Source organism: Miniopterus natalensis, chromosome X (assembly GCF_054644295.1).
Source record: "Miniopterus natalensis isolate mMinNat1 chromosome X, mMinNat1.hap1, whole genome shotgun sequence".
Lineage (NCBI taxonomy): Eukaryota > Metazoa > Chordata > Mammalia > Chiroptera > Miniopteridae > Miniopterus > Miniopterus natalensis.
In genome coordinates, this window is record NC_142103.1 from 69,374,000 (window position 1) to 69,446,088 (window position 72,089).

Sequence of the window (72,089 nt, forward strand, 5' to 3'; positions counted from 1 at the left end):
ATATAAGCTCCATGAAGGCAGATATTTTAATTTGTTTTATATATTCCAAACACCAAGAATAGTATCTGGTACCTACCAGATATTTAATGGATATTTGTTGAATGAATGCAATGAATCCACAATGCACATTTCACATATGAGAAAACTGAGATACAGAGATTCTGTAACTTGCCCAACTTTATATAGTTATAAATGGCTGAAGTGAGATTTGAACCCAGGTAGTCTTGCTCTACAGTCAGGCTATTAAGCCTATAATAGGTGTATATATATATATATATATATATATATATATATATATATATATATATATATATATAATATTTCAAAGATGAGAGGAGGTGTGAAATAGGGTATGGTATCAGAGTGCTGTATCTTCCAGAGGAAATAAATAATATCTAAAATTTATAAATTAAGACATAGTAGTATAAATATCTTTAGGATTATGGAGTTAAATTACAAAGGAAAAGAGTGGCTACTTTTGGGAAAGGGAAATGGTGACTGATGTTTTGGTTTTAGATCTTTTAGGATAACCTGACTTTTCAAAATTTATATCATAGATAAAATTTAAATTTAGATAAGTCAAATGAATATGGAATAAATATGAGCTTTTAGAAACAAGAACCATATCTTAGAATTAACGCTAAAGTGTATGCAGAATAGAGAATTACATGATTTGGTAGAGAAGATGAAAAAGATGTAGAAGGTAAGGATGATAATCTTAACCGATAGTGTAGAGTACAGGCTACTGTTTGCCTTCTCTGACACTCAGTTTTGTCATCCATAAAATGAGAATTAATAATACTTCACATGGTTGTTATGAAAATTAAATTATATTTAAGATTGTGAAAACACCTAATAGAGCCTAGTAAGAATAAGAGTTTGTTTCCTTTTTATTCTGTTTATTCTTATTTATACATAATATTTCTTATATGGCATTATTTTTCTCATAACTCTAATTCTATGAAGCAGATAGGTAAAGGATTGTTTATCCCCATTTTACAAATAAAGAAAGAGGTTAAGTTATCTAATCAAAGTTATACAGCTAGTGAATAGCCTGGTGGTGCTCAGAATTTAGTACTTATGCCCCTTTGACCCACCATCATGGAGAATACTAGTTTTTTCTCTCTCTCTCTAAAAGTATTAAAATAGTTTAGAATAAAATGTATTTATTCAAGTCACTTTATTTATGGGAAACTGCTACTATTGGATTTAAATTTGGCATTATCTATCATACTTAAGCTGAAATGTTTAGTTTGTAATGATAATGTAATTTCATATAGAAAACATACAGTGGCCTTTTTTGGCTTTGTTTGTGATTCTTTCCTATTGTGTCTTACCTGTTCATAAGCATAAACATTGTCTCAAAGGCAATATCCTGACTAGATGTTTAAATGGTAGATTTGTTGTTCTCCCAGATGGGCTGACTCATAAATCTCACTTTAGATCTGACATAAAGTGTCATCAATCTTCAGAGATGGAAATTACTAGTGGGATGAACTGGCAGTTGAATACCTGCACCTGTACCTCATCCTTCTGGGATCCCATTTCTGTTTCTCCTATTCTCCACATGGTAAAATGTGTGATGTATTATTACCTTACATTTTTGTTTTAAATTTCTTTTATATATGTGGATAACATAGCATAGAAATTTGTATGAAGGAAGTAGGCAGAGCTTTCTTTTTCATCAGTTTTAATGTATTTTGCTAACATTTTTTGTAGACTGTTTCATAAATTAAAATGTGGAAATTCACATTTAGGGCTTCTCTAAGGTCTGTAGTTCTCTCCCTATTGCAGAATCTTCACTTCTTTTTTGTTCCACACTTATTAAGCACCTGTTAGGTATCAGGGACTGTGCTGAGAGAGAAAGATACAGGAGCTGTAGCGCAGAAAGACATTGCATCAAATAGAGGCATTGAATATTGTAAGTGCTAAGCTGGAATACTTTAGAGGGTGGGTTGGTTATATTTATAAAGGAGCTGAACATGAGGCAAAAGGAGATGAGGTGAATTGACAGTCATTGATCGGCGAATGGGGCATTCTAAGCAGAGGGAGCAGTGTGAGCAAAGGCAGGAAACTCCATGGGCTATTCAGAGAACTGTACGAAGTTTAACTTGGCTATAATAAAATGTATGATGGGTGCAACAAGAGAGAAAGCTATAGTGTTTAACAGAAACCAGATCTCATAGAAACTTCTGTAGGAGTTTGGAGTTTGGGCTTTATCTTATAAGCAGTGGGGAGCCAAAGCTATAACACGATCACTTTTATATTTTTGAAAGATTAGTCTAGGAAGAGTGTGAAAGGGAAATAAGATACAGATCAGGCAACTCAGAAATCTTTTCAAGACATTCAAGCAAGAGATCTAGAGTGGCTGGATCTAGAGTGGTGGCAGTAGATGAAAGAAAGAGATTTGAGAGGTAGATATACAGATAGAATCGACAGGAGTTGCTAATAGATTGAAAGTTGAAATATGGGTCTCCAATAAATTACCTGCAATTCTAAAATGCAAAAACCTCTGGGGAATTTTTGTTTGTTTGTTTGCAACAAACTCTTCTGGCTGAAGGCTTTACCTGAACTATAATGAGACTTTAGTCATTATTTCACTAAGTGTAAGTATTCATACATGAATTTTGGATTTGCATTTTGCTGAAGAAATATTAATGTGTTTGATTACAGGGTGCTATTTTAGCTACCTTGGGGTATTACTAATGTGTTCTATGTGTAATTTGTAATTATCTTTCTAAAATGCAAAACATTCTGAATTCCAAAAACACATTTGGCCCCAAGGACTTAAAGGATGTGGACCAGTAGATTGTTGTGAGTATTAAATGAAGTAATACACATAAACTGCTTAGAATGATGCCTAGATCACAGTAAGTGCTCAATAAATATTAACCAGCAGTGTGATGACGGTGATGGTGAAGATGATGATGATGATAGCAATTCTGTGACACAATACTCCCACCCACTGGTTCATGAAACATAGACCATTAAATTAAATCTCAGCACCCAGAGAGGGATGTGAAAATAGGTAGGCAGGCAGAATAAGCATTCCCCCTAACAATAATGAAGATGCTCTAGGGGAAATTGTGAAAATGCTGGGCGTACTTCTTCCTTGGCAGAATTTTCTAGACCCTTGCTACACTTTCTTTTTCTCAAGCTTTAATGTGTATATGACTCACCTGGCAGTCTTGTTAAAATGTAGCAGGTCTGGGATGGGGATTGAGATTCTCCCATTTCTGGCAAGCTCCCAGCTGATGTTGATGCTTCAGGTCCATGGATCAGAGTGAGTAGCAAGTGCCTGGTAATAAAGCACAAGCTGCAAGAATAAAAATTATTTATGAGACAGTTACCAGTTTGGCTCAGATAATATATATCAAAAATGAAGAAAAATTTTACAGCAAAATAGGGAGCCAGGGTATAAGAATACTTTGGGAAAGATCAGAAAGATTGATATTAAAAATGCATTTTTGCCTCTTTGTTCAAGTCCTCTGGCCAGTCAATAGCACTGTGGGGCATGTCTAAGGTCAAAGACCACTTCTGTCTCTCTCATATTATATCTCCTAGCAGTACACAAAGAGACAAAGACAAGGATTAAAGTCATGACTGGTATAGGCCAGGAGGCTAAATCAGGGTTGAAATCCAGGCATAATTTGACATTACACTGATAGCACTAAATACTGTATGTTACTCTGCTTTTCATATGTTGTGATGAAAGTCAAATTATCTTTATTTTTCACATTATCTCATATATCCAAATGATGTTATAACCAAAGACTAGAAGGGAACATTGAAAAATTAAGGAAGTTTTATTTGTTGGAGGTAGTGAGATTGTGGTGTTTACTAATGTTATTATTTTATTTATGCAGTATAAAAAGAAAAGTCATAGCTCTTTCTTTCTTATCTAAAAGTCCACATTTCTCTTGGGTGTGTAATGCTGCTGTCCAAGCAAACTTCCACCACTCCTCAGAGAAGCTGAGCTCCTGTAAAGTCTGCAATGATTTCCAACACAACATACCAGTAATTAGAAGTCCTTAAAACTCCTAAATTTCTTATGCTCACGGAAAGACCATTGTCCTGGCTATAAACTATTCACTATATTTGTTTGCAATATTGAATATGTAGCAGAATGTTTTCTGTATCTTATAATATTTCTTATTGAATATAAATAGAAAATGTGCTATATAGTAACTGACATTTTGCTTCAAGGTACCACTTCCAGTGTCCTATCCAGTGACTTCACAACAAACACCTAGGTATAGAATGGTAAGAAAAAACACTTTAATATATCAAAAGTAGGAGATAGATTTAAAACTCCCCATGGCTGGCACTAACAGAAAACAACATGATATAGATAATTTAAAATGGAGGGTAATTCATCCATATCTTTTCCTTGCACTGGAAAAAGAAATAGCCCTCTTTTTCACAAAGGTTCTGTGAGATGGCTTTATAGAATAGAGAAAGGAACTCTAGAAATGGGCAAGAGAAAGGATGTGTGGAAGTGGGTTAAGGAAAACTGTTCCGGAATTAATAGATAATCCAAAATAGGAATAATCAATATGCACATAGTAGAGATTCAAGCATAACTGAGTTTATATTTTTGTTTTATACCATGAGTTATGAGCTGCTGTTTGCTGCTGGATTTCCTCCTTTTCTGCAAAGGTTTTGTTGTTGTTTGATTTTGTTTTGTTTTATTTCCCATTTTGCTGTTTGGGATCACTTCCACTCTGCATTAAGCAGGTAAAAAAAAAAGTGGACATTAATAAGGCTGATTTTTTTCTTATTGTGTAAGACTTCCAATAGGAGAAATTATTAATATAGGTAGAATATCTGGAGTTTTTCTGATTTAGGGCTTTTTATCCAACTTTTCTCTAACTAATTTTAGTCTGTTATTTCTGTTCTGCCTATTTGGCAATGTTTTCATAATTTAAAATTTTTCTTTACATAGTGAAAAATTGCTTGCAATCACCAGTTCTCCTTTTTATAGCTATGGTGCATTGCATCAATTTCATGTAATGTAATACAGGTAATGGAAACTCTGAAGTCATCCTGTCCACAAATCTCACCACCAATTCACTCAACCCATGTTTTTGTTGTTGATGTCAATTTGGGAAAATGTAAAAAATACAAGAAAGATAACAAACATCTGTGCTTTGACATCCTAAATTACTAAATGTTAACTTTTTATCATAATTTTTCAGATCATTTGAAAATGAAATTTTACAAATGAAATCAAAGCCTTCTTTGCAGACCCCTAGTCCCAGTCACCTTCCACCTCTCCAGAGACAATGACTATGATGAATATTATATACCTTTACTATGGAAAAATATGTAGTTCTATTCCACATGATTTTAAAAAGTCGATTATAATTAGTATCATTCTGTACTTATGTTTTTGAGATCTATCTAAATTGGCATATATTAATTACAATGGCTCAGTGGTATTTTAATATGAATATAGTACCATTTATTGAAAAATTCCTCAAAAAAGTTCTCTATATGCTATGTCACTACATTTTTTTCCTCTCATTCTCTCTTGAGGTTAAGATTCTGCCTAACCTCATGGTTCTTATCGCAACCACAAGTGATCTCTATATTACCGTATCCCCTGGTCTTCCTCAGTCCACATCATGTCTTATCAGTGGTATTTTATACAACTGACAGCTCCTTCCTCCTTGAATTGCTTTTTAATTTAACTTCCAGTATATCATGCTCCCAACTGGTTGTTCCTTCTCAATCTCCTCTTTCCCAGTACTAGATATTAGAGTGCCTCAGGATAAATCTTTGAGCACCTTCTCTATGGACACTCACTCCCTTGGTGATTCCATCCAAGTCATGGCTTTAAATATACATTTATATACTGATAACTCCCAAACTTGTATCACCAGCCTAGAGCTCTTTCTTGTTCCCCAGATTTATATATTTAACTGACTAATGGACATCTTCACTTGGATGTATAATAGGTATCTCAAACTTCACATGTCCAAAACTGAACTCTTGATCTCCCCAAAGCCATTTTACCTACAACCTTCCCAATCACAATTGATGGCAATTCTGTCTTTCCAGTTGCTCAGGCCAAAAACCATGGAGTCCTCCTTAATGCCTCTCTTTTGCTCCAGATCCAGTTCATGAGCAAGTTCTATGGGCATTATTTTCAGAATGCATCCTCAATTTTTCTAAGTCACCATCATCTCTCACCTGGCCTCTCTTACATGGCAATAGCCTCCTACCTAGTCTCTCTGCTTCTGTCCTTGTCACTACAGTCTTTTCCACACTGCAGCCAGAGTGATTGACTTACAGTGTAAGTTAGATAAAGCAACTTCCCCTCATTTTTCTCAGTGTGAAAGCCCAAAATCTCCATGCTACTTCTCTGCCTTCATCTCCTGGCACTCTTGCTTTCTTTAGTTCATTCTAAGCATAGGGCTTACTTGCTATTCTTTTAGCATACCAGATGCTCTCCCTGCTCAAGGCCTTTGCACTTACTGTGCCCTGTGCTTGCAAACATTCTTTTTCTAGATGCCCATTGTGCTCACTAGCATACTTCCTTCAGCAATCGACCAAATGAGTCCTTTCCTGACTAAGCCTATGTAAATAACACCCTGCTATTATCCAGGCACTTCCTACCTCTCTTACTCAGGATTAGTTCTCTCTATAAGACTTATGAACACCTGATATATATTTGTGTTTGTTTGTTTAGTGAATTGTCTATCTCCCCTGACCTAAATGTCAGCTCCTTGAGTGCAGGGACTTTGTCTTATTCATCACTGCATACAGAACACCTAGAACAGTATGTAGGGCATAGAAGCTGCTCAGTAAATATTTCTTGAAGGAAGACAGAAATAATCCATGCCTGGTTTCCCTGGTTCACTTTTCAACCTACTTCATGACAGAATCTAAAAGGATAGTTCTCTGTCCTTTTCTTACTCAGTTTTTCTATTACTCAGCTAGCACATGTTCATCAAGCTTTTACTATGTTCCAGGTACTGTTTTAGGAGCTGGAAATAAAGCAATAATAAAAAACCCCCCAAAATCCATGTCCTTGTGGGACATACATTCTAATGGTGGTGAGAGAGCACAAACAATAAATAAAATAAACAAGGTGCAAAGAAAATTAAAGCAGACAAGAAGTATTATGAGTATTGGGGTAGGTTTCTATTTTAAGTAGGCTGGTCAGTGAACTTTATTGAGAATGTGATTCAGTCCTGAGCAGAAAATTCAGAGAGGAAAGAGGCCATGAGGAAGATTATTCCAGGGAGAGGGAAGGGTCAGTGCAAAAGCTTTGAAGAGCGTGATTAGAGAGTGGATGATACCACTTGGAGTAAATTTAGACTGATACACAGGTCCAAGGAGTGAGCCCTGGGATGATCTGTCATTAATGGGCATGAAGATGAGGAGGAACTTGCAAAAGAGGTAGAAAAGAAATGCCAGTGAGGGAAGAGGAATGCTTCTTGAAACACTTTCCCCTTTTATGGAAACACCATATTCCCTTAGTTTTCCTCCTACCTCGAACCTCCTTTCAATCTTCCTTTTGTCTCTGTATAACTTCTGTGATAATTATATTTTTCAGTTAATCCCAAAAGAAGATTAGAGTATGATATAGTACTAGTTGTGCATGTATGCTAGAAGTAAATGTGGACCCGAGACTGGAGAAAGTAAACTTAATAAGAACATAAGGGAATGGGGTAGAGCTGAGATACTCCACAGGAAAGTATGGGCAGTCATGATGGGGTGAAGTCCCAAAAGGAGTATGGTAGATTCCAGGTCAGTCATCAGTAATCAAAGGGCATATATTGTTAGTATAACAGGGTTTGAGGCAAAATGTGTGGCTTGCAGAGCAAAAACTGAAGGGCCACATAAAAAACAAGGTTATATAATAGATTCTTTCCAAACAAATGAAGAGAATGGAGCCCATTTCTTAGGGAGTGGAGCTGACAAGAACCAGATACAAAATAGGCCCCAGCATTGGCTGGACTGCAGAATGGGAATCCCACTCCAGTTGGATTGAAGGAGGTATATAGACCTAGGTTCCCTAAAAAGAATAGGTGCTCAGTCTAGTCACCACATGGGACAATTCCATGGTTCAATATTTGATAGCATCATGGAAGTGGACCAAGATCTCCATCCTTGGGCAAGAGCTATTTTGACAATTTCTAAGCTGCACTGGTTTGTAAGGAAAAAAATCTTGGTACCTTACTCAGGCCCTTTGTTTAGTCTTGCAGAGGTGGCAGCCCTGTACACTGAAGATAGCTGGGAGCTGCTTCTAAATTTCTGGCATGGGGTTAACACAGGAGGAAGGACAGGAAAACTTAACCTTAAAACTTAAGCTTACTATCAACTAAAACTCTATTAGTTCTTGTTTTTTTTCACTTCTTCCCCATGGAGGTAAAAAACACTTGTATTTTTTAAGATCCAAGAGCAAAACATAATAGCTACTTTTGTTAAACTTCATCTTACTCAGTTGGGACCTTATCTCAGCCTATCAAGAATATTAAGGGTTTTAAATTATATTTAATATAGTCATTATTCGTTCCAATAAATATGTCATTCACATGTGCATTGAGCAGGTCCTCTACATTTTTATTGATAATTTGGATAAAGGTAACCTAGAAGACCAAGGACATAGTCCTGCAACATATCATCAGAAACCTTTTAGCAGGTCAACACATTAATAATTAACTTTTAGGTAAGAGCCATTTTGAACAGTTTCTAATTTACCCAGTTGTCTTAGAGTACATCCCATATTGCCTCAACTTATGAGGGAAAAGCACAATAGATAAAGACAGTGAAGTAGTAGGCTTGGTTAGTCATACCAAGGAGTTTACACACTATCTGCAGCCAATGATGATCTAGTTATGAGTTTTAAACAGGGTAGAAGATGGTCAAAGTCTTATATTAATGGGTCTGTGCAACCTCTTTATATTTGTCCTTCATTAAATGTCCTTCTTTTATCTTTTGAATACATTTTAAAATCTATATATATGTGAATATCAAATCACATTGTACATTAAAAAAATCTATTTTTCAGTTACAGTTTACATTCTATATTATTTTGTATTAGTTGGAGGTGTACAGAATAGTGGTTACACAAATCATATACTTTAGAAAGTGGTCCCCCCCCCCCGATATTTCCACTATCCACCTGACACCATACATAGTTATTACAATATTATTAACTATATTCTCTGTGATGTACTTTTCAGTGTGACTGTTTTGTAACTGACAATTTGCACTTATTAATCCCTTCACCTTTTTCACCTAGTCCCACAAACACCTCCCTTTCTGGTAACCATCAGTCTGTTCTCTGTATCTATGAGTCTGTTTATATTTTGTTTGTTCATTTATTTTGTTCTTTAGATTCCACATATAAGTGAAATCACATGGTGTTTGTCTTTCTCTGATTGACTTATTTCACTATTATACCCTCTAAGTTCATCCATGCTGTCACAAATAGTAAGATTTTATTGTTTTTTATGACTAATAGTCCATTGTATATATGTACCACAGCTTTTTTATCGACTTGTCAATTGATGAGCACTTAGGCTGCTTCTATATCTTGGCTATTGTAAATAACACTACAGTGAACATAGAGGAGCATATATTCTTTCAAATTAGTATTTTGGGTTTCTTCGGATATACTATGCCCAGGATTGGAATCATTGGGTCATAAGGCAGTTCCATGTTTAATTTATTTAGGAGCCTCCATACTGACATTGCACATCTTAAATATATACAATTTTATTTGTCAATTATACCTTAGTCAAGTTTCACTCACCCCCTTGACCTGGTATGCCTGCCCTGCCCTCACTCCTTCCACTAGGAAAATTCCTACACATCCTTTACATTTAACTTTTAAATTGTCATAGGAACTGACGTAACTAAAATATTTCATCAAAGATACATACATACCATTATATATTTAACATGTTCCATGTCAACCTATAGACTTCCTTTCCTTTTTCTACAAGGATTATTGGCCTTGAGATGTAAGAGCTTTATTTCTCATAAAGAGTCCCTGCTTTTCAAGAACTGTTCTTTACGTCTTCTCACTTTACTCGTTATCACTAGCAACTACTTCACAGATCTATTTCTCTCTCTCTCTCTTTGCATTTGACACATGACATTCCTTTCAGTTGACATTCATCAAATGTAATAATTACTCTAGAGGAGCTACTTGTCCTCTCAGTACTATTGTATTAGGAGAGCAATTAAATACTAGTTAAGTTTTCACTTTTTGTTTTCTTTTCCATTTGAATTCATAGGTTCCAGCTTCAGTGGGAGCTCCTTTCCCAATGACACCTCCATCCATGATTTATAACCAACCAGGCTTAGAGACTAGCAATCCTTCCACTCTGTTCACAGGAAATCAGGTATGTTTGAGCTGTTGTTTCTTAGGGCCTTGGTAGAAATGTGCAGTCACTGGAGGCAAGACCAGTGTTAGAACTGAGTTTTACAATATATACATCTTTTGTGCACTGTTGGTCCCTCATAGAAGAAAAACTAATTCTAACATTTTCATCACTGTAGAAAGACACAGATCTGTGCAGACCTGGCGCTCTACAAACTTGTGTTGTTAAACCTCAACTGAGTTCTGATAACTATTAAGCAATCCTTTTATTCATTCATTTAACAAACCCAACTGTGATTAGTACTGGAGAGGCAGTTAACTCAGCCTGGAGTTTTCAAAAACAACTTCCCAAAGAAATGATACTAAGTTTAATGCTAAGATTTAAAAATAGATAGCTAGTCCATGGAGTAAGGAAAATATACTCCAGATAAACATATAAACAGATAGGAAAGCACACAGCACTGTGGGAGGTCAAAGGAGGGAATGATTAATTCAGGGATGGAAGATTTCAGAGCAATGAGTATCAAATGATAACGAGAATCTCAACTATTAGATGTATAGACAGAAGTTTGGCATTACAGGCAGAGAAAATAGCTTGCACATGGAAGTGGAAGCAGGAAGTGGTAACATGAATGAGGATAGCTGAAGCATATAGGAAAGTATCATGATCCAAATGTTCATTGACTCAGAGTATTGTTTTCCAGAAGTCATTATGTGCAAAGTTTCTTTCTTTAGTCTTCAGCCAATGCATTTGGTTCCCTGGTTCTTAAGTGTTTGTTTTAGGTGGCCTGACTTCTTAATGAGAAGATTGAGCAGAGCTTTGTGTGTAATAATATTTGTAATTTTATTTTATAACCACAAAGAAAAATATGGAGAAATGAAAGATTTACATATCTATTTTTCTTTCAAGCAGGTACAATTCATGTAGAAGTACCAAAGCAAAAACGCTAGAATTCAAAGGTGAAAAAATGATGATCTCGCTACAGCTGAAACTAAACCATCTACATCTTCCGAGCAAAATAAACATTCAATACTCTTGAGATTCTTCAGTTCAATAATTTAGACATGATGCATTCTATTTCTCTTTGTTTAATAGTTATCCTTCAAAATTATCAAAAACTAAAGTTAATATCTTAATCTCCCCTCTAAAATAACACTAGGATCTTAGAAAACTTTTAAATTACAAGGGCATTTCTAACCAACTTGTATAGCATGGTGGTCAAATATTTTAGACCTCTGAAATTAAAAGTATTTGTATTTATAGAAACAGTTTTTGTTCAGATTTAGCTATGTGTTTAGAAATTTTTTGTTTACTATCCTTTCTTGCATTGGAATAATTTTCCTCTCCTTTAACATTTTTTAGAAGTTCATTTACTTTAGTTATGATAAACTCAGTTTTTGTTTATGTGAAAATATATTTCTTCATATTCATTATTTTTAAAATAAAATTTAAATTGATGTACACATACAAGCTCTAAAAACATTCTTGTACGAGTCTTTTTGTGGACAAATGTGGATATATCTCTTGGCTAAACACCTAGGAGTAGAATGACTGGGTCAAATAGTAGGTGTTTGTTGAAAATTAAAACTGCACCCTGGTCGGGTAGCTCAGTTAGTTGGAGCATCGTCCCAATGAGCCAGGGTTTCTGGCTCAATCCCCAGTCAGTCAGGACACATACAGGAATCAACCAGTGAATGCGTAAATAAGTAGAACAATAAATTGGTTTCTCTCTCTCTCTCTCTCTCCCTCTCTCTTTCTTTTTTTCTCTCCCTTCCTCTCTCACTCTCTAAAATAAAATAAAAAATTAAATAAAATTAAATTAAAACTGTCAAAAGTTTTTCAAAACCTGTACCACTTTATCCCACCAGCAATGTATGCAAATTCTAGGTGCTCAAAGTTCTGGCCAACAGTTACTGCTATTAATATTGTAAATTTTGGGAGGAGGGTCAAGATGGAGACATAGGTAAACACAGTACTTGAACCCTCCCACAACCACATCAAAATTACAACTAAACTACAGAACATCCATCATTCAGAACCACCTGCAATCTGGTTGAACGGAAGTCCTACAACTAGAGAATTAAAGAGGAATCCACACTGAGACTAGTCGGAGGGGCGGAGGCACAGAAAGGACTGGTCTGCCAACCACGTGTGGTGTTTTTTTAATTGGGAGGGATATCTTGGCTGTGGTGGTCCCCCATGAGAAGCAAAGGGTCTCAGACCCACACCAGACCCCTAAGCCCAGGTTTCCAGTGCTGGAAAAAGAAGTCCCCATAACTTCTGGATGTAACAACCAGTGGGGATTGTGGCCGAGTGACATGGAGGGGGCTGGAGTCCCAGGCAGTTCCCCTTAAAGAGCACATGGACTTAGACTCACTCCCTCTGAGCTCCAATGCTGGGGCAGTAACTCTAAATGAACCAGGAACCAAGGGGGAGGAACTAAATTATCTTGCATCAGGGCAAGAACTGGGCAAAAGCTTTCTCCCAGACAAAAAGGTTGGCAGAGGTCTTTGTTCCTTTGTTGAGATCTCCCAGCCACAGTGCTGAGAGGCAGTTGCAATATCTGAGTCTCCATCAACCTGGCTCACACAGTTCACCCCACCCTGGTGACTTCCTAAGACCCCGCCCCACCCAATTTGCAGCCCCTCCCAAACTATTTGCAGTGGCTTTTCCATATAAAGTCCTGTGCTTGCTCAGACCTCAGACTTTCTTAAAATCTCTCAAACAAGCAACAGCTGGCTTCAGTGTGCCCTATACCTCTCAGTAAGTGGCCCCTGGCTCAGCACTAGTAGCAGCCATCCTTGGTTCACAGCTTGGCCTCTACTAGGCACCTCCAAGCCCAACACAAGTAGCAGCTATCTGCAGATCACTCTGTAGCTCACCTTGGGTGGTCCCGGGCAGGATACAGGCAGTAGCTGACTTTGCATGTCCCGGGAGGTCCCAGAGCCAGTGCACCTGGTGGTCAGCTTCAGACCATGCCAGATTACAACCTTACCACATCCACGAGCAACACACTCAAAGGGAAAACTCGGAGAGCACCAAAGCCCCACTGAAGCAAGTCCTGCTCCATAAGGTCAGCTCCTTCACAGCAGCTCTTCCACTGTAGTCACAGCTGTTCTGCACAGCTGATTGACCTGAGAGGATCAATCTTTCCTAGTGATGCCAACATCAATCAAGGCTCAACTACAACAGGACAGTGCACACAGCCCACACAGGAACACGCCTAGAGTGCCCAGCTCAGGTGACAGGGGAGGCTGAGCCACTGGGCCCTATAGGACACCTACTACACAAGGTCAGTCTACCTCTTCCAGGAGACATAGCAGCTCTACCTAATACTTAAAAACAAACACAGGAAAGCAGCCAAAATGTGGAGACAAAGAAACATGTCACAAATGAAGGAACAGGAGAAATTGCCAGAAAAAGAACTAAATAAAATGGAAGCAAGCAAACAAGCAGATTCAGAGTTCAAAACAATGGTTATAAGGATGCTCAAGGAACTTAATGAGAACTTCAAGAAACTAAGTGAGAACATCAACAACATAAAAAAGGACCAGTCAGAAATGAAGGATACACTAACTGAAAGGAAGAATAATTTACAGGGAATCAACAGTAGTGTAGAGGATGCCAAGAATCAAATCAGCAATATGGAATATGAGGAAGCAAAAAACACCCAATCAGAACAGAAAAAGAAAAAAGAATCCAAAAATATGAAGATAGTGTAAGGAGCCTCTGGGACAATTTCAAGTGTACCAACATTTGCATCATGGAGGTGCTGGAAGGAGAAGAGAGGGAGCAAGAAATTGAAAATCTATTTGAAAAAATGACAGAAAACTTCCCTTATCTGGTGAAAAAAATAGACATACAAGTCCAAGAATCACAGAAAGTCCTGAACAAAATGAATCCAAAGAGGCCCACAGCAAGACACATCATAATTAAAATGCCAAAGGTGAAAAAGAGAGAATCTTAAAGTCAGCAAGAGGAAAACAGCTAGCTACCTACAAGAGAGTGCCCATAAGACTGTCAGTTGATTTCTCAACTGAAACTTTGCAGGCCAGAATGGAGTGGCAAGAAATATTTGAAGTGATGAAAAGCAAGGACCTACAACCAAGATTACTCACCCAGCAAAGCTATCATTTAGAGTTGAAGGGTAGATAAAGAGCTTCAGAGACAAGGGAAAGCTAAAGGAGTTCATCATCTCCAAACCAGTATTACATGAAATGTTGAAGGGTCTTCTTTAAGAAGAAAAGAAAAGATAAAAAATATGAACAATAAAATGGCAATAAATACATATCTATCAACATTTGAATCTAAAAAAACACACAAGGAATCTAATGAAAAATAAACATGAATAAAGTAGAGCCAGAGGCATGGAAACATGGAACAGACTGACGAATCTCAGAGGGAAGGGGGGAGAAGGGCGGGAAGAGATTAACCAAAAACCTTATGTGCATACATGCATTACCCATGGACACAGACACTAAGGTGGTGAAGGCCTGGGGTGGGGCGGGATCTGGGTGAAAGGGGCCAACAATGATGGGATAATTGTAATACTCTCAACAATAAAGATTAAAATTTTTTAAAAAAATATTGAAAACTGGCCATTCTAGTGATTTTTTAGTAATATAACGTGGTTTAATTTACATTTCCCTGATGATTAAGCAACTTTTAACATACTTATTGGCCATTCAACCTTTTTTTTGTGAAGTGTCCAACTATTTTGTCCATTTTAATGCTTTTCTTTGTTTTTAATTGTTGGTTAATAGTTTTTTTATATATTCTGAATATTATGTTATATTATGGAAATAATTTCTTCTAGCCTGTGACTTGCCTTTTCACTTTCTTAATGGTATCATTTGATGAGCAGATATTTTCTAATTTTGAAGTCCAGTTTATTAAGTTTTTCTTTTATGATTAGTGCTTTTTGTGTCTTCAGAAATATTTGATTATCCCAACATCATAAAGATATTTTCCATTTCTCTTCTAGAAGCTTTACAGTTTTAACTTCTATGTTTAGATCTATGATCCATGTAAAACACATTTTTATGTTTGGTGACAGGTAAGGGTAGAGATTTACTTTTCCATATAGTTATCTAGTTGTTCCTGCAAAATTTGTGAAAAATAAATTTCTTTCCCCTTAGACTGACTTGGTACATTTCTCAAAAATTAATTAACAACATGGGGACATAATGTATAGCATAGGGAATATAGTCAATAATATAATAATAACTAGGTACAGTGACATGATTAATAGGCTTATGGTGTTCACTTCATAAGATATATAAATGTTGAATCACTATGTTATACACCTGAAACTAATAAAATATGTCAACTATAGTTAAAAATAAGTTTATAAAAAGACATCAGTGTATTGGGGGAGGTCTGGGACAGCTGAATAATAAAAATTGCATGCGGAGATAACAAACAAAATGAATATATAATGAAAGTGTGGATTTAGGGTTTCCTTGTGAGGAGTCATATCATTATTATATGTGTGACTTTGATCTCACTAAGTCAGAATCCCCTCATATGGCATTAATTTGTAAGTTAAAGTTTTAATAAAATATGTTTCCCTCTTAAACACACACACACACACACACACACAAATTGATATTTTTTACTTTGCTTTATTCCATTGATCCAAATCTCTATACTTAGTCCAATAACCCACTGTTTTGATTACTATAGTTTTCTGTAGGTCTCAAGATCAGGTGGTATTAGTCTTCCATGTTTATTCATATTTTTCAAGATTGTTTTAGGTATTCTGGTTCTCTTTGAATTCCATGAAAATATTACAATCAGCTGATCAATTTTTATGGAAGAAAGGCCTCTAGAAAGCTGATTGGTGCTACATTCAATCTACAATTAAATTTGGAGAAAATATGCATAGATCTCTTAACAATATCAACATTTCCAAATCATGAACATGGCATAACAATTTATTTATTCAGGCATTTGATTTGGAGTTTTTAATGGATACTAGCATATTTCATTATTTAACTACTGATAAAGACTGATTGGAACTTTAAGGGAACATAGGATAGTCTATGCGAAGAGCTAGGGCTTATAGGAGGAGTTCTCAAATTCTACATAATTGCGAGAATCCTACAGGAAGAACTCTATGTTTATAATAAAGTTCTAGGGTTCTAACTTCCCCTTCCCTTGACTCCCTTTTCCCTTCTATAAATACCCCTTGTCAACTGATGGCCATTGGCGCCAATTCACCACCAACAGAAAACTCCAATTTATTCAGTGCAAATAGCTCAATTGTGATACAGCACCTGCTGGGACCATGGAACAGCTCAATTGTGTTACAGCTCAGTTTGGAAGCAGCACTGCTGTGAAACTGTGAAGCAGCCCTGGGGTGAGGTGGCCCTAGGGAAAGGCCATTTCTGGCTACTCAGATCTGCTCTGGTCTGCTCCACCTGTTCCTATCTGATCCAGTCCACTCTGTAGGAGTCTGCTTCACTCTGCTCCAGTTCTGATCTGCTTCACTCTTCTCTGCCAAGACCTCTTGGGTGTTTCAGCTACAGCTGAAGAAACACAGTTTCTTTGGTGGAAAGAGAAGGTGTGCACCATGAGCCAGAGGGGAGCTGCCTTATATAGACAGAATTCCCTGTCCCTGGTCCCTGGTTAGTCCATCCTCATGCAAAGGTAGACTCCAAATTCTGGAAGTTCGGTTGCTCTAAAAGACACTGTCCTGATTGTTCAGAATGGAGCCACTCTGATTGGTTGGCGAAGATGCTGATGGGATATAGCTGCACAGCCCTGATTGGACAGGGAAAGTTTCAGTCCTATTTCTTAAAGAAGGATTCCAGGAACTCCTGGCCCAGGTGGCAGAAACAGTGCAGGCAGGCAATTCAGGGCAGGAGGCAGGCAGCTTGGTGCAGGCTTCTCCCTAAAGTGCGGTTTGCATGAGAGACCCTGTGTAGAGACCCTGTGCTAGGATCATCGTGTTTTTTTGTTGTTGTTTTGTTTTGTTGTTAAATTTGAGCCCAGTTAGCCACCAGGAGCCTTTCTTAGTAGTTATCTTCTTTTTCAGGCTCCACACCCTCCATCAGGGCACGCAGACCAGTGTGCACACATGGCTTGCTATATTCACATGCACTGGGGTGCAACCCTTCCTTTTTCCTGAATAAATTCTTTGAGTTGACGCTACCAAGTGACTTTTTAAAATCCTAATATAATGGTATTGTTTAATTTCATATTCTAAAGTTTTGTTACTACTATATAGAAGCTCCCACTCTCCTCCACCATCACCCCTATTCCAAGTCTACAAGCCTCCCCACTGTCTCCAGTCCTCAGCCCATCCACCTCCCTAGTCCTACTGCCCTGCCCAGTTTCTTCACTCCTCCAGAATCATGTGTCTTCCCAGCTCTCCAAACTCTCACCTCTCTCCAGTCCTCTAGTCCCACCCCTATGTTCAGTCCTCTAGTTTCTCCTCCTGTCCTGGGACCTCTAATCCCACCCCTCTTTCCAGTCTAAAGCCCTTCCCACTTTCCTTTCTCCTTTAGGTCCACCACATTTCCAGGATCCAGCCCCACCCTTTCCTGAACATAATCCTGAGTTTGCTAGAAGGACCCAAACCTGACACAGACAGCTCCTTGAACTGTGCTTACAGTTCTGGCAGCAGCAATTAGCTTGTTTTCCTGTCTCTGACTTAGTCTGTCCTACACATGCACCTCCTACCTTTTACCTTCTACATTCATTTAGTTACTCCCTCCTTTTCTCCATTCCTAAAGCCTCACCTACTTTCCTTCGGCTGCACCACTCTTCTTTCCAGACTTCCTGCCACATTTCTCTCCCACTCCTACTGCCTGACTCACTTTCCTCATTCCTCCTGCCCATCCCTCTCTCCAGTCTTCCTCCCCAACCTACCTTACTACTCTTCCAGCCCTCCTCATTTCCCAGCTTCAAGTTCTCATCAGGTTCCTGAGTGTGCTTAGAGGACCCAGAACTGACACAGACTTCTTTTTTTTTTTTTTTTTAATTCTCACAGGAGGATATTTTTTCCATTGCTTTTTAGAGAGAGTGAAAGGGAGAGAGAGAGGAGAGAAACATGAATGTGAGAGAGACACATTGATTGGTTGCCTCCCGCATGCACCCTGACTGGAGCCAGGGATCAAGCCTGCAACTGAGGCATGTGCCCTTGGCCGGAATCGAACCTGGGACCCTTCAGTCCACGGGCCGACATGCTAACCACTGAGCCAAATCAGTCAGGGCCAGATCCTCTTTGAACTTGGTGTAATGGTCTGGCCACAGTAGGACCTTGTTATCCTCAGTTTCTGATTTAGTCTATGCCATAGTCTCACCTCTTACTTCCCTCTCTCCAAAACTCCATCCCCTGCTCTCTCCCCAGTCATCCCGCCCAGTCTGCTTTCCTAATGCTTTCACTCAGCCCCATTCCAGTCCTCCAACCACTGCACTCTCTCCTGTCCTTCAGCACCCCACACAAACCCCCTTGCTTATATCTCCTGCCCTAGCTGCTTTCTCAGCCACCAACCCCTCTCCATTCCCAAGTCCTCCCACCCCACTCTACTCTCCATTTGTACACCTTTGTCATTTATTAAATTTCCCTGTGTACTTGTCTGTTTCTGGATGTACTACTTTATTCCACAGGTCTGTCTGCGTTTATGCAAAAAAGAACATTGGATTTAGATATGAATTTAGGGGCTCTTTCTGCTCTATCCCAAGACTTTCTGTGGTATTTTAGGCACATTCTGTTCTCTTTGTAGGCCTAAATTTCATCATCTGTAACATGAGAGGCTCCAGTTAGATTATTGCTGTTTCTAGCACTAACTAAGATTGCCTTATATTGTTAGGAGCTGGAGAGTTACTGCTGCAGCCCTCCTGCCTGGAACTTGAGGCATGGAGTTCTGGTTTCCCAGGCCTGACCTTTTCTTTCACTTCAGTGTTTGGGTGACTTTGGATTCTTGTTTCCCCAGTCCAGGGTCTTATTGAAGGTAGGTTCATTTCTTTGGCCTTGAGAGGTTTTTCTCTGACCCCTTTCTGATTCTTCTGGCACTGTATTATGACAAGGTCACTTTATATATGTGCTTCTAAGTACCAGACTGGAAGGCTTTTGGGATGTAAAGTGGAACAAAATAATGAAAGTAAAATAATTTGGTTGATCTTTTAGATAGGACAGGGGTCTCAAGGCCTGGGCCAGCCTTACTAAATGGTATTATTGCTAAATGTTAAAATGTAGTACAGTATTTTGCAGACCAGCTGTAAAGAGGACGAGCCTGACAGGAACTCAGCTGTATAAATGTAGCCAACTGCAAAGAAGAAATCAACATGTAATTGACTGAATAGTGTATATAATCAATGACTAAGCCTTGCTTTGGGGAAACAGAGCTTTGGATATGAATTCCTGTCTCCTTTACTTGATGCAAGTAAATAAAACTACCTTGTGACAACTACCTCTCCTTCTTGAATAGAGCACCCCAAGCAGCAAATCCCTTGAGTTCGGTAACAGCCCTACTATGTGCCAGGTAGTTATTAGGCGTTTTACATGCATACTCTCATTTAATCTTTTTCTTATTACTTTTTTTATTGAGTTTATTGGGGTGACATTGGTTAATAAAATTACATAGGTTTCAGGTATACAATTTTATAATACATCATCTGTATATTATATTGTGAGTTTACCACCCCAAGTCAAGTCTCCTTCTTCATTTAATCTTTTTTGTTGTTAATCCTCACCCAAGGATATTTTTTCCATTGACTTTTAGGGAGTGGAAGGGAGGAAGGGAGGGAGAGAGAAAGAAACATCGATGTGGTAAAGACACATTGATTGGTTGCCTCGTGCATGCTGGGGACGAATCTGCAACTCAGGAACATGCCCTTGACCAGGAATCGAACCCACAACCCTTCTGTACTCAGGCACAGGCTCTACCACTGAGCCATACAGGCTCGGGCCTCATTTAATCTTTATAACAGCCTTGTTGGTGCACATTGTTATTCCCATTTTAAAATACGACTTAGGTAGTGTCTCCAACCTGTGCTCCCTTTCTACCAGATATGTAACTATTATAACATCCTACTATCTTACAAATGGTTCGTTTTAAAGGCCCTTTATTTGTCTGTAAACTAGAGGTGACAGCAGTTCCTAGCACACTGGGCTGTGGGAGTTAAATAACACTACTCAGTGGCTGCCATGTAGTTAATTTTTAAATAAATTTTAATCATATATGTGTCCCCACTAAGAAAGGAAATTGACATTTACCTTTTATTCATAAAGGGCCTAGCTCATGGTAGGATTAGTGGATGAAGCACCATTTCACTGGATAGCACTCCAGTTCAAGCAAAGGCAGGAACAAAGATTTTGTATCTAGATTATGAACTTTTGAAAATGTTTGAGCTGCGGTCGCGAGATTCTGATCCACGGTGGCTTTCAGGAAAGGTTGGTGCGATGGCGGGGTATTTATTTATAAGTCCCCTTCAAGGGCCACCAAGCTCGTGGGTATGGTGGGACCAGAAAGTCACCTAGGCTGAAGCACTGTGGTGGAGTCTACGTCCCAGTTTCGCTTGTATCCAAGAGGGGATCCGGTCGCTGTGAAGGCCACTCTGGAGGGGGGCTCCCAGTTCTGGGGTGGGAGTAGGGTCCGACTTCGTCCCTGATTTCCAGGGTCCCCCATCTCTATCCACCCACAAAATCCCCGAGATTCCTTCTCCCAGGAGTCCGTTTTTGTTCTTCCGGCACAGCCAGGTTCCCTCACAGGCCCTTCCATACTTGTCACTCATCTGCGCGCAGCCAATCAGCACCCACAGGTTGGACCACTAGGAGAAGGGGCGGTTACTTCCTGCTTGCCTACGACTGCGCGCACTCACGGGGAGGGGGAGGGGCCTGTAGGTGTGAGCGAGCCAATCACGGGCTCCGTGCGGCTGGCGGCTCGAGGCAGCTAGTCGCGCGCGCGCTCGCTTCCCCAAGATGGCGGTTGCAAAAGATGGATGTGGCTTGGGAGAGCTGGCTTCAGGGAACGGGCGGCGGCTCCACTTAGGGATTCCTGAGGCCGTGTTTGTGGTAAGAGTCATGTAGGTGCTAGGCATCTTGATGCTAGGCCGCGATCCCTTCTTCCCTGGCCTTGACTGTTGGGGGAAGGAGTTGAGCTAAGAGGTCTGGGAGAGAGCGCTCCATCCCCTCTTGCCCACCGCGCCTGTACAGACTAAGCTGTGCTGGGACCCGCCGTGGGGAAAGGCAGTCCCAGAGGGCCCGCGAAGAGTTGGAGGCCTGGGGCGGGAGGATTCAGGAGCGGGGCGGTCCTCACTCCCGAACGCCAGGTTTCATCCCCTGCTTCCTGGAAAAGGGGAGGCAGTAAGAAGCTTGAGACTCAGCCTAGATGCTAGAGAGACCTATAGATAAATGGTGACTTAGGATACAAAAATTAGGCAGAGCATCTGGTTCTAAAGTGTGAAAATAGGAAACGAAACCTAGTCTGTTGAAAGAATGCAGTGTTTTATTGCCTTGGAGAATGGAAGAAGAGACTGGTTGGAAAATAGGATAGGGTGAGAATGTGAAGTCCTTGTTTGTTATGGTAAGGAATTGAGGCTTTATCCAGTAGGCAACGGATTGTCATTAGGTGTCTAAATAAAGCCACAATATAATCGTATTTAGTTTTGGGTACATTATTGTAACAACTTAGTAATGAATCATGTGGAGTTGAGAGAGGAGGCATGGAATGCAATTTGGAGGCTTCACAAAACAGAGAGATCAACCCAAGTCCAAACAAAGAGAAAAAAGTAGATGCTTTCAACCTTCTTCTTCCATCAGGCTATTCTAGAAATAGTATTTGAAAACTATTTGAATAACAGAGAAAACCTGACTGGCATTCCAGGCCAATGGTATCTTTCCCCACTCAGTTCTGGTTAAGCTACTATAAAATCTTTTTTTTTTAATTTTTAAAATTTTATTAAATATATCTTTATTGATTTTAGAGAGAGGAAAGGAGAGGGAGAGAGAGAGAGATAGAAACATCAATGATGAGAGAGTCATTGATCGAGCCCACAACCCGGGCATGTGCCCTGACCGGGAATCGAACCCTGATCGCCTGGATCCTAGGTCGACGCTCAACTGCTGAGCCACCCCCGGCCGGGCGCTACTATGAAATCTTAATGGAATTTTCTCGACCTTTTGGGTTGTACCTTATATTGCCTTTTCTCTATCTTTTTGTTAATCATGTCTTACATCCTTCAAAACACCCATTTCTTTTATTTAAACTACTTTTATATACACTGTATATTGCATATTTGTATTTGGTGGTTCAGTTTTGTAGTTATTCTTTATTTTGTGTTTTCTCCCTGAGCTGTGCCATTTGTTTCATTACATTTATCTCCCAGCTAATGGTAACAAGAGAAAACATTTGTTGAGTGCCACGTATTTTCCTAATGCTTTTACATAACTCTTGAGAAGGTGGTGCTGTCATCTTCATTTTGTAAATGATGAAACTGAGGCACAGAACTCTCAAGTAATTTGCCCCAAGCCACACAGAGTGTAAAAGAGTTTTCCAGGATTTTAACTTGAGCAATCTGTGGGCCTCCAAAGCCTCTACTTACACATGCTATGCCCTGGAAAGAAAGGGAGGTATTTATCTTGCTCACTGGCGTTTTCTCCTGGTCCTAGCACAGTGCCTGGCATAGTATAAACTCATAACTAGAAGTCTAATTGCATTTTTCATAATGCCTTAAATACTGCATCATGTTCTTCAGCTAGAGTTGGCTTTAAAAATCTATTTCAGGAGGTTAAACTTTATTTGAGGGCTTTTAAAGTCTTAAAATACTTTTTTACCTAAAATTTTATGTGGTTTTTTAAAAGTTAAAATTTCAACCAAGATGATATAATAAGCCATTCAAGTTACATGTATTTATTTTTATGTTCCCAAACTAATGGGAATAGCATGGTATCATAGGAAGAACATTGGCTTCTAAATAGACCAGAATTTGAACCCTGTCTCTACTTCCCAATTGCTGCTTAGTCTTTAGCATATTATTTTACTGCTTTGAGCTTCAGTTTCTTTAACTGAACTAGAGATAATGCTACTTAGAGCTGCTATGAGAAACAGAAAACGTGCTTTCAGTATTACAAGTCGATGCTTAATATATAGTTGTGACACCGTATCCTTGGGGGGTTGGTTCCAGGACCCTCCTACCCCCATATAAAATCCATGGCCGCTCATGTCCCTTTTATGAAATGGTGTAATATTTGTATTTAACCTGTGCACATGCACATTCTCCCAAATATTTTAAATCATCTCTAGATTACATGCAATACCTAATAAAATGTAAATGCTATGTAAATAGTTGTTTTGTTGTTTAGGGAATAATGACAAGAAAAAAGTCTACATGTTCAGTACAGATGCAACCATTATAGGCCTAACTACATAGTGCACATCAGCAACAGCATAACATTTTTTTCTAATGTTTTTAAATCTCAGTTGGTTGAATCCACAGATGCAGAACCCATGAATGCAGAGGGCTGGCTGTATATTAGTTTCTGAGATGATGGGAAGCAGTATACTGGACTGGATAGAACTCAGACTTCGCCATTTCCCCATTCCCAGTGGTGCAGTAATTTGTTTTCTTTTTCTACTTGAATTGTCCCTTTTTCCTGTTGTCCATTTTCTGACCTCTTCGTCTCTCAACATCTAGTTCAGGTATGAACCCCCTACAGTTTTTCCTGAGCACTATTCCAAGATGGAGCTCTTGGCACTTGCATCTGTTCGCTTAGCACATTGTGTTAGAAACATAGCTAATATTTGTTCAGCAGTTATGAGCTGTCATGTACTCTTCTAAGCGTTTTACGCATGGTAACTCATTTAATCCTCTGTGAGGAAAGGTACATTTTACAGATGAGGAAATTGAGGCAAAGAGAGAGGTTAAGTAATATTCTTGAGGTCAACACCTCTAGTGTATGGTAAATCCAGGATTCAAACCAGGCAGCCCCATCTTGTAACCAAGTCTTATGCTGCTATAGTTAATTCTCCTTGCTAGACTCTAATAACATGCCCATGTGCTAGAAACTTGGACTTATGTCTCTTTCCTGCAGTGACCCTTCTAGGGAGATGTTTTCTCCGTTTTACGTGCACAGCTCAACCATTGCCTCAGCTACACCTTTACGATTTCTTTTATTATGTTGCTAGTTTGATGGCTTCGTAGTTCACTCCCTTGCTGTGTTTCTCTTCCTGTTTCTTCTTGCTTTGTTTGGCTAAAACATTCCCTTGTGGTTAGTAAGCATGGATAAGAATGATGATGTAGAGATGCCAGAAACCATAAGATGATTGGGCTTAACTTACAATGAAGGACCAAAAATGTAGTATACTTTTAAAAAAATTTATCTTTATTGTTGAAAGTATTACAAATGTCCCCTTTTCCCCCCCATTGGTCCCCTCCCTCCTGCACCCCTCTTCCCAGGCCTTCACCACACTGTTGTCTGTATCCATGGGTTTTGCATATGTGGATATAAGTTCTTAGGTTAATCTCTCCCCACCCACCCCTGCCTTCCCTCTGAGATTCATCAGTCTGTTCCATGCTTCTATGTCTCTGGATCTATTTTGTTCATCAGTTTATTTTATTAATTAAATTCCACATATGAGTAAGATCATGTGATACTTGTCTTTCTCTGAATGGCTTATTTCGATTAGCATAATACTCTCCAGGTCCCACCATGCTGCCTCATAGGGTAAGGGATCCTTTTTCACAGCTGCATAGTATTCCATGGTGTAAATGTCCGAGAAGATGCTTGATATGATTTCAATCTTCTTGAACTTGTAGAGACTTGTTTTATGTCCTAGCATGTGCTCTATCTTTGAGAATGTCCCATGTGCACTTGAGAATGCATACTCTGCAGCTTTGGGGTGAAATGTTCTGTAAATGTCAGTTAAATCCATGTGATCTAATGTGTCATTTAGAGTCACTGTTTCCTTGTTGATTTTTTATCTGGAAGATCTATCCAGTAAAATCAGTGGGGTGTTAAAGTCCTCTACTATGACTGTATTGATGTTGCTCTCTCCTTTAAAGCCCTCCAGAAGTTTCTCCCCCCCCCCCCCCCCCCCCAGCCTGTGTGAGTCTTTTATTCTGAGGTGAGTCTCTTGTAGACAGCATATATTTGGGTCTTGTTTTCTTATCCATTCAGCTACCCTATGCCTTTTGATTGGAGCATTTAATCCATTTATATTTAAGGTTATTATTGATAGATGCTTACCTACTGTCATTTTCTTTCTTTGTGCCTATATTTCTCATTCTCTCTGTTTCAACTTCTTATTACAGCAGTACTTTTAACATTTCTTGCAATGCTGGTGTGGTGGTGATAAACTCCTTTAGCCTTTTTTGAGTGGGAAGCTCTTTATTTCACCATCTATTTTGAATGATAACCTTGCTGGATAGAGTAGTCTTGGTTTCAGATCCTTGCTTTTCATTACCTTGAATACTTCATGCCATTCCCTTCTGGCCTGTAGAGTTTCTGATGAGAAATCAGCTGACTGCCTTATGGGAGCTCCTTTCTAAGTAACAGATTGCTTTTCTCTTGCTGCCTTTAAGATTCTCTCTGTCTAGAATTTTTGGCATTTTAATTATGATGTGTCTGGGTGTGGGCCTCTTTGGATTCTTCTTCCTTGGGACTGTCTGTGCCTCCTGAACTTGTGTGACTTTTTCCTTCACCAGTTAGGGAAGTTTTCTGCCATTATTTCTTCAAACAGATTCTCTAACCCTCGCTTACTTTCAACCTCTTCTGGTACTCATATTATGCACATATTGTTACATTTCATGTTGTCCCACAGCTCCCTTAAACTGTCTTCCTGTTTTTTAATTCTTTTTTCTTATTGGTCCTTTGATTGGGTAATTTTTTTCTACCCTGTCTTCTAATTCTCTGATCCAGTCCTCAGCTTCCCCTAATCTGCTCTTTATTCCTTCCAATGTATTTTTTATTTCTACTGTGTAATTCTTAATTTCCTTCATAGTTTCCATTTCTTTACTCATGCTGTTAAGCATCCTTATGATTAGTCTTCTGAGCTCTATATCTGATTAAATGCTTATTTGCCATTTCATTTAGCTCTTCTTCTAGAGAATTCTTTTGCTCTTTCATTTGGGGCTTGCTTTTTGGCTCCCCATTTTGGCTGCCTGTTTGGATTTGTTTCTATGTATTAGGTAGGTTTGCTAGGACTCCCAGTCTTAAGCTTTGTGGGACCACTCCACAGCTGTGGTTCCCTCTGCTGGGGAAATGTGTTTGGACACGACCAAGATGTGCACCAAGGTCTGCTTTTCCAAGCCCAGTCTCTGTGCGATCTGCACTTTTTGTCCTTGGTTGTGAGGGTGCTCTCCAGTTAGTGTTCAGTTGCAGTTCATTATTCAGGATGGTTTTTCTGTATTTTAGTTGTAATTCCAGTTTGGTCCCGGGAGAGTGTAATTCTAGCTTCCACTCAATCCACCACCATCTTCGGCTCCTGAGGTGCTGTCTGCTGGGGTAGCTACTCTGGGGGCACAATGGGAAGTCACCCAGACCTGGGCAGGACCCCCGGCCATGAGGCCCCAGATGGGAATGGGCAGTTCTACTGCCTCTGCGCGGCCTCCTCCAGGGGGTGCTGTTCCTCCTCAGGGCCTGGGACTCCCTGCTCCCCCAGCAACCAGGGTTCAGCAGGTGGCTCCTCAAGGCTGTTGCTGTCACTGGAGTCCAAATAACGCTGCCCGAAAGTCCTCTATATTTTTATTTATTTATTTATTTATTTATTTATTTATTTATTTATTTATATTTTTATTTTTTTAATTTTATTTTTGTTTAAAATAATACAGATGTCTCTTTTTCTCCCCAATGACCCATTCCACCCCGTCCAATCCCCCCCCCAGCCCCTCTCCCCACCATTGTCCATGTCCTTGGGTTGTGCATATATACATATAAATTTTTTAATTACTCTTTCGCCCTCCACCCACCCGCCCTCCTCCATCCTTCTGACATTCGTCAGTCTGATCTATGCTTCCATGTCATTGAATCTATTCTGTTCATCAGTTTACTAAGCTCTTTAGGTTCCACAAATAAGCAAGATCATGTGATGTTTTTCTTTCTCTGCCTGGCTTATTTCACTTAGCATAATTTTCTCTAGGTCCATCCATACTGTTTCAAAGGGTACGAGATCCTTCTTCTTTACAGCTGCATAGTATTCCATGGTGTAAATGTCCCATAGCTTTTTTATCCACTCATCTACTGATGGGCACTTGGGCTGTTTCCAGATCTTAGCTATTGTAAACTGTGCTGCTATGAAATAGGGGTGCATATATTCTTTCTGATGAATGTTTCAGGATTCTTAGGATATATTCCTAGGAGTGGAATCACTGGGTCAAACGGCAGCTCCACTTTTAATGTTTAGAGGAACCTCCATACTGTTTTCCATAGTGGTTGCGCCAGTCTGCATTCCCACCAGCAGTGTACTAGGGTTCCCCTTTTTCCACAACCTCACCAGCAGGAGTAGTTTGTTGATGGTAGCCATTCTGACAGGTGTGGAGTGATACCTCATTGTGGTTTTAATTTGCATCTCTGTGATGAGTAGCGATGTTGAGCATTTTCTCATGTGTCTCTTGGCCATCTGGATGTCCTCTTTAGAGAAGTGTCTATTCAGGTCCTTTGCCCATTTCTTAATTGGATTGTTTGTCTTCCTCTTGCTGAGTAGTGTGAGTTCTTTGTACACTTTGGAAATTAGCCCCTTATCAGATACATCCTTGGCAAATATGTTTTCCCAGACTGTGGGGTTCCTTTGTATTTTGAGGCTAATTTCTTTTGCTATGCAAAAACTTTTTAGTTGGATGTAGTCCCATATGTTTATTTTTTCTTTTGTTTCTCTTGCCCTAGGAGATGTATCAGTGAAAATTCCACTACATGGGATGTCTGTGACTTTACTGCCTATGTTTTCTTCCAGGATTTTTATGGTTTCATGACTTACATTTAAGTCTTTTATCCATTTTTATTTTATTTTTGTGTGTGGTGAAAGTTGGTGGTCTAGTTTCATTTTTTTGCATGTATCTGTCCAATTTTCCCAGCACCATTTATTGAAGAGACTGTCTTTACTCCATTGTATGCTCTTGCATCCTTTGTCAAATATTCTGTCCATAATGGCGTGGGTCTATTTCTGGGGTCTCTGTTCTGCTCCGTTGATACATATGCCTGTTTTGTACCAATACCAGGCCGTTTTGATTACAGTAGCTTTGTAATACAGTTTGAAATCTGGTAATGTGATCCCTCCCACTCTGTTCTTTTTTCTCAAGATGGCTGCAGCTATTCGGGGTCTTTTTTGGTTCCATATAAATTTTTGAAATGTTTGTTCTAGATCTGTGAAATATGCTGTTGGTATTTTAATAGGAATTGCATTGAATCTATAAATTGCTTTGGGTAGTATGGATATTTTAATGATATTAATTTTTCCTATACGTGAGCATGGTATATTCTTCCACCTGTTTAAATCTTCCTCTGTTTCTTTTTTCAGTGTCACGTAGTTTTCCGAGTACAGGTCTTTTACATTCTTTGTTTATTTCTAGGTATCTTATTTTTTTAGTTGCAATGGTAAATGGTATTGCTTTTTTAGTTTCTCTCTCTGAGAGTTCATTGTTGGTGTATAAGAATGCCATTGATTTCCAGATGTTGCTTTTGTATCCAGCTACCTTGCCAAATTCGTTTATCAAATCTAGTAGTACTTTGATGGAGTCTTTAGGGTGTTCTATGTACAATATCATGTCATCTGCAAATAATGACAGTTTTACTTCTTCCTTTCCAATTTGGATACCTTTTATATTTTCTTCCTTTCTGATGGCTGTGGCTAGGACTTCCAGTACTATGTTGAATAAGGGTGGTGAAAGTGGACACTTCTGTCTTGTTCCTGTTTTTAATGGAAATGCATTTAGTTTTTGCCTATTGAGTATGATGTTGGCTGTAGGTTTGTCATATATGGCCTTTATTATGTTGAGGTATGATCCCTCTATTCCCACTTTGCTGAGAGTTTTTATCAGAAATGGGTGCTGGATTTTGTCGAATGTTTTTTCTGCATCTATTGACATGATCATATGATTTTTTTCTTTGTTTTATTTATGTGATGTATCACCATTATTGATTTGTGGATGTTGTACCAGCCTTGCATCCCTGGAATAAATCCCATGTGCTCGTGGGGTATGATCTTTTTAATGTCTTGCTGCATCCAGTTTGCTAGCATTTTTGTTGAGGATTTTAGCATCTATGTTCATCAGTGATATTGGCCTGTAATTTTTTTCTTTGTAGTGTCTTTATCTGGTTTTGGGTTTAGCATGATGCTGGCGTCATAAAAAGAGTTTGGGAGTTTTCCCTCCTCTTGAATTTTTTGGAATAGTTTGAATAGAATAGGGGTTAATTCTTCTTTGAATGTTTGGTAAAACTCACCAGGACTTTTGTGTGCTGGGAGTTTTTTGATTACTGCTTCAATTTCATTAGTTGTTATCGGCCCATTCATTTTTTCTGCCTCTTCTTGATTCAACTTTGGAAGGTTGTATGCTTCTAGGAACTTGTCTATTTCCCCCATGTTGTCCAATTTGTTGGCATATAGTTGCTCATAGTATTTTCTTACAATCCTTTGTATTTCTGCTAGGTCAGTTATATCGCCTCTTTCATTTCTGATTTTATTTATTTGGGTCCTCTCTCTTTGTTTCTTAGTGAGTCTGGCTAAAGGTGCATCAATCTTATTTATCTTTTCAAAGAACCAGCTCTTGGTTTCATTGATTTTTTTTGTATTGTTTTTTTAGTCTCTATGTCATTAATTTCTGCTCTGATCTTTATTATTTCCTTCCTTCTACTTCCTCGGGGCTTTTCTTGCTGTTCTCGTTCTAGTTCTTTTTGTTGTTGTGTTAGATGGTTCATTAAATGTTTTTCTTGTTTCTTGAGATAGGCTTGTAATGCTATGAATTTTCCTCTCAAGACTGCTTTTGCCACGTCCCATAGATTTTGGGTGGTTGTCTGTTCATTTTCGTTACTTTCCATGAAGTGTTTGATTTCATCCTTGATCTCATTGGTCCTTCTCTATGTTTTTAAAATGCTTTTTGGTTTTACAGATTCTGTTTGGCTTAATTGTTCCTGTACAAAAGATTGTTCTGTTTGCCTTCTAGGTTTTCTTTATTTCAACCACTTGGTACTTAAAAGGAGATATTGTGGCTTACCTTGGGAACCCAGTGACCATATTTAAAATGATTTCTATGGTAGAACTTGTTGTTAAAAATTCAAGTAACAAAATAAATAATTTTGGCATACAATTTGTTGAATTATTTTGTGGCTAGGGCACATTACTAGGCAATGTGTTGGTAATTTTCATATTTACTACTAGGGTCCCAGGGGGATGCAGAAAGCAGGCAAGGTCATTCTTTCCCTATACATAAATAAATAATATATAAAAAGAGGAAGGTGGAGGAAGAATAAATTAGCTACAAAATGTATGTGTACTGTCTGAAATGGTCTGACTTTTTAAAGTTACTTAAGCCTTGGGAGAAAATGAAACACAAAATATTTTGTTTTATGTTTCAAAAAAAGAGCTAGAAAAGTAAATCAGATTCGATGTGTGAATTCTAAAATTTGAAATGTATTGTTTTTGATATTAAAGGAAGATGTGGATTCCTTTATGAAACAGCCTGGGAATGAGACTGCGGATGCAGTACTAAAGAAGCTGGATGAGCAGTACCAGAAGTATAAGTTTATGGAACTTAACCTTGCTCAGAAGAAAAGGAGGTAATTATAGAAATTTCCAAGTTTTAAAAAAAATAACCTTGTATGACAAACTTTTAGAAAATTGACAGTTTTTCCCCAAATTCCAGCTCTGATCTAAATACCTTTTATTAAAGTCCTATTTAGCAATCTTTTCCCTTAGTGATTAGTGCTTTTTATACCCTTTGTAAGAAATGTTTGCCTAGCCCAAGTTCATGAAGATATTCTCTTAGTGCTTTATTCTTAAAGCTTTATTGATTTATCTTTCACATTTAGATCTATAATTCATGGGTTATTCAGAAGTGTGTTGCTAAATTTCAAAGCAATTGTGGGATTTTCAAGCGTTTCTTTGTCTTCTGTGTTTACTATAAATTGATAGTTGGATCTACAGTCTTGATCATATCAAGTCTTTTTGGGGGCAACACTGCTTCATAAGTTTATGTATTGTTCTTCCATTAAGAGACAAATAGTATTTAGTTGTCCCTTTTATGATACTCAAAGCCTAGATCCATGAATTATGAATTATAAGATGATGATGTTCTAATTCAGTTATTCCTTTTTTATTTATTAATAAGCTGGCATACTTCTATAAAAAGAAACATCCCCTCATGTACTATTTGGTAAAAGTGGCTATAGGAAATCAGCTCACCTCTCAGTTTCTTCCCTTGCCGGTATCTTAGCCCTGTAGTTCCTATCACCCCAGCAGCTCTCTGCTGCCTTCCAGCAAAGAGGTGTACTTTCTCTGGCTATTTGAGTGGTTAGAGGTGGGAGTCCTGGTCTCTTGCTATCTTAACCTGAAACAATTTCTATCCTTTAAAAAGCCTTTTTAGTTTTTTAGTCTATTTTATTAGGTGCATGCAATCTGAGAATTACATCTTCTTGGTGAATTTAACCCTATATAAAATAATACTTATTGTGTTAAAATCTGTTTTGTTGGATAGTTACAGCGACTCCAGCTTTCTTTTGGCTAACGTTACTTGGTGTACCTTTTCCAATCCCTTTACTTTCAACATTTTTATTATTTATATTTAAGGGTGTTCCATGTAAACAACATATGGTTATTGTTCTTATATCCAGCCTATCTTTTTACATAAACAATTTATTCTTTTTAGATACTTTCAAGGTTATCTCTTGCTTTATTTCATTATAATTTGTTTATGTGGAAATCTTTCTTAACTTCTTTCTTAACTAACTACGTTTGACCCTTGAGCAATGCAGGGGTTAGAGAGGTCGAGATCCCCCTCCACGCAGTCAAAACTCAAAAATTTACTGATTAGCCAGCCTACTGTTGAGTGGAAGCATTACCGATAACATAGTTGATTAGCACATGTTTTGTATGTTATATGTATTATATACTGTATTTTTACAGTAAAGTAAGCTAGAGAAAATAAAATACTAAAATCATAAGGAAGAGAAAATATATATACAATATTTATTGAAAAATATCCATGTGTAAGTGGATCCACACAGTTCAAAACCATGTATTCATGGGGCAACCATATATGTCAGCTTCCTGTAACTGTATACCTTTGTGGTTTGCCTTTATCCATAGAGGTTTTGCTTTTGCTTTTGCTTAGAGCTATGAACCTATACCAGCCTTGAACCACTTGAGCTCTGTTCCAAGTTCTTGAGCTTAATATGCAAACTCCCTGAGTAAGCTAATCAGGGGCCCAGATTTAGGTCTATAGCTGGTATTGGTACCTGCCTCATGGTGCCTACTTTTCTCCCGCTCTCACTGTTTAACTCAAAGCCTTTTCTAGTTTTTTTCTCTTTTATTTTTTCTTGAATTCCCCTCACTTCTGTGATGTCAGCTATGCAACAAAAACTATTTTTGTGCATGATTGAGTTTTTTTGCAGCGGATGGCCCTATGTAGTTTGAATACGGACCTTTTTCTTCACATGTGTTGTAAATCTTTTCTTATAGTCTGTCATTTATGTTTAACTTGACCTTCAGCTATGTAAAAGTTCATTAGTGTCTCATAATTCTCTTGTGATGATCTCTTTAATACATGAATCATATACCTTTTATCTTTCTTTAACGAAATTTTATGATTGCCATTGTTTTTTTCTGTCTGTTAAGTTTTTTTCCTCCTTTCCTGGGATTTCCTGTTAATATGAATGTTTGACACTTCCAATTCTGTGTTCCGTTTCTTTTTATCATATTCTCTTCTTCTGACTTTGTATGTAATTTGTCTTTTGACAATTACATAAATATCCATGAGTTCTTTAGATTTCAACCATCACATTTTAAAATATATATATATATCTTTATTGATTTCAGAGAAAGGAAGGGACGAGAGGAAGAGAGAGAGATAGGACATCAATGATGAGAGAGTCATTGATTGGCTGCCTCCTGCTCGCCACCAGCTGGGGTTCAAGCCCGCAACCAGGGCATGTGCCCTGACCGGAAATCAAACCGTGGTCTCCTGGATCCTAGGTCGCTGCTCAACTGCTCAACCACACCCAGCCGGGCACAACCATCACATTTTTTATACCTAATAGTTTTGGTTGGTTCTTATTATGTGTACTTGTTTCTTCTTCATATTACCAATATCCTGTCTTTTCTCTTTGAGGTATTTTATGTACTATATAGTGTTATCTTTTAGTATTTAATTTTGTTTGTTTGGATAGAGGTTGTTGAGTTTATTTTCTTTAATAATTATAGTTGAATTTATCAGGTTATCATTTCTTTTCCCTGTCAGCTCATATTCTCTCAGGGATATTTTTTTGGCCAGTAATGTATATGGGGGTGGGAGTAATTTAAGTCCCTCATGGTTTGGAGGGGTAGGAAGAATGCTGCTGATGTTAAAATTTAGGGCATGGCCATTAGACAAATGCTCCTTCTCCCCAACCAAGTAACTTGGTCAACTGGGTATTCTTTCTGTTCCTTTGCCCTGGCTATTTCCACTGTCATCTCCCCTGGGTGTGGGAGTGGGGAGTGGAGACTGCTGAGGGCCAGTATGTACTTATCTTACCAGTTCCTCCTTGACCTTCTCTCTGCCTCTGGCCAATTGTACTATTTTTCCACCCTGTAACAGTTATGGGCTAGGTATTGTGATTTACCCAGGGCAATTTAGAAGGAGAAAAAACACTCAGAAAGTTCTCCCTTAGTCTACTCCCCTATTGAAGACTTGGTCTGCTTCCTTTCTGAGCTCCCTCATTCCCCTACCCACTTCCAGGACCTAGAGATTTCTGCTGTTTCATATAATAACAAAGACCAAGAACTGACCCAAGTGTCCATTAACAGGAGAGTAGATAAGTTGTTTTGTATTCATGAATGAATATTGCACAGCCGTGAAAATGCACGAAAAATCCTAGGAAACTAAATGAGTTTAAAAAGCAAATCCCCCAAAATGCATACAGCATTTGTAGAAAGCTAAGGAACCAGTAAAGAATATATTGTTTAGAGATACACATAAATGTGATGAACCTATTTGAAAAAGGGTAAAGGGACTGTGCACAGAGCTGCTATCTCTTGGGATGGAGAAAGGTGGGGAGGGATGTATTGCTTGGACATGCACAGTGACCTTGGCAGTCTGGTTCCTAATTTGGCTGGGGCTGCAGCTGCTTGATTCATTAATATGAATAATAATTTATATATTACATGTGATATTTATACATACAAAAACATATCATAGAAATAATTTTCATGGTCAAAAACCGTGATCTGAACATACTTGTGTGTGTATCAGATACTTTACAAATGAATACATCTACTTCTTTCTGGCTTTTAACTATGTCAGCATATCATACAAAAATAAGCAAAATTGAGAGATCTACAACATCCATATTGAATTGTAAAGAGTTCACAGAACACTAGCCTTCAAACTAAGTAAAAAAAAAAAAGAACGCTAAGTGTGTGTTTCTAGATTATTCACTCTACTCTATTAACAGATAGTGATACTACTTTTTTAAGCAGCAGGCTCATCAACACATTTCTTGCCAGGTTAGTACCATAGGGTGTAATGAAGTTTGCTTTGCTAGCCTCCTTTGCACATTCTGTGACTTCCTTTATATGATGCAATAAGTTCATTTTCACTATCATATTTAAATTTTATTTACATACTGATTTCCAATAATATTTAGTTAAGTGTATTCTGAAAGAACCACAGCTTTGTTTTTGTATTTTTAAGTCTGTTTTGTTACAAATTATGTTGATTTGCCAGAACTATTTTGCATATTTTCCCATGCAAAACACATTAAAGCCTTGGACAGTTTCTAATCATCATAAAAAAGAACTCAACCTTAGTGACAAAAAAATGTTTTATTCTTTCCTCAGTAACTTGGAGTGTTTCAGCATATTTTTGTGTCTTATTTTCTTGTCAATGAGGCTGATTTCATTTGGGAATCAGTTGCTAGTAGTTTTGTTTAAATTATTTTGTAATAGACTTTTTTTTTAGAATAGTTTTTGGCTTATAGCGAAATTGAGCAGAAGATACAGAAATATCCCATGTACCCCCTGCCCCTGAAACAGGCATAGCCTCCCCCATTGCCACCCTCCTCCACTAGAATGGTTTATCTGTTAGAACTGATAAGCCAGTATTGGTATATTATTAACAACTAAAGCCCATAGTTTACTTTAGGGTGTACTGTTGTCCTGTACATTCTATGAGTTTTGACAAATGTATGTTATCATGTGTCTACCATTATAGTCTCATATAGAGTAGTTTTACTGCCCTAAGAATTGTCTTGTGTTCTGCCTGTTCATCCCTCCCTTCCCCCTGTACTCTGGCAACCACGATCCTTTTACTGTCTCCATAGTTTTGTCTTTTCCAGCATGTCATGTAGTTGGAATCATGCCCTGTGTGGCCTTTTCAGATTGACCTCATTCACTTAGTAATATGCATTTAAGTTTCCTCCATGTCTTTTCATGGCCTGATTATCCATTTCTTTTTCGTGCTGATAATATTCCACTGTTGGATATATCACAGTTTATTTATACATCCATCTTCTGAAGGACATCTTAGTTGCTTCCAGGTTTTGTCCATTGTGAATAAAACTGCTGTAAACCTCTGTGTGCTGGTTTTGTGTGGATGTAAGTGTTAAACTCCTTTGGGTAAATACCAACAGATTGTGATTGCTGGATCATATGGAAAGAATATGTTTAGTTTTGAAAGAAACTGCTAGACTGTCTTCCAAAGTGGCTGTACCATTTTGCATTCCCAATGGCAATTGATTAGAGTTCCTGTTGCTAGCAGCATCCTCACCAGCATTTGGTGTCAGTGTTCTGGATTTTGGCCATTCTGATAGGTGTGTAGTGGTATCTCCTTCTTGTTTTAATTTGCATTTCCCTGATGACATATGATGTGGAGCAACTGTTCATATGCTTATTTTCTAGCTATGTATCTTCTTTGGTGAAGGTGTCTGTTAAGGTCTTTGGCCCATTTTTAAAACAAGTTGCTTGTTTTCTTACTGTTAAGTTTTAAGAGTTCTTTGTATATTTTGTATAGTCTTCTAATAGGTACTTCTTTAACAAAGATTTTCTTCTAGTCTGTGGCTTGTCTTTTCATTCTCTTGACAGTGTTTTTTGCAGAGCAGAAGTTTTTAATTTTAATGAAGTTCAGCATATCAATTGTTTCTTTCATGGATTGTGTCTTTGGTGTTTATCTAAAAAGTCATCACCACACTCAAGGTCACCTAGATTTTCTCCTGTTTTATCTTCTAGGAGCTTTATAGTTTTTGTGTTTTTACATTTAGGTCTGTGATTCATTTTGACATGATTTTTGTGAAGTGTATAAAGCCTGTGTCTAGATGCACTTTTTTGTGTGTGGATGTCCAGTTGTGCTAGGCTTGTAGTTTTGCTAGAAGTTATAATATAGCTTACCTGTTGTGTATGATTAATCCCATCATGCCCATCATCATTTTCTTAAATTTCTGTGTTCAAACCAGTGATCCATTTGTAATTTTAAGAGCAGTTGTTACCTGACTTGAAAATAAAATAGCATTTATCAACTTAAAAAGTTAAAGAAAAATTATCCAAAGCTTAAAAGAATCACTAAAATAATACTGTGTCATATTGTGGTGTGTTACACATTCAGGTGATATTATACATTTCTTATAGTGTGACAAGCATAAGCACTGAGAAGCTGTCACTGTACTTTGCTGACATTGAGCTGACTATGATGTATATGTCTGTGCACTGAGTGCACTCGCCAGGAGCAGCTGCATGCAGCACTGGATAGGGAGTTGGTGGTTTCCAGGGGTTTCAAATTTAGAATATAATATTTGAATGCATATTATTTTTAAAGTTAATCTATTTAAAATGCAGTTCTAATCAGTTGTGGAACCTCTGAATCATCTCTGGAATATGGTTTGATCTAGAAATGTTAAGTAATGATGGGATGTTTGACAGAATGGGGCTTTGTTTACAATAGGCATTCTGTAAATATTTGCTATCTAAATTTTTTAGTAAATATTTATATCTTAAACATCTGAAATATAGATATTTTAATAAACTTTATTAAATATCTTAAATATGAAGTATTTTAAATAGTTTATATTTGTAAATAGCCCTCAAGAGCATATCAATAGAACATGCAAAACTTGTAAGACTGTGTCCTGGTGTTTATTCTTGCTGCAAAATACTAAGTTAACCTTTTCTCTTATTCACAGGCTAAAAGGTCAGATTCCTGAAATTAAGCAGACTTTAGAAATTCTAAAATACATGCAGAAGAAAAAAGTAAGTGCATTTTTGTTTGTAACTGTGAGTGAACCAGGATACTTCAGCAGAGATGGGTCTTCCATAACTCTGCTCACTGGTATTTGATCTGTGCGGGAAGAGCCAGCCAGCCTTCTCGAGCACATGCACTGATGTCATAGATAGTGTGCTTCCATGATGAATGTGGTTTTGTGGCTTTCCTCCCTAAATCAGGTTTAATTCTAGGGCCCATACTTCTTGCATTATTTTATTTATGTGTAGTATTTGTAGAACTTAAATGCCATTTGAAACTGTTTTAGATACAAAAAGATGTCTTATTTTGAGGCAGCAGTATCTAAGATTTTTTGTTGTTACTGTTCTCCCTAAGAACAAGGAGTGAGTCTAGACTTACAGAGCTGCAAAGAATCTTAGAAATTATGTTTCAGATTCTCATTTCACAGTTGAGGATACAGTTACAGAAAGGTTACACTTACCCAGTGTTAGCTAGTTACTAGCAGAACTGGATTTGAGAATCTTCTGAGTCTTAATCCAATACACATTAAATAAAAGCAATCTGTAAAGATATTGTATTTAAAAGGTTATATGTGTGAATATATATGATTTATTACTTGATGGTAGAATAACTGCATTTCTAGTACATTATTTTATGTGGTGAACTTGGTAAGAGAGTTCAGAAAACTGGTTGGTTGGGCATGAAGCACTGATGAAGTAATAATAATAGCTAACTCTTGTTTAGTGCTTACTCTGTTCCAGGCACGTGTGTGTGTGTGTGTGTGTGTGTGTGTGTGTGTGTGTGAACTCTGCTCGCATGTGTGTGTGTGTCTGTGTGTGTGTCTGTGTGTGTGTGTGTGTGTGTGTGTGTCTGTGTGTGTGTGTGTGTCTGTGTGTCAACTCTGCTCGCATGGCCTTCAGAGGTGTAGGGACTATTATCCATATTTTACAGATGAGGAACCTGAGACCCAGAAAGGTTAAGTGATATGCTAGATTTACACAGGTAGTGGGGCAGTTGAGCCAGAATCCATGTCCATTTGGCTCCAAGCATTCATTTCTTTTACAACTATACTTAGTTTGTATGATGGTACTGTTTTAAATGGCTTAGGTTCAGCTGTGAGCTCTCCCTTTATAACCTTGGTATTAAACTTGCCTGTTTACAGTACTGTCATTTTTTTTGAAGGAGTCCACCAATTCACTGGAGACCAGATTCTTACTGGCAGATAATCTGTATTGCAAAGCTTCAGTTCCTCCTACCGATAAAGTGTGTCTGTGGTTGGGGGTAAGTAAATGTAACAGCTGCAGCTTCCTTGGCTGACATTTGTTTTTCCCAGCTGTATAAATGCTTGTCTTCCTTTGACTGTTGAAGGAAGGGGTGGAATTCAAGTGTTCCATATTAGAAACTGACTGAAATTAGGAGTGTGATGAAGATTGCCATAAAAACATGCTCGAATCTCTCCCAAACAGAACTGACCAAAATCCTACTTCTGTTCAGCTAATGCTTTATTTCTTATATGTAACAGAAGGAAGAGCAATAGAAGTAAAATAGAAGGTACTGCTGAACCTCAGACAAATGTTTCTTTCCCATAGGAGTTTATAAGTTGTAGAAAGAGCTCTCTAAACTTAAGGGGGGAAAGATTATTACAAAAAAACCTTGAGATTAGAGTTCAGTTTTTAAACCATACACTTCAATTTTAGCTGATTTCATAGTCCTTGTCTTTTATTTTTTCTATCTTCTTCTCAGTCCCCTAACCAAGCCGTTCCTGACCGTCTAGACAGCTGTCCATAGGTCTTGTTATCATACAAGTTCCCATACAAAGTAGAAAGTCAAGTGTACTGCTCCCAGCTTTCCCTACCGGGAGGACTTCCCCTTGCTGCTGTTCCGTAGAATCACCCCTGAGAGACATTCTAGTGCAATGAAAGGTGGGCAGATTAAGTACAAGGAAACTCACTTCTCTATCCCTTAGTTCCTCCTCCTGATTTTTGTTAGTTGTAATATTTTCAGAGTTTGTACATTTAATTCTATTCCATAATTCCCATACTTGTTTAGCTTTAGTTCTGCAAATGGAACAGCTATTCATCCAGTGGCTCCACTCCTAGGGGTCATTCACCTTGGTTGCTCTTTCCTTCCACCCACATTCCATCAGCCGGCGGGGATAAGTTGATTCCATAAATTAGACTGGGACAACAGGGAATTCTCTGGTAAGAATTATGGCTGGAGTCTACCTCATATTTCACACCAGGATGAATTCCACATGGATCACATACTTAACATGAAATACACCATCAAAGTTTAGGCCAAATCATAGATGATGTGTTTTGTAACCCTGGTATAAGAATGGTTTTTTAGGCCACAGAAGTCGGAAGTCGTAAGCAAAGTCAAAAGACTGAACAGGAAAAGCATTTGTAATTCATATTGCAGCAAAGCACTAACAGGTTTGCAGGGTGACAGTCTTGAAATGCCTATTGGACCATCAAGTGGAGAGGCTGATAAGGCAGTGTTTGTGGAGTGACTCAACTAACGAGAAATTCTTGGCACAGGATACTTCCTGAGGAATGATTGATATTTTTTGACATGAGTGAAGTGTTTTAAAATGTATTCTATTTTTTCTTGTTAAAAGTAACCAAAGTACAGAAATTTTCTGGGAAAAAATGTAAAAGAAACAATAGCAATTGATGCTGAGGAATGAGATTGTGAGTCTAGGATTAGAGAGACATGTACTTTTCATTGAATATTTTTTTGTCCTATCTGAATTTTTATACTCTTTTCTAATTATCATGGATTGTGTTATTCAGTCAGCCAGTATTTTTGTAGCACCAACTTTGTGCCAAACACTTTCATGTTGTCTCATTTGATCCTTACAACAGTCCTTTGAGTAATTTTTAAATTCCATTTGTCAGATGAGGAAAGTGGTTCAGGAAATGCTTGGTGGTAAGTCAGTTCATAGGAGGAGTTGAGAGCTGGAAAAGGTTTGGTTCCCCACCTCCGCAGTGCATGCATCCCCAAGTGTTGGCAGTAACACCTGCTCTTCAGAATTCCAGACACAGTCACCTTGTCTTCACCCCTAGCGTCTGTTGGAGGTAGGAGGGGGACAGTAAAAGCTAGCTATTTTTCTTATTGGATCAAGTGTAGATGCATTTGAAAACTTTTAAATTACTGTATCTTAAGCTCAGAAACAACTATTTACAGTGGTCCTTCGGTTTTCAAATGTAATCCGTTCTGGAAGACTGTTTGAGTTCTGAAACGTTTGGAAACTGAGGGATCAACAGCCAACAGCTGGGCCTCAGGATCTTGCCCTCAGCGGAAGCCGTGGGGCATGTTCGACTTCCGAGGCATGTTCGAAAACCGAAGCATTTTCAGGTTACTGCTTTCATAAACTGAAATGTTTGTCAACAGAGACGGTCGAAAACCTCGAAAACCGAGGTACCACTGTAAATGGATTCAAATGTAATACTATTTAGTGTCATGATGGAGTTAGTAGAAAGATAGGATTTGGTATCTAAACATACTGGTTTTTATCCTAGTTCTCCCATTACTAACAATGCAAGCATAAGCAATCTGACCTCTCTGAACCTGTTTTCTTAACTGTAAAGATGAAGATAATTTGCCTCACCAGGGTTGTCATGAGGAGTAAATGATCTAATGTATGTAAATATATTCTCTAACCTAGGAGTCATTAAACATTCATGAAAGGCCAGAGAGTAGATATTTTTGGTTTTGCAGACCACTCGGTCTCTGTCACAACTACTCAGCCCTGCCACTGGCAGGAAAGCAGTGAGGGGATATAGCTGGATTCTAATCAAACTTAAGACAAAAGGCAGCCAGCTGGATTTTGCCCAATCCCTGCTCTAACCTATAAAGCACTATGTAAATGTTTAGTAATTGTCATGACTTTCTCTCTTCAGGCTAATGTAATGCTTGAATATGATATTGACGAAGCTCAGGCATTGTTGGAAAAGAATTTATCAACTGCCACAAAGAATCTCGATTCTCTTGAGGAAGACCTTGACTTTCTTCGAGATCAATTTACTACCACCGAAGTCAGTATCCTTTCTTTAAAAAAGAAACAAAGGGAGGAAAGGATAAAGATGTTTTAAACATTCTTACTTGCATTGCTTTAATGAGAAGAATGTTCTTATCCTTAGACCAATCAGTCTTACCTCATGCCACTGACTTCCTTCTGCCCTGGCCCTCGCCCAGTGCGCCTGGAGCCCAGATAATCCTGTGCAGTTATTCTCCTGATGAAAAGGGCCAGGCCCTCTACTTTCCCTCACTTCGTTCCTCCTCCCTAGAATGAGTTCCTCCTATTTACCTGGGTTACTTTTTATCCTTCATATTTAAGCACAAGCATTGGAACATTTCTAACAGCTTCTAATCCTCTCAGGCGTGCTTGCTTAGCACTTTGCACATCGTTCTTTGTTTGTTTTCCATGTCAGATGAGAGCTCTTCGAGTGTAGAAGCCGTACTTTCTGTCTTCTCTTCACAGCATGTAGCACCCTGCAGGGGTTGAGTGCTTGGGTGAGGGAAGTCAGGCCTGTTGGAGGCCTACAGTGGGAGTGGCGTGTGACTTGAATATAAAAACTTCATCCAGAGGAAAAATATTTGTACAATTCCTAGAAGGTAACAGGAGAAAACCTAGCTGACCTTGAATACCATGATGGCTTTTTGGATATAACACCAAAGTCACAGTCCATGAAAGAAGTAATTGATATGTGAGAGTGCTGCTTATGCAGGGTGATGCTTGTGGAAGGGAAAAGATGTAGGTACTTAATAAATTGAGTGAATGTCCTATTGAACCCAAGGGAAGGTAAAAGATAAAATTATTGATAGTCAAATTGTACTAATTTAAATATTACATATCAGGATATGGTTTGAATGTTCTTTGAAATTTTGTGAATGAGGGGCTGTCTTTAAAACTGTTGGCAGTGTCAAGCACATATTTGATAAACATAATACCATAGTTGATTATGTATGCTAAACAATTGCTTTTTAAAAAATATGTTTTTATTGATTTCAGAGAGAGGAAGGGAGAGGGAGAGATAGAAACATCAGTGAGAGACTCATTGATCAACTGCCTCCTGCAGGCTCCGCAACCCGGGCGTGTGCCCTGACTGGGAATCGAACCGTGACCTCCTGGTTCCTAGGTTGTCGCTCAGCCACTGAGCCACGCTGGCCGGGCTGTGTTAAACAGTTGTTGATTTGAGGCCTTGATTTTGTTTTGGTGGAATTTAGTTCCAGTATTTTCTTAGCAAATGATATTATAGCAAGATGTCTCACAGCGCTACTTGTCACCAGTATTTTGCATGTGTGATCTCTGTCTTTGATTCAGTGTGTGAGTGCGTACTTAGTCATTGCATATGTTATCTTTAGAATTGCATTTGCATTTTCTTTAACAGTTCTTGCAGATATGGCCAGGGTTTATAATTGGGATGTAAAAAGAAGAAACAAAGATGATTCTACCAAGAACAAAGCATAATTCTGGCAATGAAAAATGTGGTTCAGTTTTCCAAACATGTTCTTTTAAATATTCCAAAGTTTATTTGTAAAGGTTGACATTAGTTTGAATGTTTTTTTTAAAACAGTAAGAATGATAATTAAAACTTTAAAAAGAAATAAACACCAACACCATTTTATTTATTTATAAAAACAAAATTAGTTTCAAATATTTTATGGAATTAGCAGTATTTTTATTTTTTTTTTGGTGCATTTCCAACAAATTAAATGCTACTTTCATCATTGTTTGTTTTTCATAAGAAAAGTCTTAGTTCAAATGGCTGAAAACTGATGGAGGCTGAATTCTGGACACTTTAGGACAATTTACTTCTTCTTTATTAGCTGATGTTACTCTCACTTGAATATTTGCAAACTTGCTTTTCTTTAATACATGTGGGGCTTTATGGTCCTCTGTTGCTGTTATTTATTATAATATTCTGTACTTTACAGGAAATGGTCTTTTGCCTTCCTAAATATTAAGAGGGCTATTAAGACAATACTTTTTCTTATCCTCTGTAAGTGCACAGTGTCTTTGCAATGCCAGCATAAGGGAGATTTCAGCCAGCATGAAATAACAAAATTACCCACTCAAAACTCTTGGCTAAGGTGATTTTGTAGTCCTCCAAAGCAGCTGAACAGGAATATTAAGATTAAAATCAGTGGTTGAAAAGACTTGTGTTTTTTATTCAAAACCTTATAGGAATAGTAGTGGGTGATACAGATTCTGGTGAAAACACAAATGTATTATTCCATCTCCATGTAGCAAAAAGTATACTTGTACAATGTTTTGTACTTGTATTTCATGATATTAAAACTGAAGTTAAAACTGGCATGGCACCTTTTTCATATTATTCTTTCTAAAGTTAACATGGGTCCTTTCACATATTTGTAAAGTTTATTTTCTTGTATATATAACTTGCATGTCCCAAGAACTTCTTATGTTTGTAGGAAAAACATAAAATCCCTTTGGAAGGCCCAGCCAGCGTGGCTCAGCGGTTGAGCATTGGCCTATGATCCAGGAGATGGAGGTTCGATTCCCGGTCAGGGCACATGCCCGGGTTGCGGGCTCCATCCCCAGCAGGGAGTGTGCAGGAGGCAGCCGGTCAATGACTCATTGATGTTTCTCTCTCTCTGCCTGTCTGTTTCTTTCTCTCTCTCTGTCTCTCTCCCCCTCTCCCTTCCTCTCTCTGAAATCATTAAAAATATATTTTTAAAAAATCCCTCTGGAAAGCTTGCAGATAAGCAAACAATTGGGAAGTTAAATCTGAAAGATACCAAAGTTCCTTGAGTCAGTTTTTCTTTCATAATTTTAAATTCCCATGTTTTAGAATTTGAGGTTTGTGAACATCTTAAAATGTTGTAAGTGCTACTTTCCCCAAAACTTTACTATGGTTACTATATTGGTACAAAACATCTTTGGTAATATCAGTACAGGAATGATTTGCTCAGTTCTTTATTTTCTTAGTTTAAGTCCATAAAAATTAAAATATGAATTTTTGGGTATTCCAGGCAATATGAAGAGACACAGCTCTTTAGAAATATGAATGAGAACAAAAATTAAGTTAATTATTTATGTGTACACACACACACACACAGTATGTTTCAGGAATGATGTTAGGCTCTGTTAATTAAGTAAAAGAAAGATTTATATTCTGCCTTAGCCAGATTATTTCTCATAATGGCTTACACTTTCAGAATAACATAATCAACCTGATTTGACATGATATTTTCAAGCTTAATCTTAATATTAGTATAATATGCCTAGGGAAGGTAAGGGCAAAAGATTGACTGCAAAACGATACTGGGTAACAAGTATGTTGGAATTGCAATTGAAATTTAACTGTTTTTCCATTATAAAATTGATGTTCATCTGAGAAAATTTAGAAAATAGGGGGAAAAGATTTTAAGTTTCACTTGTAGTCTCACTTAACATTTTGTCTTCCATTTTTTTTCTGTGCATAGGTTTTGTTTTTTTTTTTTTAAAAAAAAACATAATTGAAATATTTTTTACTGTGTAATTTTTATCCATTCTTTACTTAACATGGAATTTGCCTATTAGATAGTGCTATTACATTAACATACTAATTTCATAGTAGTAGTCTGATGGGTGAACCTCTAGTATACTGATTCACAGACGTTTGGGTGGTTTTAATTTTTTTCTCTAAGTAACAGTTCAGTTTATACATGAGGCTTTTTCTTGTTTTTAGGATTTTTTTCTGAGACAAGATTACCAAAAATGTAATTATGGAGTTAACAATTATAGCAATTTATTTTCTGGGCTTAACAGACGAGTTTTGTCAGAAGCAACAGTGGGGGCTGATGGAAAGAAAGCATAGTTCATCGTCCCCGCTGCCACTACCTTCCTCTACCACGTAGACATGCATGGCTGCCGAGGGAGGACCGTACCCAAGGCTGCATAGCCAGAGTGAGACGCAGATCCAGCTCCTGAGTGAACTTCCCTCCCTCTGTATCATGATGCCTTGCTTCTTTATTTTTATCTAAGTTTGGTAAAAATGTTAAGTCCAATCCTTTAATGAATGCTCTTGTTTGCCTGTATGTTTGCTGTTCTCTGTCCGAAACTTCAGTGATACCTCTAAGAGTCTTAAACCATTTCTTAAAGGTTTGTCTTGGTTGGTTCTAATCCCATATCCCGCTTTTTAAAAATAAGTTTTTACTGATTTGAGAGAGAGGAAAGGAGAAGGATATAGAGATAGAAACATCGATGAGAGAAACATCGATCGGCTGCCTCCTGCACACCCTTTACTGGAGATCAAGCTCAAAACCTGGGCATGTGCCCTGACCTGGAATCTAACCCATGACCTCTTGGTTCATGGGTTGATGCTCAACCATTGAGCCACACCGGCTGGGCTAATCCCATACCCTTTTGCTAGCCATGTCTGTGCCTATTTGGTACTAATGTGGCATTGTGTCTTCTCTGAAGACGCTGAGTGAGTGCATGGGCAACACCCACCACAGCTGGCCTTGGGTTCAAATGCACATTTAAACTCCCAAGACCTGGCTGGGCCATGTGTGACACCAGTTTACTCTGAAGGACACAGGACAGGCAAGAGCCCACGCCAGGGGACACCCTTAGGCACAGTTCTGTGGGAATTTTTGTAGCAGTCCCCACAGACTACACAAGTGGGTGCAGCAGCCCCCTGGTTTAGAAGCCCTAAGGGACCACTACCTCTTGGAAAAATCCCCTGTGCATAGCATCCGCATATCCTGACCAGACAGATCCAGGGAACAACAGGTACACTGCACTTGGGAAGCCAGAGCTGTGACTCCTAGCAGGTGTTTACAACCACTCAAAGCCCTCCCAGCTTGGACACAAGGTACCACCCAGGGCATTTTATTGGAATCAAGCTCTCCTGGTCACACAGCTGATGGTCCACTTTTCATCAGGTTTCCAGGGGAACCGAGCTAGAAAGCTAATCCAAGGTCAGTTACCTTGAAAGGAGAAGGGTTTGGCATACCTCTCAGAGCCTGTTGAATCTTGCATAATCATAGCTCAGTTTTTGACAAAGGCTTATTTCCTTTTCCAGTTCCTTTTATATAGTCTCTTAGCTAATAACTGCCTCTGCAAAAAAATAAAAAGTAATAATAGTTCATATATTTTAAAGGGCTGGATCGAAGCATTTCTGCCCATGTTAGGTAAAGTGAGGCATCACTGAGAAGTCCGAGTAGTTAGTCTCTGAAGTTTCATACTTATACAACGGATTGGAGAGTTTTTTTTCTTCTTGACTCAAAAACCAAGTGATGCCATAAATATAGTGAGACTATGAAGTCATTGCAGAGTGTCTTTTTAGACTTGTGGCCAAAATTGATAAAATTTCTCATTTTGACACTTCATAACTACAATCAACATCCTAAAGGAGATGGGTCTGTTAATTAACCGTATTTCCTACACATTAATACCGTTCTGTACCCAGTGAGTACTGCTTATATAACCAGTTGTGAGAAGGAATGAGTTTGAGACGAAATGTTTGAGGCTGGAGAAAATGGTTAATGTATTATGTGCGCAGAGCTGCTTTTCTCATTTATGTTATTAGCAAAAGATGTCCCAGGGTTCCATCTACACATCAAAACTCAGGTGTGGATTGTGCCTCAAAGTTTAATTAAAGAACTTACTTTTATTTGTGTCCCTCTCTCTCTTGTCTGATATCAGATTTGATTATAGCCACATTAAACAAAAAGCATGGGCCTTGTGTGCACAATATATTTGAGCAGTTTGTTTATAAAGGATCATGCCTTTTGGCCATGGTTTTCAAATAATTGTATGTTTAGTCAATTGGGTGACAACTCTGTTTGCCTTTGGGGGATACTTTATTAGGAGGTAGGCTATGACCAAACAGGAAATTTCTTCTAGATTTTTTTTTTTAGCTCAAATAAACCCATCTTAGACTGAATTAGCTTATTTTCCCCAGATCAAACCTGTGGATTTTAGAGAGTAAAAAATACAAAAATTAAAAAGCAAAAGGTCAGCACATAATCTCTATTCCTTAATGTTCACATCCTCGACTACTTCAATCCATGTCTGGGCTGGATTGGGCAATAGTTTCTTCTCGGGTGGTCCAGAGGCAGCTATCTTAATAGTTAACTTATAATTGACCCTAGATACTTCATTTTCAACTCTGCTATAACAATTGGTTGTAATACTAGAGCAAAGTGACAATGCTAGCTTTTCAGTATCTATTTGGTGTCACTGAAACTGACACCAGTGTTTGGTTAAAAAGTGGACTCTGGTTTCCCTTGTCATCTCTACTTTGTCCTTACCTACCTGAGAGATGACCAAGGTCTAGGACTGACCTTGGCTTTCTGGCTGCAGTCTGTGCAGGTCAGATATGGGGAAAGAAGATCCTGGAGAAAATAAATTTAATTCTAGGGAAGGAAGAGTCAAGTTCCAAGACAATAAAGATGGCCCCGGAAGACAAAAGGCAGGAGGAGCAAGGGAATATGGCCCTGGGACTAGATGGAGGCAGGCAAGCTGGGAACTAAGTGTGGAACCCTTTCCCTTCCTCCCTGCTCCCTATCATACCCCCCTTCCTTGACCTTCCACCTATTCCATAGGTAAAAGTTGGCTACACCAAGAACTTCTGAAAGTAGATGTGGCCCAAACTGGTTCTGGGAGAAATCCAGATAACTAGTAACTCTAGGGAAAATTACCCATAGTAATCATCAAGGAAAGGGGCATTTAAAAAGCAAATAATAAGAATACAACTTGGAAGAATTTTTAAAAGGGAAAGGATATGGTCAGGTGCCTTTGTACAGCCCAAACTTCATATATAACTGCATATGTCATGAGACAAAAATTATATTATTGAATATAATATAATTGAATAATAGCAAGTAGATAACCAGTATTGAAGTTCTTAAAAATGGCAGGATATACTGAAATACTGAACACTGGTTATGGCAATCACCAACCGTATCCATATTAAAAACATTATTTTAAAAATGTTTTGAACACCAAGTGGGATGTTTTGGCAAATTAATTTTTGGGCCTTCTAGTAGAGTATAAACTCTCCCTTGTTGATATCTTTCATTCTGGTGCTTCATGTTTCCATGTATGGGTTCCAAAATACCAGGTCACCAGGGGGTTTGCAGTAGGAGTTCAAATTGCTGTTTTTATAAACTAATTTCCTTTCTACTCTCATATATTTAAAACAACATTTTATTGCATTGATAAAGGCTACTGTTTATGACAAATCTGAAACCTTTGTGAACATGTACCTGATGAATAACAGTGGCAAAATATATAAAGTGCTAGAAATTCAAGGAAAATGGACAGAGTCATTAATGGGAGTCTTCATACACTATTTTTAGTTACAGACAAATTATCTGGGCCATATCTTCTGACCATAACTCAGATAAATTAGAAATTAATAATAGTTTAAATGAAAGAAATTGAAATATTTCAAAATTAAATACTGTAAAATAACTTTTAGGTCAAAAAGTGAAAATAATCATTATTTAGAGTTTAATGCAGTGAGACCACATAAGGTTAAGAATGGAATTCAGATGAAAATATGAGCCTTTGATACTAAACTCTTAAGGAATAAAAATAAGCGTCTAACATACTAACTTTTGCTTGCCTCCATCAATAAAGGTTAAGGCTGATCCATTTCTTAGGGTAATACTGTTTCCTTGACCTTCTCTCCAGTGTTCTGGTCCATGTCCCCATCCCTTAGCCACATATTTCCATGTTCACACCTGAGATCTTGTTATTACCAATCACCACAGCCACATCCCAATCTCAACCTTAAGCCATTCCAGGTTTTCATCGCCCCCAATGTCCTCACTTTCCCCCTTTCAAGTCTGTCCTAGTCACTTCCTTGCAGATACCACTAATACTCTTGCCTGCTTTTGCTGTGTTGACCTGGCTAAGCCACTGTCTTGTTCTTTCTGACTCTGCCAATTTCTAATACTTTAATGTCACAACTTCAAGTTCCTAGTGGGCAATGATGCTGTGCAGTCATTTATTCATTGTCCCCGCTCTGCAAGGCTGTTTTCTGCCTTCTCACCTGGCCCCAAACCCTGACACTCCCTCTTCTCCTCTCCTGTTCTTGTTCTCAGTTGATGCCCCTGCTTCCTAGTTGGCCAAGAAAATAAAAGCAACCCAAGGAATTAACACATGCTCCACCCCACATCTAGCTACCCATTGTCAGTCCGTATTCATAACCCTATGCTGTTACTTTGCTCACGTAAGATTGGAAAATAGAAGCTGACATGGAGATAACACAAGCTGTGTTTGGTTTAGGCTTTTTTCTAGGCAAGAGGAGTCAGAATAGCAGGAGAAAATTATAATACCCTCAGGTCAACTGCTTTGCTGTTAGCAGGAGCCTATTGGGCTGTATTTTAAGTAAACTAAGAAATGAAAACAAAAGTTAAAAAAACAAAACAAAAAAGCTTCCCAGTGCAGCCCGCAGGCTATGGTACTTTCTGTTAGCAGGCTGCACTGTCTTCTGCGTCTGCTCTATCCTCCTCATCTCAGCCTCCAGCCCTGCCCTAACTGAAATTAGAAGCATTATAAGCATTTCCAGGCAGTATGTGGAACATGTTTAACATCCCTGGGGCAACCTACAGTCATCCAAGTTCTGGTCTGGGCAGTGCACATGTTATCTCCCAGGTACCAATGACTGCATCAGTGTATGCCCCAAACCTGTTTTTCCCCTTAGGCCTTGGTATTGTTGGTATATTATTTTGCTAGGGCTGCTGTAACAAAGCATCACAAACTGAGTGGCTTAAACAACATACATACATTGTTGTACCATTCTGGAGGTAGAAGTATGAAATCAAGGTGTCAGCACTACCTAACTACCACTGAAAGTGCTAGGGAAGGATTTGTTCCTGGCCTCTCTCCCAGGTTCTGATAATTCCTTGTCCTGTGGCAGTATAACTCCAATCTTCATATGGCGTTCTCCTTATGTGCATGTCTGTGCCCAAACGTCCCCTTTTTATAAGGACACCAGTCATTTGAATTAGGGGTCTATGCTACTCTAGTATGACCTCATCTTAACTAATATCTGCAAAGACTCTATTTCCAAATAAGGCCACATTCACAGGTACTGGGGATTAAGAAGACCTCAACATATTTTCTTGGGGAACACAGTTCAACCCATATAGTTGCTGTGCACTCAGCTACCACCCTGGTCCAAGTCACCAACATCTCTCACATGGATCACTGCAACACCTCCTGACTCTTCTCCTTGCCCCTCTTCAGCCACATTCTAAAGAAGCCAGAAGAGAGGGATCCTGGTACAATGTAAGTCAGATCAGGTGTCTCTTGCTAAAAACTTTTCAGTGCCTCCCATCTCACTCAGAGCAAGCCACAGTCCTTAAAATGGTTTATAAAGTCCTACCCAATCTGGGCCCCCAACTTGGTCTCTAAATTCATTTACAAAAGATGGCTTTTTCCAATCTCTTCATTTACCCCCTGTCATTCTTCCCATGTTCATTCTGCTCTAGCACGCTGGTCTCTGCTGTTTCTGGAATGAACTTAATTTTGCTCCTACCTCAGGACTTTTCCACTTGCTGTTCTTTTTCTGGAAAGTGCTTCCTAGGAAGCTACAGATAGCTACACGGCTCTCTCCTCAAAGCTTTCTTGTTGCCACTCAAATATAACTTCAAAAGTAAGCTTCATATGGCCACCATATGTCCATTTACAATCACTATCCCTCCACCCCACAAATGCATGTTCTTATCCCTCTTACTTGCTTTATTTACCCCGTAGCAGCCAAGCCTAACTGTATGCCATGCTTTACCAAGGATAGTTCTAATTTATACCTGTAGTAGAGCAGTTAACACCTATTGATCATTTAGTGGCCCCTTCTACTTTCAATAGTGTCCCAACTTAGTTGGGATTTCTGGCTGGAGCACAGAAAGGGGAAGCCCAAGGGAACTGGAATGGATAGAAACCTAGAGAGGGAGGAGTTCCAGAAAGTGACCCCATAATGTTGATTACCAACTCCTGGGTTCCCTGGGTTCCTAATTAGCATACTAAAGACTTCTAGAACTGAGCAAAACGAAAGACCACTGCCTAGTTTTCGGCCTGGCTACTGGGTGGTGCATGAACACAGGAAGAATCCGATGCAAAAGCTTTGAAAACTGAAGTGGCATAGGAACAACAGCCCACAGAAGCCAAGTTGGAACATGTGACCTGAACCTATCCAGATACATTGTCAGCTGAAACAAAAATAACATTCTTGACAGAATTTTAACAAGACTCGGGGTTGCATAATATTCAAAATGTTCAGAGTACAATTAAAAATTACTTGGCATATGAAGAAATAGAGAAATAGCCTCATGAAAAAAGACAAAGCATAAATTTCTGTAGATGATGACATAAAAAATTAATAAATTAGGTGCAAAAAAGTAAGATTAATAAAATTAAGAACTAGCTCTTTGCCTGGCCAGCATGGCTCAACGGTTGAGCATTGACCTATGATCTAGGAGATCTTGGTTCTATTCCTGGTGAGGGCACATGCCTGGGCTTTGGGCTCGATCCCCAGTGGGGGGTGTGCAGGAGGCAGCCGATCAATGACTCTCATCATTGATGTTTCTCTCTCTCTCTCTCTCTCTCTCTCTCTCTCTCTCTCTCCCTCCCTCCTCCTTTCTTGCTCTGAAATCAAGAAAGATATATTTTTTAAAAAAAGAATTGGCTGTTTGAAAATACTCTAATAATTCTTAGTAATAAAAAGAAAAAAAATAACATTACAAATGAGAGAGAAGTTTCTATCCACCAATACAGAGGTTTTAAAATTATGCTAAGTATAATTGTATACCAATGCATTTGGAAATCTAGATGAACTTATATGTGGAATCTAATGAACAAAATAAACTGACAAACAAAATAGATCCAGAGACGTGGATGCATGAAACAGACTGAGGGATCTCAGAGGGAAGGGGAGGGGCAGGAAGAGATTAACAAAAGAACTTATATGCATATATGAATAACCCAAGGACACAGATGATAGTTCCGTGAAGGCCTAGGGGTGGGCAGGAGCAGGGTGGAGGGGGTCAATGAGGGGAAAAAGAGGGGACATTTGTAATACTTTCAACAATAAAGATAAATTTTAAAACAAGAAAATCTAGATGGAATGGATAAGTTTCAAAATAGATACATAAATTCCTAAAATTTACCCATGAGGATGTGTATTAATCTAGGTAGGCTATGTAATACTGTGGTAGTCACTCCCAATCCCTGTGGCCGCATGTCCTCTGCATGCCAGAGTATCTCTGCTCCATGTTCACTTCACTCTGGAATTCAGGCTGACGGGAAAACCTCTAGCGAGGACATTGATAGTCACATGGCCAAGCTTACCTCATAGGAGGGAAATACCTATTCCAAGGAAGGGAAATGAATATATGTACATAACAAAACAGTTTGTCTTATGGTTTAAAACTGAATCTAACAATAACCATAAATAAATTGAAAGGATTGTTAAAGATCTACATCCTCTTTTGGGAAAAATGAAAAAAAGATATGTTGGACCCCAAAAGCTTTTATGAGTGAATTCTATCCCATGTTATTTAAACTATTCTAAAGTACAGAAAAAGAAGACTAAGAGATTCCCAATTATTTTATCATTTCTTGAGTCCAGAATAACCACGATGCCACAACTTGACAGTATAAAAGATCAACATTTTCCAGTGTATTTCTCACTGAACAGTAGTCCTTTAAAATGCTCCAGAAAGTAAGTTTATTTGTCATATAAGTTGAGATACTGTAGAAAATTGCCTCCCATTGGAGAGCCCCAATATGTGATAATGTAGTCCTACAGAATAGTATTTTGCTTTGTTTAACCTGCAATTTTCCAGATTTATTCAATTGCCAATCCTCCCTATTTACCCTCCACCCCTGTTACTCTTGACCCCTGTGGAATACTTTTTTGGAAAAACTGTTATGAACCAATTTTGAACATGAATATAGATATAAAGATCCTAATAAAATATTAGTAAGTTAAATCAAGCAGTGTTTTAAAAACACACTGTGAACAAGTAGAGTTTATTCTAAGAATGTAAATAAATATGCTTTAACATAAACATATTTACTGATAAAATTAATTACATCAGTAGGTTAAGAGAAGAAAACCATTTGATTATCTCAATGGGTACTACAAAGACTTTTGAAAAACAACATATATATATATATATATATTTTTTTTTTAAAATATGTCTCTATTGGTTTCAGAGAGAGGAAGGGAGAGGGAGAGATAGAAACATCAATGATGAGAGAGAGTCATTGATCGGCTGCCCCCTGCACGACCCATACTGGGGATCGAGCCCGCAACCCCGGACATGTCCCCTGACCTAGAATCGAACCGCGATCTCAACCTCTGAAGTGTGCCGGTTGGGCAAACAACATATATTTTTTCTTAAAGCTTTTAGTAAGCCTGGATGGCTCAGTGGTCAAGCATCAACCTATGAACCAGGGGGTCACTGTTGGATTCCCGGTCAGGGCACGTGGCCGGGTTGCGGGTTTGATCCCCAGTAGGAGGCATGCAGGAGGCAGCTGATCAATGACTCGCATCATTGATGTTTCCATTTCTCTCTTCCTCTCTGAAATCAATAAAACATATTTAAAAAAAATAAAAGCTCTTAGTAAAACAGTAATGCAGTGAAAAGTTCTATAACCTCATAAGAGTAATTAGCGTTAAAATGCTAGAAGCATATAATAGCAGCAACAAGACAAAAACAGAATCATCACTGTCGTTATTCATCAATTTTTACTCTAGGTTTTAGCCAGTGTAAAAAGACAAAAAGAAATGAAGTATAAATATTAGAAAGGAAGAGGAAAAATGATCATTATTTGTAGATTATAGTGTCTACCTAGAAAACAGAAGAGATCAATTGAAAAACTTTTTGAAGTAATAAAGGAGTTTAGTAAGGTGTCTGGTTACAAGATGTAAACATACACAAATCCACAGATTCCTACACACTGACAATTACCAATTAAAACATGTAATGAGAAAAAGAAACCATTCAAATAAAATATAAATATTTTTGATATGTAAATATCAAAAATATTTATGATATGTAAATATTATAACTGGGATAAAGGGAAAATAGCTAAAACTTTTAAGTGAACTATAAGAAGTTACTAATGGACATAAATGAATGATTAAATTAATGGAATGACATTCCATTAGTGTCAGTAAATTAATCCAATCAATGCCATAACTCTACCTGAGGGGAAACATGACACTTTTTTTTAATTTAATTATGTTAAATAAAAAATTGTATACATTTAAGGTGTATAACATGATTTTATATATACATATATGGTGGGGCAAAAGTTGTTCCTATGGAAAATAATACAATAAATAAGAATACAAGAATTAAATTCTGTGTTTGGCATACTCATAACTATAAACCTACTTTTGCCCACCCTGTATAAATAAATGATTGCTACAGTTAAGCTAATTAACATATCCATCTCCTCAGAGTTACCTTTATTTTGTGTGTGTAGCGAGAACACCTGAAATCTAGTCTCTCAGCAAATTTCCAGTGTTCAATACACTATTAGTAACTATAGTAATTATTCTATACATTAGGTCTCCAGAACTAGTAATTCTGCATAAGTGCACCTTTATAACCTTTTACCAATGTCTCCCCATTTTCCCCACCTCCCTGCCTCTGGTAACTACCATTCTACTCTCTGCTTCTATGTATTTGAGTTTTTTAGATTCCACATATATGATCATATGAGATCATGCATGCAGTTGTTTTCTTTCTGTGCCTGGCTTTTTCAATGGATGGATGGATAAAGAAATTGACACATTCTTATGTTCTAATATAATGCATGAGAATATCAAAGAAAATTTTGAAGGGAAAAAAAGATAAAAACATACCATAGAATTACTATAACCCAAACAATGTGGTATAGGGCAGGGATAGACAGATTAATGAACTATAAAATGGGAATCCACAGCCAGACCCATGTATATATGACAATTTAATATTTGAAAGGGTAAAATTTCCAATCATTGAAGAAAGAATGGAGTGTTTTATGGATAGTGTAGGGTAAATAGCCACTTGGGAAAAGTAGTTGTTATCCCTACTTCCACATCCTATACATAAGTCAGTTCCTAAAGGAACCCTAAGTTCATTATAGGAAATCATAGGAAAATTTTTTTCTATTATTTGGGTAGAGAATGCCTATCTCAAACTAATAGTATTGCTACAAAAAAAACCAAAAAAAACCCCATTAAGACAATAGTATCTACCCGGCTGGGTGTGGCTCAATGGTTGAACGTAGACCTAGGATCCAGGCAATCAGGGTTCGATTCCCGGTCAGGGCACATGCCCAGGTTGCGGGCTCGATCCCCAGTCAGGGGTGTGCAGGAGGCGGCCAATCAATGACTCTCTCATCATTGATGTTTCCATCTCTCTCCCTCTCCTTTCCTCTCTCTGAAATCAATAAAGATATATTTTTAAAAATTTTTAAAAAACAATAGACTAAGTAAAATATCAAGGTACATGGTACAAAAATCAAAAGGTACAAAATACTATCCAATAGAAATTAAGTTTTCTTCACACCTTGTCCCCCAGTCACCCAGTTCCCCAACTCTGAGACAATTATTTCCAGTTTCTTGTAGACAACATATTAAATAATTATTAAGTAATAAATATTAGTTATTATTAAATTATTGAACAATAAAAATTTTTTATTATTAAGTATTAAATACTTCTTTATTACCAAACACCATAAATAAAGTTAAAAGTCAGAAAAACATGAAAAATATTGTAATATATGTAACGGATAAAGAATTAATATCCATATATAAGGAGATCTTGCTAATTAATAAGAAAAAACAAACACCTTTTTATTAGGACTATTTTCAGCTATAAGCAACAGAAAACCAATAATCAAAGATATGCAAACTTTAAAGTATTTATATAATAAATTACCTCTCAGATTTGCAGAGTTAAAAGATTGACAGTAATACTCAGTATTGGCATTATCATACACTGTTCATGGACATTTAGTAAAACCTCTCTCAAGAGCAATGTGATTAATTATCAAAATTTTAAATGTATATATTCTTGAATTCATAAATTCCACTTTTATGATTTTGACTTGAGGTCATAATTGGTCAAATGCACAAAGCTATATATGTATTACAGAATTGCCTTATAACAGCAAAAATTGTACAAAACTTAATGTCCACCAATGAGAATTGATTAAATAACTTATTGTATGTCCATACAGTAGAATGCTATTGTATCAGTTAGAAGGCTTTCAGCTACAAGTGGGAAAAAATGGCATAAAGTAAGACGGGATTTGTTATCTCATGTAATAAGGAGTCTTCCTATAGAGTGGCTTTAGAGTAGTTCAATCTGTAGCTCAATGGCTTCATCGAGGACCCAGCTTTCATATATGTCTTCTTTGTCTTCTTCAGTATGTTAGCTAATTCTCTTCCTCATCATATTCAACAAACAAACCAGGCACTGATTGATTACAGAGATACAATAATGGGCAGTTCCAGCCCTCATATATTTACAGAATATGTAGTATATATGGAAAAGGTAATAACATAATATGTGTCATATGATACCATTTATGAGAAAGATTCATTTAGGTGCAAACATAATACCTAAACATTTCCTGAGTATGTTTACTGTGTGATGTTTACCAAGTGCCAGGGCCTGTGCTAAGTACTTTAAATGGATTATCTTATTTCATCACAACAAACCTATGAGTTAAATTCTCTTATTATCCAATTTAATATATAGGTAAACTGAGACTCGGAGAGATTGAATCACACATGCATTAACTGGTAGAGTCAGAATTTGAAACCGTGTTTGTCTTACTCCAAAATTCAGAAATTTCTTCAAAGTTGCAGATTCTTCCTTTCATGCAGCTTGCAATTGGAGAAGTAGGGAAACGCCAAGTCATGCAAGGCCCTGTAGTCATGTTAAGAAGTATAAGGTTCATTTGGATTTTGTTCTAAATGTGATGAAAAACCATTGATGGGTTTTATGCAGGGGAATGACTTAATCTTATTCCTGCGTTGAAAAGATTATTCTGGCTGTTCTGTTGAAAATCCTGGGAATAAGAGTAGAAGTAGGCAGACCAGTTAGGAAGATATTGAAGTAGTTCAAGAAAAAGTTGATAGTGGCTTGGACAAAGGTGATAGCAATGGAGATGAAGAAAAATTGCAGACTTTTATATATTTTGAAGATGGAGCTGACAGTGCTTGATGATGGATTTGATATGGAAGGTGAAAGGAAATGAGGGATTTATCATAACTCATTTTCTGTGTTGAACAAGGGGGTAAATGATGGTGTCATTTATAGAGATGAGAAAGACTGGGGTGGAAGGAGCACATTTTGATGTTAATTCATATTGGATATGTTGAGTTTGAGGAATTTGTGGATGTGTTCAGTGGAGAAGCTGGTTGTATTGGTATAATGCTCAGAAGGCTGGGCTGGAGCCCTTCATTTGGGAGTCATCAATGCAAAGACTGTAACTGAAATCATGAGAGCATGTAAGGTTGTCTAGGGAGAGGAGAGGATGGAGAGCAAGAAAAGAATTGGGCCTCCAACAGAACTGACAACATTGACTTCTAAGACACTCGGAGTAGGCAGAAATCATCCTACAGGCACTATGCTGGCAAAGGTCATTCATGACTTCATGTTCCCTCAAATCCTATGTATATATTTTAGTCCTTATCTTTCTGAGCCCACTGCTGAACTGTGATACTATTCTCCACTCCTCCCTGTGGAACTGTACTTTCCAGGTTTTCCATTCTGTCCTATAAGTTTCCTTTACCTTTCTTGTACACCCTAAACTCTGTTGTTCCCCAGGGAAGACTAAAGAGTTAGACTTTATGTTGAGCTGTCAGGAAGGACTTCTGGAGCCACATCTTCTCTGGGAGCAGGAAGCTGCTTGTAAATTTTGGAAACTGTTGGTTCCAGAACTTGATGGAGGTAAGGGAGAATTCCAGATAGAGTGACGAGCAAGTACAAAGGCCCTGAGGAGTGGATATGCTCGATGTGTTTGAAGAACAGGCAAGAAACCCGTGTGGCTGGAGCAGAATGATCAAGAGAACAGCAGTAAGAAACAAGGCTACAGGCATTATGGGATGGGAATGGAATTCATTTCTAAAGATTGTGCTGTGAGTTATTGGGAGGACTTTGGATTTTAAGCTAAGTCAAATGGATAACTACTGGAGAATTATGAGTAGGTGATTGCTTATAACTAATATTTCATCAGGCTTCCTCTGGCTGTTGTGTGAAGAATGTACTAAGGGGGACTAGAGTGGAAGCAGGGAGACCAGCTACCACAATAACTTAAGCAACAAGTGATAGTGTGTTAGCAGTGAAAATGGAAAAGCTCTCAGATTCTGGTTATACTTTTAAGGTAGAGCAAGCATAACTTCCAGATAGATAAAATGTGAACTGTGAAAGAGAGGAATCTAGGATGACTCCAAGGTTTTTGGCAAGAATACATGGAAGGACAAAGTTGCCATTTACTGAGAAGGTGAAGACTATGGGAGGAACAAATTTAGGAGGAAGATTAGAAGCCTGTTTCGGGGACATGTTAAATTTCTGATGCCTAATAGACATTCAAATAGAAATGTTGAGTAGAACAGTTGGTTATAAAGGTCTGGAGTCCAAAGAGTCTAGTTGGAGATGTAAGTTTAGGACTCATTGGCTTAATGATGTCTGTTCTTTTATCCTCATCTAAATATGTACTATAAACCCTAGGCAATGTTCTGAACTATTATCTTCCAAACTAGCCCCACACTGCAAGTGATCCTGATGCAAAAAGCATACCATAGTAGGACTTTAAAAAGCTGAGGCAATTTAACTTGGAGAAAAGAACTTTCTAGGGAAGACAATAGTTATAATCAGTTAAATTCTGGTGCCAGAATTTAAATCCTTAACTAAAAATTGCAATGATTCAGATTTAGGATTGACAGAAACAACTTTTCCAAAAATGGTATGAGATTCCCAGGCAATAGTCAGTTCTTTGTGGCTTTCAATATGATCATACAACTTTCAAAAATCATATTCTCTTTCTGGCTTTGAGATACTGGTATATACTGTACTGCATAGTATATGTCATATCTAATTGATATCCCTGGTAGTGGTTGCTATACTGTAGTGACAGATTCTGGAAATAGCTACAACACACACTTGGAATCTCATAGTCACATAATCAACCATTTTACTAAATACAAGCATTTTTCATTCGCATACAGCTAAAGAAAACATTTTTTTTTCACATTTCATTACAGTGCACAACAAAGTGAGGAAAAGTATACAGTACATTTTATTCTGGAATATAAGACAATCTATTCCAACATGCAGTTGTGGTCTTTGTTACAAGTTAATCTTTTCTTTACCTATGTAGTAAAATAGCTTCTAAAGCTTTATCCTTAGTATTGTATTAACACCTGATTTTTTCACACTTGTTTTCTAAAACCCACTTATTGCAGTGACAACAGCACTGAAGTCTACTAAAATGATTGTTAAAGTTTCTAGAACTTGTTGAAGCAATTAAGCTCAGCCACCTTTGCTGGATCTATGCTGAGTATTTTTAAACCTGCCTAAAAATGCAAGGAATGGGAAAAGTATACATATAATGTATTTTAGTCAAGAAAACTGTAGAGAAGTTTCATTCCTATCTTTCGTTTTGAACTGACAGAATCCAGTCAACTCTCATTTATCCACTGGATAATCTTGCTTTCAGAATCTTTTAAACATAATTAAGTATAGTAGTTGATAAACTTTGTGTTAACCCAATTTACCATATTTTATTTATCTTCTACAATAAAAAAACTGGCAACTTAATTACTCCACCCAAGCCTGGTCATGTTAAAGGAATGTAGAGATCACAATTGGTTTACTTGTAGTTGATGCTGCAAGTTGGCCCAAGGTGGTTTGTTTCCATAATTTTCATTATTTGGTTCCTCTATTCAGGCTGAAGTAAATCCCCAAATTTTCAAATTCAATCACATTCACACTGTAGTTTAAAACTATATCTCAAAGCAATTTACCATTCTCAGGCTTTCCTATCACAATGAATATGAGAAATCTGACTCTAATCAGAATTGTTTTCTGACTGTGAGAAGTATGGCTTTTGCCTAACTGAACTGGCTACAATCCAAAAAATTACTTAAAGCATCACCTCTCTTCAAGAAGATAATGAAACCTCAAGCCAACCATTCCAATTTTCTGATGCAGTTATCTGTCTGTTCACCTGAGAATTAAGAGCTGACTTTCTAGGGTAGACAGGAACCTTGTATAGGTATATGGCAAACAAGTGGACAAGGTCATTGTGAAGTATTTCATCCCCCTCCCACTTTCCACTGCTGTATTTGGTTCCTTTCAATAATATGTCCACTGTGTTTCAGTGATAAGAACACTTCTAGCATACACAGTTCTAATGTGTTTTCAGTTGTGCAATTATTCACTTGTTTAAAGCCCTCTTATCAGTAATACCTGAATGGGCTTTACCTTTGATTCATCCTTAGATTCCCTCAGGATTATAGCTGAGTTGTAATCAATAAGGAAACATATCCTAACATGTAGAGAACATTTATTTACAGTCATATTTCTTCCAAAGTGAACAAATTAATAACAGTTCATTCATCTGACAGCAGGACAATATAGTGAAACAAGAACTAGGAGTCAAGAGACCTTCACCTTGGCCAAGTGAATCTCCCGCCTCTTAGTTAACTTTTGTAAAATGGGGAAGAAAATCTCACAGGCCTGTTATGATGACCAAATAAGTAATTCAAATGACTGTAACGTGTTTGTAAGGGTTATAGTGCCTCCTATTGAGCAGGTACTCAGTACAGGATTGATGACCGAGTGTTTGCCTCTCTTTTCAGAGGCAATCACTGTGTTGCCATGACCTGAAGAGAGAGGCACACTGTTTACTTCTAGATTGCAGTCGCCAATGCAGTGAAACCGCAGGCATGGTCAGAAGGAAAAGAGGGCATGGCGTTTGGGTTAGTGTTTCTTCTACTTACAGGATATTTTGCATGGGACAATTTCTTTCACACAGCTGGTTATTCTATCACAAGGGTGTACATTTTCCCTAATGTGATAATAACAGTGTGTAAACAGCCTCCCTTTTCATATTCACACCATTTTTACTAGAACATCAGGTTTTGAAAGGGTCTTAGTAAATAGGTGGTCCACACCTCTCATTTTACAGAAGAGCTCTTTAGAAGCTAATTGGTACCTTTAACCAAACCCAGCACACACACTTGATATAGGATAATCTCACTGATTAAGATGATCTCAGTCTTTTTAAAAATTTTGCTAATTGTCCCCAATGATATGCTTTTCCCCCCTTACATAATGTCTTTATGTTCATGACCTATGAATGAGTTGAAATACCAAGAAATAGTTGTCTTGTCTATGGGTATATTTTTCTGGGGCCTGGCTCCCCAAACCTCAGGTTCTTGATGTGTGGTCCACAAAGGGCACACGGAGCAGCCACTGCCCAGCATGGGCCACAAAACAGTGCTTGGCCCATGCCAGTAATTTAGTCCCTCAGTCACAGTACCCAGGCTCCCCCATCCACCTGCCCACAGCCTGTCAGAGTGCCCCTTGGGAAGGAGGCTCACTTGGTATCCAAAATGAAGGTTGAGTTCTCTTCAGTTACACAAGGATTCTATTCATTTCGATCACTTTTAAGTTCAGATGGGAGAGCGTGTTTTGGAAATAAAAAGGCCTGACTAGCACAAACATCTCCTCTCTGATTTGACAACCTCTTCTGAAGAGTGAACCACATTTGGTACAAATCCACTCTTCACCCCTTCCCAGCCCTCCTGGATTGTAATATCTCCCCTTTTAACCAGCTCATATATGTCTTTCGTCAGGTCTGTGAAGGCTTTCTCCACATTAATGGCATCTCGGGCTGACGTTTCAATGTACTTCATGCCGTATGCAGCAGCCAGTTTCTCTGCCTCATGGCGAGTCACTTGCCTCTGTGTATCCAGGTCACACTTGTGACCCACCAGAACAAATACAATTTGGTAGGGCTGAACGTGTACTTTGGTCTCTTCTAACCACTCATGGACATTCTGGAAGGACCTGCGGTTGGTAATGTCAAATAAGAGAAGACCACCTACTGAGTTCCTGTAGTAGGCTCGAGTGATGGATCTAAAACAAAAGAAAGAAGTAAAGAATAAAGACTATGTCCAAAGTCCTATATTTAAATGAACGTAGTGTATTCTAGTGTTTCTGGTTACTGACACAGTTCTTTAGTAAAAATTCTTTCTATTTTTTTGACAACAGAATACAAATGTGATTCTATAATAATGATTATGCAAATTTTCAGTTGGGCAAAATTTTAAGATGGCATCTTCTAGAAATTAATGCTCATGGACTTACAGGCATTTTCCTTCTATTCAGGTAGAACCACAGCTAACTCTCCCACCCCCACATCTGAATAACTAAATGAGACTTCTTGTTCTTCAAAATAGGGTACCTAAGTCACACGTTATTATGAGGCAAAATAAAATAATGGATGTCAAAGTGTTCTGTGACCTGGAGAGCTCATTATAAAGTCTAGTAGTTGAAACAGAATAAAAAAATGAATTTATGATAGTTGACAGAAAATGCTCATAAGTATGTAGATATATTGCAATCCACTCCATTTTCTCCCCACTTATCATTACCATGTTTGTCTTTCTATTATTCTATTATTATTATTGTTATTATTATTATTATCTAATAGGATTCCTCAATCTCTTCTGTGAGGGAAATACAATTTTGTCTTTATTTTCCTGGTCATTGGGAATAGGACAAAGAGAGATGGTTGACAAAGGTCTTGAGCACAGTGCCTATCGGCCATGTTTTCTAACACATTTCAGAGAGGCTGAATAAAGAGACACCAGTTGGGAAAACTGCCTAAATCACCAAAGCTCCCCCTAAAAATGACATGATTTATTAAAAATATTGTAATAGAATATTTCTAAAACCTATTATACATTTGCTGTACTTCTTAAACAGAAGAAACCTCATCTTTTTAACTTCTTGATTTGAGGAGCTTCATTATCAGTATACATTATAGTACTTTGCTTAGAGCATTTTAGAGCTTATTAGAGGGCATAAGATTGTTTGCTTCTACAATCACTTGCTTTAGACTACTGTGCTTTTTGATCTATGTCTATTTTAGGTTTTCTGTCTTCCTGGATGAAGAAGATAAAAATGAGGTACTTAATAGCTTAAGGCTTAGGGCGAATGGCCCAATAGCAACAGAACATTGTCTAGAAGATTAAGGTGCAAACTAGATGATGATAAGAGCAAACCTTACAAATGAGTTCAAGTCTCTAGCACCAGGCAAATTAGACCTAGGGAATGAAAATAGTTCTAATTCCCTTATGTTTGAAGATTCATGGGTACAGGATCAAAGGTTTTGATTTATGAACATCTTGGTTCAAGACATCAATAAGCAAGCTATAGATCCCTTTCGAAACTCTAAAATACATTATTACATTAGTATTTAGGAAGTAACAAAGCCCTATCTAAGCATAACATAAGGCTGCATAAAAATTAAAACCTCCTGTACATCAAAAAATTTTTTTGAACAAAGTTCAAAGGCAAATGACAAATTGGGAAAACATTTTACAACATACATGATAGAAAAGGATAAATATTCCTAATTGAAAAAGAACTCTTACAAATCAATATCACCCAATATTAATAAGCAGTGGATATGAAAAGGCTATTCATACAGATATTCCTATAAGTATAAAAAAGACACCTTTCTTTACTTATGAGAAATACATTCACAAGTTCAAAGTGAACCTGTACAAGGATATTTGCCAGTGTTATTTGTGGAAATGGGGAGTTAGAGACAACTTAAGTTTGTAGTTATCCCTTCTCTCTATCCCCTCTTCAACTACCTAATCAGTATCTTCTTCTATGCTCAATTAGTGTTCAATAGATAAATGAATAAATGGTCATAAACATGGCTGATTGAGTCCTTTTGATTTAGGTCCTGATGCTCTATGTGATTTTAGCTCAAATTGCTCTCTCAAAGTTTTCTGTGTACATTGCTCTCTGTCACTTCTGTCTTTATACATGCTGTTTTCTCTCCCTGGGCTTTTTTCTGTCATACTCATCAGGCCTCATCTTCTCCAGGTAGCTTTCCCTCCCTCTGTGTATATTATACATATACTGTAATTACTAATGATGCATACTACAAAGGAAAAACAAATGGTTGTAGGAGAAAATTAAACCTGTTTATTGATTACTCATTATGTGCTAAGAGTTATAGCAGGGAGTGGGCATACAAATAAGAACAAGACTCTGTTATGTAATTGCTGATTATCTGTCCCTGGCTCCCACTATGCTAGCACAGAAGTTCTAAGAGAAAAGGGCCTGTGTCTGTTTTGTTTACATGGCATCCCCTTGTGTAAGTTTCCTCAGAAAAAAGCCTGATGTCTGGCACAGAGTGGATGATCACTGAATGTGTACTGGTTGCATGAGGGAATCAATCATCAGTATCTGACTATTTCATATACTGTATATGTATATATCATACATATATGTATATGTCTGTATCTCTATATAACATAACACATCTATATCTGCACCTATGTCTATCTCTATCTCTATATCATCTGTATATATCTGCCTATATATGTCGTGATGACCTGGGAACATTTTTAAAAGTATGTAGCATAGGGACTGAGACTGATGAATTACAGTGATCAATTCCAACTGGTTTATTAGCCACCAAGGGGCAGGTTGGTGGAGTTGTTGTGCAAGCAGTACGTACTATTGACCGGCCTTCCTTGCCAGGGCGATTCTTTCCCTGCAGGGAACTCCCAGCTCGCTGAAGGTGGGCTTAGGCAGAGACCCCCAGACCTTTGGTATCGTCCCTATGGGCCAGCGCGCGCGACTAGGACCAGGAAGTCCTCTTTCCCCAGGGGCTGTGCAAGCTCCGAAGACCCTCCCACTGCTCGCGGCCCAGGCTGTGCTCCCACCTGAACCTCTCTTGACCCGCGGTATCCCAGATCTGGAGCTTGATGCGTTTTCCTGGCTCGATCTCCACCAGACGGGAGAAAAAATCCACTCCCACGGTGGGGTCCGAAACCTGGGCAAAGCGGCCCTCAGTGAAGCGGCGGATCAGACAGGACTTGCCCACCGTGGAATCCCCGATGACAATGAGCCGGAACTGGTACAGCCAGATGGCCTCCATGGCCCGGGCTCCGCAGGTCTCCTTATCCCTGGCCCTGAGCGGCGAGAGGGGGTGTCCCGCCAAGGCCTCGGAGAGTGTGGCCCCGTCCCGATCTAGATCCGCTGCGAGCACATCGCTTGACTGGAAGCCCGAGGCGAGGTAGGCCCAGGCTCAGGGAGAGCGGAGGGATGGATGCTGCTCTCGCAGTGGTGATGAAATGGCAGCAGCATCAGCACCACGCACTCTGACTCATCACTGACAACCAGGTTACTGTAATCCCCCGCGTAGACGCGACTCCTGGAGCTGCCGCACTGTCTGTAAAAGCAGCGCACACAGAAACTACGGAAAACTTCTGGTTCCCTTCTCTAATTCCTCCACCCACCCCCTCTTCTTAATTAAAAACGTTACCTGTCAAATTGCAAAAGTAACACCTTTTATTAAAACTAGGAAATAATACAAATATGTACACAAAAGTGAAAGTCCATAATTATTTGTGCCCCTCTCATCCCAAGATATTAACAGCTTGGCATATATTCTTCCACGTAGATTTCCTTGAAAATACATATGTATATATAAGTAGATGTATACATATACATATATAATAAAACATATATGTATAAATATATATATTTATTGCTTTTTGATTTAAAAAAAATTGGATCAAACTGGACCTGATACTCGCTTTTTGCAATTAACAAAGAGTCATAGACATCTCTCCATTTCCAAGTAAGCTTCCTTTTTTTTTTAATCCTCACTCGAGGATATTTTTTCCATTGAGAAACATCGATGTGAGAGAGATACATCGATTGGTTGCCTCCCCCTTACCAGGGCTGGGGATCGAGCCTGCAACAGAGGTACGTGCCCTTGTCCAGAATGGAACCTGGGACCCTTCAGTCCTTCCCTCTCCCCCAATGCTCTAACCACTGAACAAAACCGGCCAGGGCCAAGTAATCTTCCTTTTGCCATGACAATGCTACAATAAACATTCTCTAAAGTATAGTTACACATACATTATTTCCATGAGATAGAGCCTTACAAGATGGCTTAGGAATTCAAAGAATATGACTATTTTTTTTAAAAAAAATATCTTTATTGATTTCAGAGAGAGGAAGGGAGAGGGAGAGACAGAGACAGAAACATCAATGATGAGAGAGTCATTGATCGAGCCTGCAACCCAGGCATGTGCCCTGACCAGGAATCGAATCCCTATCGCCTGGATCCTAGGTCGACGCTCAACCGCTGAGCCACGCCCGGGCAGGCAGAATATGACTATTTTAAACATAGTGAATATAGGCATTATATGCAACTTGCAAAAATATTAGCCAATTTAAATTCTAGTCAGCAATTTGTGAAAAGACCATTTCTTTGCATTATTTAAAGCATTATATGTTATATTCTGTCATAATTCTTGCCAATTTGATGTAGTTTAATAAAAAGGTATCTCCGCTTTATTTTACATTTCCCTGACTACTAATGAGGTCAACACCACGTTTTGTGCATTGGCCATTTGTATTTCCTCTTCTGGAGATTGCCTCTTCAAATCCTTTGTATTTTTTCTATGTAATATTTTATCATTGCTTTATTCATGTTTGTTTTTTAAAACAATTTTATTGATATATAATTCACATGTCATACAATTCACTCACTTAAAGTGTACAATTCAATAATTTTTATTTTTATTTTATTTTTTATCTTCACCAGAGGACATTTTTTCCATTAAATTTTTGGAGAGAGTGGAAGGGAGGAAGGAGGGACTGGGGATCAAACCTGCAACCCAGGTACATGCCCTTGACCAGGAATCGAACCCATGACCCTTCAGTTCTCAGGCTGATGCTCTAACCACTGCACCAAACTGGCCAGGGCCAATTCAATAATTTTTAGTATAGTCATAGAGTTGTGCAACCATCACCACAAATTTAAAAGATTTTAATCACCTCAAAAAGAGGCTCCTACCATTTAGCCAACATCCCTGTGTCTTCTTTCCTGTCTAGGCAACCACTAACCTACTTTCTGTCTCTATACATTTCCCTACTCTGGATGTTTGATATAAATGGAGTCATACAATATGGGGACTTTTGTTTCTGGCTTCTTTCACTTATTGTGATGTTTTCAAGGTTTGTCCATGTTGTAGCATGAATCAGCACTCTATTCCTTTTCATGCTTGAGTAATATTTCATTGTGTGAGTAAACATTTTATTTATCCAGTCTTCAGGATGTTGTACATTTGGGTTATTTCTAATGTTTGGCTATTCTGAATAATGCTGTTAGGAATATTTGTGTACAGTGCAAGTTTCTCTTTGAACACCTGCTTTGAACTCTTTGGGGTTTAGACCTAGGAGTAGAATTCCTTGGTCCTATGGTAACTCTATGTTGAATCCTTTGAGGAAATGTCAGACTATTTTCCACAGTGGCTGCACCATTTACATTCCTACCAGTAATGTATGACGGTTTCGATTTCTCCATATCTTTTCCAACATGTGTTATATTCTGACTTTTTGATTCTAGAAATCCTAGTGGATGTGAAGTGGTATCTCATTGTGGTTTTGATTTGAATTTCCTTGATGACTAAGGACAACACTGTGAATATTTTCACATTCTTATTGGTCTTTTGTATGTCTTCCTTGGAGAAATGTAGACCCAGATCATTTTCCCATTTTAACTGTATTATTTGTCTTCTTATTATAGAGTTGTAAGAGTTCTTTATATATTTTAGGTATATGTCCCTTAGGTATGATTTATAAATACTTTCTTATGCATTTAGGTCTATGGTCTATTTTTAATTAAATTTATTAGGGTGACAGTTATTAATAAAATTATATAGGTTTCAAGTGTACAATTCTATGATACATCATCTGTATATTGCAGTGTGTGCCCACTATCCAAAGTCAAATCTTCTGTCACCATTTATTTGATCCCCTTTAGATTTTACTTCCTCTCTCCACCCCCCTTCTCTCTGGTAACTACCATACTGTTGTCTGTGTCTATGAGTTATTGTTTGTTTATTTTTCTTGTTCATTTGTTGCTTTCAGGTCCTACATATGAGTGAAATCATATGGTTCTTGACTTCTTTTGTCTGACTTGTTTCGCTTAGCATGATATTCTCAAGATCCATTTATGTTGTTGCAAATGGCAGTATTTCATCTTTTTTATGGCTGAGTAGTATTCCATTGTCTATATGTACCGCATCTTTATTCAATCATCTACTGAAGGACACGTTGGTTATTTCCATGTCTTGGCCACCATGAATAATGCTGCAATAAACATATGGGCGCATATATCTTTGTGAATAAATTTTTAGTTAATGTTTATATATGTTGTGAGGTAGGGTTACAACTTTATTCTTTTTCATGTGGATATCTAGTTGTCAAAGCAGCATTTGTTGGAGGGATTATTCCTTTCTCATTGAATGATTTGACATTCCTGTTGAAAATCAATTGATCATAGACTATGGGTTTATATCTGAACTCTCAATTTTAATTTTATTGGTCTATATGTCTAGTCTCATGCAAGTACCACATTGTCTTAATTGTTGTAGCTTTGTTTTGAAATTAAGAAATGTGAGTCCTCCTATTGTGTTCTTTTTCAAGATTGTTTTGGCTATTTGGAACCCCTTTCAATTTCATATGAATTTAAAAATCAACTGGTCACTTTCTGTAAATAAGGCAGCTGGGCTATCAGTTGGGATTTCATTGACTCTGCAGATCAATTTGGGGACTATTGCCATCTTAACAATATTAAGTCTTCCAATCCTTGAACATAGGAAATCTTTCCATGTATTTAGATCTTTTAAAATCTCTTTCAACAATGTTTTGTAGTTTTTAATGTACAAGTCTTACATTCCTTTGGCTAAGCTATTCTTAAGTATTTTATTCTTTTTGATGCTATTGTGAATAGAATTGTTTTCTTTTTAAGTATTAAAGTATTTAACATTTTTGGAATTGTTTTCTTAATTTTATTTTGGATTGTTCATTGCAAGTATATAAAATACAATTGATTTTTTAATGTTGATTTATATTTTCCAATGTGCTAAACTCATTTATTAGCCCTAACAGTTTTTTAGTGTATTCTTAATGATTTGGTCAAATGCTTTTTCTGCATCTGTTGAGATGATCGTATGATTTTTGTTTCTTATTCTCTTGATATGATATATTACCTTAATTGATTTTTGAATGTTGAGTTAACCTTGCATCCTTAGTGTAAATCTTACTTGATCATGTTGTATAATTTTTAAAATATGTTTTTGGATTTGGTTTGCTAGTATTTTGTTGAAGATTTCTGCGTTCATATTCATAATATTTATTGGTCTATCGTTTTCTTTTATTGTAATGTCCTTGTCTTTTTCTTTTAATATATATCTTTATTGATTTCAGAGAGAGGAAAGGAGAGGAGAGAGAGATAGAAACTTCAATGATGAGAGAGTCATTGATTGGCTGCCTCCTGCACGCTCCCGACTGGGGATTGAGCCCGCAACCTGGGCATGTGCCCTGACCGGGAATCAAACCCTGATCGCCTGGATCCTAGGTTGACGCTCAACCGCTGAGCCACGCCCGGCCGGGCTCTTTGTCTGGTTTTAATATCAGGGTAATATTGGCCTCATAAAATGAGTTGGGAAGTGTTTTCCTCATGCTTTTTGGAAGAGCTTGTGAAAATTGATATTAACTCTTTTTTAAATGCTTGCTAAAATTTAGCAGTGAAGTTATATGGGCCTGGGCTTTTCTTTGTGGGTAGTTCCTTGATTACTAATTTAATCTCTTCACTTATTATAGATTGTCTATTTCTTGAGTTAGTTTTAGTAGTTTGTGTCTTGGTAGGAATTTCTCCATCTTTTTCCCTTGAGTGTGGTTGTTAGTTATTGGAAGTAGACAGCAATTCCCCTTTATCCATGGTTTCACTTTCCCAGGGTCAACTGTGGTCTAAAAATATTAAATAGAAAATTCCAGAAATAAACAATCATAAGTTTTAAATTGTGCACCTTTCTGAGTAGGGTGATGAAATCTTGTGCCATCCTGCTCTGTCCTGCCTGGGACATGAATCATCCCTTTGTCTAGTGTATCCATGCTGTATATGATACCCATCCATTAGTCACTTAGTAGCTCTCAGTTATCAGATTGGCTGTCATGGTATCACAGTCCTTGTGTTCAAGTAACCTTAATTTTACTTAATAATGGCCCCAAAGTGCAAGAGTAGTGAGGCCAGCAATTCAGACATGCCAAAGAAAAGTCGTGTATTGTTTTATTTTATTATCATTTATATTTGTTAATCTCTTAACATTGCTTAATTTATAAATTAAACTTTATCATAGTATGTATGTATATATGTATAGAAAAGAACATAGTACAGTATATATAGGGTTTGATACTATCCGTGATTACGGCATCCATTGAGGGGTCTTGAAACATATCCCCTGTGGATAAGCAGGGACATATGTAGCTGGAATCATTTGTATGATTTTACTTAGTTTTAGGATTATTGTTTTCCTAACCTTGTTGATTTTTTTAACAAAAAAATATGTAGAACATCAACATAATTATAAAAAGTCAACACTATACAAAAATATATGCACAGGAATGATAAAACTTCCTCTCTACCCACCCTTTTCACCCCTTGTAGGCAACCAATTTTATTTGCTTCTGGTTTACTTTTTTGTGTTTCTTCTATGAATGTTCTCTTATTTCCCTTTATTTCCTACATAAAAATTAGAGTAGTATAAACTTTTCTAGACTGACTTATTTTAACTGAATGATAAACATATTCTAGAAATCACAGCTTCGTTCATAGAGATTTTCCTTATTCATTTTCACAGCTGTCTAAAAAGTACTCCATTGTGTGGATGTACCAAGTTTGCTCAACAACTTGCCTATGTATTGGCATTTAAGTTGTTTATAATATTTTGTAATTACAAACAATGATGCAATTAATAATCATGTGTATATGTTTTTATATTGTTAGAAGTATATCTTGAGGTAAATTCAGAAAAATGGGATTGCTGAGTCAAAATATAAGGACAGTCCTCGCTGGTGTGGCTCAGTTGGTTGGGCATTGTCCCATGCACCAAAAGGCTGCTGGTTCGATTCCGGTCAGGGCAAAAAAACCCCAAACACAAATGTAAGTACATATGTAAAGATACTGCCAAATTACTGTCCATAAGTGTTGAATCAGTTTGCAGTCCCACCAGCAACATATGAGAGATGGTGAGAAATGGTGTCTCAGTGTTGTTTTAATTTTTATTTCTGTAAAATTTTTCTAATTATGAA

General features: G+C 37.9%; 2 protein-coding genes across 4 annotated transcripts; one reads left to right on the forward strand and one right to left on the reverse strand.

The window, feature by feature from the left end:
* The first annotated feature begins 21,258 nt into the window (after positions 1-21,258).
* Positions 21,259-44,008, forward strand: VBP1 (VHL binding protein 1). 3 transcript variants are annotated; one of them, XM_016216926.2, is made up of 6 exons: positions 21,259-21,366; positions 30,935-31,059; positions 37,648-37,714; positions 38,868-38,966; positions 41,591-41,729; positions 43,091-44,008. In XM_016216926.2, exons 1-6 carry the CDS (start codon positions 21,274-21,276, stop codon positions 43,159-43,161), a joined length of 594 nt encoding a protein of 197 aa, XP_016072412.1. In that variant the 5' UTR covers positions 21,259-21,273; the 3' UTR covers positions 43,162-44,008. The 3 variants fall into 3 exon arrangements, with proteins under 3 accessions (XP_016072412.1, XP_087669798.1, XP_087669799.1); XM_087813672.1 differs by lacking the exon at positions 21,259-21,366 and adding an exon at positions 23,805-23,992; XM_087813673.1 differs by lacking the exon at positions 21,259-21,366 and adding an exon at positions 23,805-23,901.
* Positions 44,009-59,731: 15,723 nt separating this feature from the next.
* On the reverse strand, positions 59,732-66,055 carry RAB39B (RAB39B, member RAS oncogene family). Its single transcript, XM_016216936.2, has 2 exons — positions 65,642-66,055; positions 59,732-62,807 (listed from the first exon to the last, which is right to left on the reverse strand). Exons 1-2 carry the CDS (start codon positions 65,854-65,856, stop codon positions 62,381-62,383), a joined length of 642 nt encoding a protein of 213 aa, XP_016072422.1. The 5' UTR covers positions 65,857-66,055; the 3' UTR covers positions 59,732-62,380.
* Between the last annotated feature and the right edge of the window lie 6,034 nt (positions 66,056-72,089).

Bases quoted from the DNA above. Each gene is read 5' to 3' on its own strand.
- RAB39B (XM_016216936.2), bottom strand. From the start codon at position 65,856: ATGGAGGCCATCTGGCTGTACCAGTTCCGGCTCATTGTCATCGGGGAT. The intron at 62,808-65,641 runs GTGGGAGCACAG...CTTTTGTTTTAG, and splicing joins GCGGGTCAAGAGAGGTTCAG to ATCCATCACTCGAGCCTACT.
- VBP1 (XM_016216926.2), top strand. From the start codon at position 21,274: ATGGCGGTTGCAAAAGATGGATGTGGCTTGGGAGAGCTGGCTTCAGGG. The intron at 31,060-37,647 runs GTAATTATAGAA...TCTTATTCACAG, and splicing joins CTTGCTCAGAAGAAAAGGAG to GCTAAAAGGTCAGATTCCTG. The intron at 38,967-41,590 runs GTAAGTAAATGT...TTCTCTCTTCAG, and splicing joins AAGTGTGTCTGTGGTTGGGG to GCTAATGTAATGCTTGAATA.